Source organism: Pseudomyrmex gracilis, unplaced genomic scaffold (genome assembly GCF_002006095.1).
Source record: "Pseudomyrmex gracilis isolate BER0280 unplaced genomic scaffold, ASM200609v1 scaffold_120, whole genome shotgun sequence".
Classification (NCBI taxonomy): Eukaryota; Metazoa; Arthropoda; class Insecta; order Hymenoptera; family Formicidae; genus Pseudomyrmex; species Pseudomyrmex gracilis.
The window spans coordinates 96,852-168,940 of NW_018020704.1; the positions used below are offsets into that span (position 1 = coordinate 96,852).

Sequence of the window (72,089 nt, forward strand, 5' to 3'; positions counted from 1 at the left end):
CTCACAATACACTTGAAGTATTGGCGTCGCTACGAGACGCGTGATCGATAGATCCCTTGACTCCGAACATCTGGGAGAATTTCCTCTTTTTGAAGAAATCAACGTGGAGAGTATCTGAACGTTCCGAGAGTCCTCTGGGACCTCGAAGCAAAAGTCGCGTCATTTGTCAAATATCATAATTTAGACATCGAGTTTTCACAAACTTCGCATTTCAATTTTATATTTCATAGTTAACAATGTGTGTTTTTTTTTAATTGAAAACGCATAGCTATAAAAACTTTAATAGTAATTAAAAATTCGATATCTGCTCGATTATACTTTCTTTTTTTTTTTTTTTTTTTTTGAAAGAATAAAACACGAACAAAATTTACGTCTAAGCAACGAAACGGGATTTTTGCTCGTGCGCAATTCCGCAGAAGGCTCGGAAGAAAATTTACAACACGAAGTGCGGCAAAAACGAAAGTGCTTTATGAAGCAAGCAGCTTTTGCAATTCCGCGAGTAGACTGATGTGGCGCCAGTACGGAAGGTAGGTACTTCGATTTGAACTTTGCCAGCGGTAGCAGTATCCCTCGCGTAAATTCGTAACACGCAATGGGCATTCGCGGTTTTCGTGCGTAGGGTGAGTTACGCACGATGAAATACGCGACGACCCTTGACTTCTTGTATATTTTGTGATTGCGAGAAACGATCCTCATCTTGTTTCTCAAACTATATATATATATGTGTGTGTAGTAATTGTGCGAGACTCTCGGCATCTCTACAGCTGTTCGTCACCGTAAAAGTAACATTTGTGTTGGTCCTCGTCATAAACATTTAACAAAATTTTTTTCTCTGCTAACATTTTTGCATTTTGTGCGAGTCATTTTGAAATTCAATCACGTAAAAGCAATGCTTGCTCTCGGTAAGTTATACATCACTTCATTAGAATTTTTAATACCTTGTAATTATATTTTTATGCTCTCTTCTCGCGCGTCCGAAATGTATTCGGCGCTGAGTTTCGCGTCTGCACGCGTCTCCGCGCGCGCGTTTCGAGTAAGGGAGGAAAGCCGCAAAAGGAACAAGAAAGGGAAACGGTAATCCGGCATATCGGCGTACACGCGTGGCTATAAAGGTACTTCGGTAATGGGCTCGACCCGGCCCGACAAAGGGTTTTATTTAAATAACTCGCGGCAAGAGCGCGACGGGCCATTCTCAAATCCGGGGACGTGCGAGCGATATTGCCACGTTGAGTCTCGCTGTTACTTGAGCACGTTTATTCCCTCGAGTACCTCGCGCGATAATAAAAGCGGCGTCCCCCTCTCCTATTCCCTCCCGCGCCTTCGCCGTGGAGCCATCAGTCTCGTGTTCCGCGGCCGTAAAGCGCCGATAAGGAGTTAATTGGCAGATTTCAATTCTTCTGGCAGCGACGCGGTGCGAGATAAGCCGGCAAAATCGACTCCGAGAATGGCAAGCGTTATGAAACGCGAAAAACACAACACGAGATAAAACATTGCAGTTATTTCTATCTAAATTTACTTTCTCAGATATTTCTTCTCTCTTGTTAAAAAAAAAAAATAAAAATAAAAATAAAAATAAATATCTTTCCAACGTACACGATGTATGTCGCGCACCGCAACGAAGTAATTCGCTAAATGATCGGAGGCCCGGAGGATGCGGAGGAGGAAGTCTAATGAAAGGCACGCGCAGAGTCTGACGGGCCCCGGCGTGAGAATAAAATAATTAGCTGAGCTGCCCTCTCCTCGAGACGAGACAAGAAGAGCGAGCGAGCGAGCGAGCGAGCGAGTGAGCGCTCGTCTCTCCCGCGCAACCCTTTCTCGCTGGTTCTCCCGCGTTTGTCGGACCCGAACGAGAGAGTGTCGAGAGCGGGACGGAACGAGGTGGAAGTGCCAGAGCGAAGGAAGACGACCGGCTCTCGGCCAGGTGGTCGTAAAGTCTTAGAATGATGCTCTAATAAATCCCACTGAAAAATTGCGAGGCCTCGGGCTTGCCGAGAAGTTTCTTCTTCTCTTCCTCGGCCCGATTTCTCCCATTCCATCTTCTTCTCTTTCCACCGCATCGCCGAGATGGTTCGAGGTCCCGAGAGCAACTCCTCCGGACGACGACGCGTTATAGTCTGCTTAGCCGTTCCGCGTTTGCTCGTGACTTTAATGTCTCGGAGAGGAACACGTTAAGGATGAGTTGTGCGAATGCGGCCGCGATCGGGGATCGCTTAGCTGTCGACGGAAACGAGAAGCCCGTCGCTTCGGTACGGGTCTCGGAAGCGATGAATATGTCGGAGGTGGCTCATGCGAGTCAGGACGAGGATCGCAAAGCTGCCGAACAACGATGGAAAAAAATAGGCTTCGTTGGCGATGGAACTCACACCTACGCATATTTTAGTTAAACTGTTGCGCGTTATTACGGCGATATTTTACAGATTATGGAATTTTGGAACCGCTATGGTTTTTTTTTTTTTTTAAGCGGACGTGTCGTAAAAATCGAATAAGTGATCTTTGCTCAAATGAAATCGCCGCTCCAATAATTTATATCCGAGGAATATTTTTTCCATCTCATGACGAATGTACGATATATTTACTCGAGCAGATCGTGCGACAGCGTGATCACGAGAAATACGAATGACGAAGAAGAAAGACACCTAGCGGCCAAAGCGACGATGCACTTTGCTACGAACGCGAGAGAATGCAGGCCAAGCATTACGGTAAACCGAATTGAAATCTCTCAAGTGATTCGTACGAGTTTCGACGCGATATACACTATCTTTTCTCTTATACAGACTCAATTAAGTGAAAATTATACGATCAGAAAAGTACGATTAAGTACTTGCTACAGGCAAACGTTTGAGAGCTAGATCCGAAATAAAATAACATTTTTTATAATATTAGTATAATTAATAATTTTTATAAAACTTTATTTTTAAAAACTTAGAAAAACTAAATAGAAAAAGTTACGATATTTTGTCGAAAATAAGTTTTTTTTGACGTTTTTTTTTTTGACAGTTTTATTCGCTCATCTTTCTTTTTGTTTTTTCTTCATTTTTACGCGCGTCTTCTAAGATTGCATGCATTTTTATAAGCAAACGAATAAATTTGCGATGGAAGCGTTGGTTGTTGTTCCTCGCGTAATACGTCTTGCGAATTTATGCGCCGCCTTTTCCAGCGGCGATGGTGAGCGGCACCTTTGTGCTCGGTCGTGCGTTTCGTTCGATATCCGATATTGCCGCGCGGCAGCCGCACGTCGACGATCTAATCGATCGTTTCTCGCTTTACTCGAATCACGTCGATTAAAATCTTCGGCTTGTGCGCCACTCGTCGGCAGTGTGTTCGAGGCGTTTCGCAAGGCGTCAGCCTCATTAAAATCAGATACAAGTTTTACGTACGATCGATTAAACGTGATTCGGTCCGGTCGCTGGCGGGATCTGTGATCTCCTAATTACGCATTTGATAATGTAATATCGCACACTTAGACCGGGGGAAAAAAAACTACAATCGCGCTAAAGAGAATATTCGATCGTTAATTAACAGTGGCAACCACATATTAATTATTTGTCTTTATTTTACCTTTATTTTACCTTGTATGAAGGAAATAGTAATTATATCTAACGGTCTTTTTTCATCGTTCCTCAAACTTTGATTTACTGCCGGATTAGTTTTCCGCTTGCTCTCCTCGTCTTTTCCCTTTGATATATTTTACTCAGAGTAATTTATCTTTCCTTTTTTTTTAAACATTATAAATTACAGTGAGCGATGGCAAAGACGAATCACACATCCGAACTTCGTGCCACCCGCATACAGATACGACTCGTGCCCCGCTACCACATCTACCGCTCTCACATCCATCTTCAGCGCGCCGTATGAAGGCTCTTGATCCTTTATGTACACGAGCCAAGTCGATCGCCCCGTTCTTGGCCACACACCGGTTATAGGATATGAACGTAAAAAGAACCCCGCTCGCGGCGGCGGTATCCGCCGGCGTCCCCGAAGTCTCGGATTTCGTCACAGTCCGCTTGCTGCGTGAACACGGATTGGACGCGGCCCGGTGTCGCCCGCTCGCGACTTCGTCCTATTTACCGATTATTCGCCGTGTCCTCCTGATCGGGAACCCGTGAGAGAGTCACCGCCGCCGCCGACGATGATTTCTCGCTGACCCGGCAGCTGGTCGCGGTCCGTTGCAAATCTCCGGTCCCCGAGATTTGATCGAAACTCGAGAATGGTCCCGTCACAGGAAAAGAACGACGCTCTCTTCTGGGACTTCCGTGAGTGCAAGCGAACGACGATGATCGAGGAGCGCCATCGAGGGAATGACGCTCGAAAACGGCACGTCGCGATCTCGCACTCACGCACGCACGCGAGAGAGACTCTTCCATAGGGATTTCGTTCTTCGAGAGATCTCGAGAATTTAAAGTGACTCAGTAAAAATTGTTGAGATCGAATTTTTGTTTAGAAAAGTCGAGAGATATTCTGTTTCTTCAAATATAACGTCTCGTTATATTTGAAGGAATATAAGTTAGGGTAACTTCGATATATGAGCCGCATCTATCGGAAACTTAATTTATCAAATAGTATTTACAATGTTAAAGACAAACGAACTATACCAATAGAAACTCTATACTGTCTTTTACTATAAAAAAAAATTACGAAGACAATATCTTTATTCCTTGTATCTTAAAAAAAACTGTAAAAAAACCGTGCATTTTTGTCATACATCCCATAAGGGTGAGTTATTTGGTCATGTATGGATGGAAATACAATTCACACATAAAAATCCTAAACTACAACACTTTCTTTCTTATAATATAACATCTTCCAGTATTTACTTATATAAAATACATTAATATTATGCATTAACATTATGTCTTAATAATTAATAATAGACAAGAATGGCAAAAATACGTGAAGAGAATGCTGAAGTTAATTCGCCGGATAAAAGTTTGTACTGCCCGTTTGTACCCGTGCAGACGCAAGTGTTGCAGTACGAGGCTTGTATCCCACACGGTAAAATTGCCGAATATCCCTGGTAGGATATAAAAGACAGCTAACTGAATAAATAATATAAGAGCTACGCTGGTTGTAATTTGCTATACTCCATCCTTTATGACTCTTGTACACTTATATGTCGCAAAATAATCTCTAAACATTTTATAAACTTTGTAGTAATTATTTTACATATCCGTAAAATGTGATTGCGCTACTTAGGGTATCACGTTGACAAATCGACTAAACTGACGATAATTTCGTTAATAGTAACAATAAACAGATGAAATCGCAACACAATACTAATATAACATAAAGGCACGTAACAAAGTAGTTGTAAGCAAATTATCTTCACTTCTTCTATTTTTTCTGCTTCATGCGACATAAAATCCGGTGCGGCTTCCAGGAGTTACTCTATCTAAAGTTATTTAAAGTGTTTCCATTTCGTGCTCCATCTCTGAGCACATGTCATCATATTCTGATTATATCCAGTATGTAGGATTTTCCAACTTGTTAAAGAAAACATTTTACTTAGAGAGGGTTGTTTCAAACTTCTGAGAAATTTTGTGTGTGACAGCTTATTATCTACTCGACAAGTTATTATCTACAGGAGAGGAATCTAATTAGCGTATCTCTTACCGCTTTCTATTTTTACATATTTATCTACATATTACTCGTTACACAATAACGAGAGTGCCATGTAATTTATCGTTTGGTCTCTGATCACTTACCAGATAAATAAATTTTATTGACACATGGAACAACGCATATCAGAGTTTTAACCATTAGATGGATTATCCGATACTTTATCTGCAACAAACCGACCCTTAGAAGATTGACATGACACTCGGACGAAACGAGAAGAGAGACGTCATGTCAGGTAATATTGTGATAAACATGTGTCACCAAACTACACATCAAGAGATCATTGAGAAGTTCGAGGACTCACAGAAAGGACTGCCCACTAGGATAATGACATTCTTGATCTCTCGCTTTAAAATCTCGAAGTTCGTCTTGGGATAAGCTGTCAAGCTGATATTAACCCCGTTTGTCGTTAGTTCAAGCCTCTGAGTCTTTAAACCCCGCTGTTTATTTGGCAACGTCCAGCAAAAAAAGAACGAAAATTGCTCTTTCTGCCACAAAAATCCTTTTTCTCGTGACAAGAAAATCGGATTATTTTTGGGTGTTCTATAAATTGTATCAGAGAGAGTGTTAAGTGCACGCGCGCGTGAAATGTGTAGAAAAATAAAGCAAGACAAATTTGAAGAGATCCTCAAGACGTTATATATATATATATTTTTTTTAAATTACAGATTGGATAAAATATCAAAAAATTACGAAACTGAATATTTTATAAAAAATAAAAATCGTTCTTAGTTACTTTTAACGTCGTGAAGAATGTTTTCGTCGAGAAAGATAAATCTGTTTGCCGAATTATCTCGCCGGGGGTGAAACCACTTTAATGTCTAAACAAGCATGTCACGATGGATCAGCGCATTCAACGGATCATCCGCGTCGATCCACGCGCGCGATCGCTTAACGAGGACTGTCGAATTCCCCGTGTCCACGTCTATATCATCGTCATAACCAAACGAAACTAATCCAGGCGCACCGTCTTAACTACCCTAACTAAAGCGACAAACGCGGCGATGTTACCGCGCGTCAGCATTTAGCTATGGACGCTTCCACGGATTTTTTTCCGCACACACACACACTTTCACACTTGAATTTGCATGTATACACACTACGTACACGTGTGTGTGTGTGTGTGTGTGTGTTTATTGCGTGTTCTACCACAGTTTTGATCTAGTTGCGCGCGCAGATGCTGAGACAGGGTGGTCCTCGCTTCCGAGCTTTGTCAGGGAGCTGAAAAGTGACTCAACCAAAAGCTGCTTTTTCACCCTCGACTTCTGCACGCTTAAATCATATTTGTACGCTTGACTGTTGTGTCCCGGGTTCGGAAACAGAGACGAAAAGCAGTAGGCACCTTTCTTCCTCTTTTTCGACCGTCTCTTTAACCGAGAGAATCGCTTTACAACAGCTTGCCTATAGATTGTCGGATCTTGAGACACCGGCGTCTCTCCTAATACTGATACAGACTTGTCTGGTGTACTAAAACCTTCAAGAAGAATATTAAGTTATGTCACTTCTTCCATAGACCCTTAATTAGCGTAACATCTAAACTATCTGATTTATCGTTATTCTAAATTACATGATTTTCTTACAAAACTGATTAAGTTACATTTACACTTGACACCGGTACTGGTTACCCCCAGCAGAGAACCTGCCATTAAGTCAACAATGCTCTGGTATGCGTGGGAACGAGGCACTTGAAAAATCGAGACACTTTTGACGATCGCCTGACTAGCGAGGGATCCTCTCTCGACTCCTAGACGTGTTTTTAAGTTTTGCAATTATAACGACATTAACTTGTGATTAATTTTTAATGTATGTATAAATTATGTAAATATTATGCATAAAAAGTGAGAAATGATCTGCTAGCACTGTCGTTGAGCAAGACAAATGTGTGTGGAACAAAAGTAAACGCGTTGACGATCTTCGATACTTATCGACCTAGAGAGAAGTCACTCGGAGTTTGCTGAAGTGTCAACAGATAAATATAACACATTCGGGTAAAATCTGACATAAGAATGCGATCGCGTGTATCGAAAATAAAATCTCGTCAAAATCGTGTTATTGTATTTCTGACATTTTTAACTCGGATAATCTGCGCTTGGTAACGCGCTTAGCGAGCGAGCGAGCGAGCGAGCGAGCGAGCGCGCGCGAGCAGCGAAAGATTCGAGATTTCTGAAGGTTTTTCGCGCGAACGAGATGAGGGTCAAGATTTTGTGACGCGGACTCCCCCAGGGTTACCGATCCAATCCTTTTCTCGACGATTCCCGCCCGCAGTCATTGCCTTTCAGTCGATTTTCTCCCTCTTGATCTTAAAGAGATTAGATACAATTGTGCGTGTCAAAGTTCCGGAGAGCCATTATAACGACGTGACCTGATCGCGCATAAGTAATTTAGACGCTTTCCACGTGAAAAAGATTTTCGAGAACAGATCTCGTAACTTCACGCCGCTTTGTGTCGCTTTTTCAAGAAGCTACAAGGAAAACAGCGAGTTGTTTTGCGAACTTTTTTTAATAGCTTTGGCTTGTTTCTTGAAAGTTTCATTTTGTAAAAGAGAATTACAGAATTGTCAGAAAAAGAACCGTGAAAATTGAATTGACTTTTGCAATTTGCTTCCTAATCTGCTCTGTTAAATCACACTTATAGGATTGTAAATTAATACATATGTGTATCAATGTGGCATTGAAATCCAGTCTATTACTCAAGTGTCAAAACATGAATGGAAGCGGCATTTGACTTACTGATGTGTGTTATATATACAATATAACGGTAACGCGATATCGAACGTAAATTAAATTAGCACCGGCTCGTAAGCCTAGAGATAGAGATCTGGCGCGCGAACCGAGCGAGTGGTCGCAAGTTAGATAAAAAGGCTGTTTGTTTGGCGTAATAACCGACGTGGCCAATCTAATTTCACGTGAAGATCCGATCGGCGCCGCATAATTGACCTAATCAAATTCTCCACCGCCGGTCGGTGGCCGAAAAGCGTAAAGGCATCGGCGTCAACTGCTCTAAGTAAGCATGTCATCACGCGTTACGAACTTAGTTCTGCTCAAAAGACTTGGGAACCCTCCCCGTTTCTTCCTCGGGCGACTAGGAACCAGAAACTCGAGATTTCCAAACCAGTATATTTGCAAAATGGTTTCGCTATTGGAACACACTGCGATAATACAACCGCAAGCGGAACAGATTTTTTGTTAGAATTTTATTAATGAAAGAATTTTATTAATTAAAAATAGATATACTAATAAAAAAAGTTAAATTACAAAAGTTTTTGTTTAAAATCGAGCAGAGTTTGTGTTCCTCTCATTGATTTGTACGTTAAAAAACTTTTATAATCACTTTTTTTAACTACTAAAAAATAATGTTAATGCGCAACAGCTTAATAATAATTTAATGTATTCGGAACACACAAAAACATCGCTTGATCAAACACCAAGTCCGCCATAGTTGTTGCACGAGGTGAGGGTACGCACCTTGACACCCTTCGAGCGACAACAACGTGGATCTACGAGAGATCCTCCGGTCGGGGCACCCTAGACGCGCACATACGTAGATCGCTTTGCAAAAGATCCACAAACGCGGCGTGATGCGCGACCAATCAACGCGGCGTAGCCAGCTGCCGTGTGGGTAACGCCGACCGAGGCGGCATGAAGTTCTGGTTCATTCATCAAGGTCCTGGTTACAGCAACAGCCCCCGAAATATCCTCTCCCTTTCGACCCTCACGTGTCCCCTTGGTACCATTTCGAAATACGTTAACGCATCTCGAAAAATAAATCGAATGTTCCCCGCTTGTTGCTGGTAAATTTAATGGTTCCTGTTCCGTCCGTTGTGCGAACAAATTCAGTACTTTCGTACGTACATTCGCACAAAAACAAATTGCAAATAATAAGCGTTTTTTGATAAATATATATATATATATATATGATAAATACATAGTAATAAAATTGAGAAAATCTAGAAAAATGATTTTATTTTGCAAATAAATATTTTTATATAACAATGAACATCGTGCAAACGAGTACATTAGTTGGTATTATACCAGCAGACATTAATATGTTTATTTTATACTTGTATGTTTAATATATTGTCAGAATTGACTTATAAAATTAATTGAATCGTAACGACACTTAAAATGTAACAAATTGCGCTCGAAGAATTATTCCCAATTTCGTGAATGACGTCGCAGAACTCGAGACGCAAGGGTTCTCTGCATGTCAAAAATCCTTTCGTTGTTAAACGCCACCGATTCGAAATCGTCATTAAATTTGCAACACCATGATGCCGGCGGCCTCGTTGTACGATATATTTCCCATAGTTCCGCGGCGTGATTTCGCTAGAAATCGTAATGGGTGAGCATGCAACTGCTCGTTTGCAGCCGCACGAACGAACGGCACGCACGCACGCACGCACGCACGCATCCCCCACGCGGGATTTGCACGGCTTTCATTGGCTCGGTTAAGTTTGATTAATCTATTCGAGCGCACCATTGTTCGAAACACGGCGGGCAATCCTATTGGTTGAAAGGGGCCGACGATGCACCGCACGGGGGGCTGCATTGCCATTAAGGGGGAGCAGCCATCATGTTGTTCGCGTGAACTGGTTCCGTGTGTGTTTTTCGCATTCGTCCTATTTTATTTCCCCCCTGCGACGGTAGTCGCAGCTTTATTTGTGCATTAAATCTATAAATTACAAAATGACGTAACGCGCGTTGACAAAAAGAAACAAATCAAAATCAATAAGTAAATCTTCATCAACAATTTTTCCCATCCAACACGAATCTCCGCGATGAATTATTAAAATGTTCTTTCATCACATAATACGACAATATATAAACTAACGCAATTGACTTTAATTAACTGCAACGTATATATATGCGCTTGCGTCGCAAAGTAATACACTCGCTCGTGTGGACACCAGAAGTTGCGTCAAATGACTGAAACGATAAATTTTAGAAGCTCTAATTTACTGTAAGATAGAAAAAGCAATGACGCAATGCGTTAATGACAAAGTGAAAGGATTTTGCATCATCGAGCGAATAGTTTCTGTATGGAATTTCCGTAGTGTTTCGCAGTTAGTTAGTTTTTACTCTGAGATAGAAAAAAAATCATGTTCTTTGACGAAATTATTACAGCTTCGTTTTTTTTTTTTGTGACAAAATTGTATTGATTTTATTTGAGATTTATATAATAAATTGTCTGTGTGTGTGTGTGAAACATGAACATTGAAAGAGAAAATCATCGCATTAGCTTTACGTTCTCGTATAAAAAGTAGAAAATATATCGTCTCTCTTTCTCGGATACGTATCGTGATGCACGTAAGCCGAAGTCACGCAACGTACGCGCACGCACGGATTGGTCGCAGCGCCCCTAGATTTCCATCGTGAGGGTGCGGTCTAAGTCCGGGAGGTCGTCACACTTATCAGCTTTGCAGTTCCCGATACATCTGTTCCGGTTACTGTGTTGGAAAACGCAGCGAGAAGCAAAGATCTCACAATGTGTTTCTTTTTAAAAACCATAGTATAAATGATCAAGCAATTAAAATAATACAACACAAAAAGAGATACGATTGTCAAATTATGTGCCAATTTAATGTACATAAATGTTCACATGATAAAAATTCATTATCATTCGCACAGTCTGTTGTGAACCAACAGACTGTGCGAGTGTTCTCCTTAGTTCGGTCACTGGAGTTTGAAAATTGAACATTTGAAGAATCGAGACGTAAAACGTATTAAAACTGTTAAATGTTACTTTTACGATGGTTCTCACGATTATAAACTACGCGACCGTGTGCCATTTTGAACAAGTTCTCCACCTTGACCTACCACATCGCCATTTGGGGTCAGAGTAATTTTGGAGCAACAGATTGGGGGAAGATATTCAATAGGGGATTGGCAACAAGAAGGTGGAAGGCGAGACTCAAAGGAGCCGCTTCTGTAGCAACCCCACAACCGCGCTTATAGGGGTTGGAACATGGGCGGGGATCATTGAATAGCGAATCACGGAGGCAGGCGAGCGATATGTGAGGTCGAGAAAAAAAAAAATATTGTGCCACGTATAATTTGGTCTGTCAAACGACGAGAAACTCTCAACGCATCTTCTGTTATTTGACACATATATTTGAGATAAAACTTGGCGTAATCTTTTTCTCAGAGTACAAACTTTTTTTTTTACATTAAACAATTCCCAATAAAACAATTTAAAAATATTCTGAGCAATATTTATAATACATGTTCATTTTATATTTTTTCGAGAGTTTTTTGTACGTCTCGACTAATTAAGAAATTACTTCGGCGATGCGAATATAAGTTTGTGTAATTCGACAAAATTGCGCTTCACGCAACACTTCACCGTTAGATTATCGTACCGCGTAAATCTTCGTAATATAAATGTTTCTTTCGTGTAAAGCAAACGCACAAAGATTGCAAACCCGTATTCGCGACGTATCCGTGAACGTGTCCGCGCGCAATGAGATACACGAAGGGTTAAAGTCGTACGCGCGGCCCAAGTAGAGCGTAATCGTTGTGCGGAGGACACAAAGTCCGGACAGACAGAAGGAAGAAGAAAGAGAGAGAAAGAAGGATCGACCACCTACTTCGTCGACACAATGGATCACAAATGCGTGGCGACAGGACCCGTAGATATACGGCAGGCTGATTGCTCGTTGTCACTGCGCGGTCGATTGTCGGCTCTTCAAAACCCCGTAGAACCCTGCGGTGTTCTCTTCTCTCTCTCTCTCTCTCTTTCTTTCTTTCTTGTCTCGTCGACGACGGGGCCCGTGATCAACGACGGTCTGCGGGGGCGGCTTAAAACCGGGAGACCGGCCTGACGATTTAGAACTGATCGCGAATAATGTATGCTGTTTTTTTTTAGACTATGATCTTTGAATATTTGTAAATCATATCATACAGTATATGAATTTTTATCTCCCGAGTTTCAAAATTATAGCAATTTTGATTTGAAGCAAATAATGAGAAAAATGTAATAATGCGCTTACCTTTCATACACACACCGCACACAAAATTATTGACAGGAAATTAAAAGTATAAAAGAGAGAAAGAATGAAAATATAGCAAATCAATTTTCTTAAAATCAATTTATTACATAACATTGTACAATGATCATAAATGACTGGCCAATTAAGATAACCTATTGGTGAAAATCACAATCACGTGATTGACATCGCAATTGTGATATGAGAATATTTTTACAAATAACTGTTTTGTTTTACAATTTACTCGCTATGTTGCTATCTTTACGCGCAAATATGTGTACAGCCTTATTCGTAAAATTTAGAGACGTATATATTTATATTTTATATCGTTATATTACTATAATAAGGCAATTGCAAAGCGATTCCTTCTCTAAAGCATCGAGGCGTCGTTGTTATACAACTGCGCTCGTAAGTGCTAATTAATTCTAAAGAAAGTTAATCTTCTCGCAATACTTCTTAGAAGTCGGGGTGCGCAACTTACATCTACGAGATTCAACGTGAATTTTACAGTGTATCATGCACATAAATATTTAGCAATCACACACGGTGTAAAACGCTTGCGTGTGAGAACGATATATATAACCTATTTATATTTACAACAGATCGCATATTATGTAAATAAGATCAATCGATTATACATATTTATATAAATAAAAAATTCTTTACCGTTCAAACACCGCTATAACACATTCTATAATACAAGTTTTCACATTTACATAAATATAATGACGAAACTAGAAAAGCATACTAATATGTTTGATTTACTAACTTTTTGCACTCGTCCTCAATTTTCCGATAAAAAATAACAATACGATAACAAAAGCAATAACAATTAAAATCTATAAAAAAAGAAAAAAAGAAACTTATTCTTCCGCGAATAGAAACACACGCGCGCGTTAACAGTTTCGGTCCGTTCAATTCCGGCTTTGAAACACGAGATAAATAAAATGATAAATAAGTAACGATACAGCGATTTTTTTTTTTTTTTAAATAACTTTCTTCCGCGGCGAAGCTTATTATTTACTAATTCGATCACTCATCACAATTAATTCAGTGAATTCTTCCGCAAACCTGAGAATCAATGCCACCCAGATACGGATATCCGCTCTTCGCCTCGCTGGGGCTGTGCGGCGTCACGTGGGGTGTCATCCCCGTCGAGACCGGCACTCCGGATGCGCCACCTTGCACCATGCAGGCGCTCACGTTGGTCGCGGTCGGACTGACGCTGCTGCCCAATGTGCCCAGATTGAGATTCGTGGGAGTTAGATTGGACGCGAGGTTGCCACCACCGTAATGGGAAGCGTTAAACAATCTGCAATTTTCAATTCACACATTTGATTTGATAACATCAATCCGATTTTATGTAATTTTGCTACATGATAAGTATGCGCATTTGAGGATAATGCAGTTAACGTGTGTGATTTTAAAACAAATTGGAAAAAATTCTCTATATCAGGAGCAATCAATCAAGAATTGCGAGATCGAAAATGAATACGATAATGTGCCGATCGATAAGATCAATTCGAAATATCGAAAAAATACGAGTCGAGATTTTAATCGATATTTAAAGAAATATATTTTATATTCGTCGATCCGATTATAATTATCTCTCTCGTTCAATTTGTTGAATATAAATTAACTATTGTATGCGCACGCGAATATATGTGTATTTCGGTCACACGTGGGAGACGCAGTGAGAGACGAGACGAGACGAAACGAGTTGCGGCTACAATGGTGAAAGGTGTCCACGCGCGGTATAATGCGAAAATGAAATTCCGGCGTGTGTTTCTCAAAGTGGTTACCGCCGTTTGCAAGGCGAAACCGCACCAACACACGCTGCGCGAATCGGTTAGGGCGTGTCGGGGACCGATTTCCAAACGCCGTCGCGGCCCTTTGAGCATTTCGATACACCGCCGTGATTAGGGATTTCAAATCGCGTCTTACGACGAGGTGAAACCCTTCGCTTTCATTATCATTCGGTCACTTTCCATTTCACGCCAAAAATAATTGCTGTAAATTATTTATAACATTGTTAATACTGCACAATAAAACAAAAATAGTTAATACGAAACACGTAAGTTATAAAAACTAACTAATTTTGACTAAGTGTCAAGAGTCACAAAAATCTTCATTTCTAATTAAAATAAACCCGTAACATATACGTGTTCGATGTTTTAAAGCGCGATCAGAGCGTATCGGTAACGATTATAGAGCGCGAGAGAGGTCGGCCCTTTGAGCGTCTCACCACGACAGTTAAGCACCTTAAAATCTCATCTGGGTCGGACCTAGTTCACACTATAAAAGTTTTTGTTCTTTTTTTTTAGAGCGACGTTTTTTGGTGCGGAAGCCGCGCGATTTATCGTACTCCGAATCTATTTTCGCGCGTAAGAATGTGTCTTCCTCTCCGCCCACAAATCAAGGTTTTTCTATGGTAGCATTAACGAATTCTTAGGAATACGGAACGATGATAGGAATTTACAACCGGCGTTTCGTCGGGGAATCGAATTAAAATCGGTCGTCGAATAAAATACGCAACTTAACTTTCTTCATCGTTCTCGTTCGGAACGAACATTTAAGCCTCTCTTTTTCTCTCTTGTATGAAACACATGAGTCAAAGGTTTTCTGGATAAACAAGTTGTGTATTTTGAGAACACCTTCAAGCCACGTTTGTGCAATGTGAGATGAACTGTTCTCACGCTAGAACAACAGAGATCAGTTTAAAAAAAAAACATTTTTTTCTCGTGACACAATCTTCCAAATTTTTCTGCGAGCACGTACCAAAAAGATCGCTCGGAAAAAATCGACATTTCTCACGGTTTTTGCATTACTTGAATGCACGGAATTATATTCTTCCGGGCGTCTACGTAACACGTCTCTTCTCTTGTTCCCCGCCCAAGGAATTTGCATCATTAACGTGACTCCGTGAGTCGTTCCACGCGGAGATAGTGGAAGTTTTCGCGCTGCCTAAACGCGAAACGACGCAAAAAACGACGACAGCCATCGACAACGGCGAAACTGTTCGAGCTCTCGAGGGGAGGATAGCTCGAAGACCACGAAGACAAGACCCCCCACGAGAGAGAGAGACTGACGCTCCACCGGGGGTCCCACCCGGCATTATCCCGGATGTTTAAAACCGGCGAACGCTGCTGCCACGTGATGGCTCGGCACGACGAGAGCCCAGTTCCACGACGACGGTGTCCGAGCGAGACGGAAAGCTCGAAACGCCGCCGCGAGAAAGAGGTGCGCGCGGTAACGCGCGCAGATAAAGACGGCGTAGCCGGGGTGTTTGGAACAATTAATTCAGCCATTGTGGCGTAATAACAGGTTGCTCCGGTGGCCGGGTTGCTACAGTGTGTTGTTACACGCCGAGAGCGGACGAGCCGATTCACCCGAGCCGCAGATAGCAAGAGAAAGAGAGAGAGAAAGAGAGAGAGAGAGAGAGAGAGAGAGAAAGAGAGAGAGAGAGAGAGAGAGAGAGAAAGCGGGAAGGGGACGGAGAAAGTTGAGAACGAGGAGGACGTGAGAGAAGAAGAAGAGAGAGAGAGAAAGGCAATGAGGGCCCCACCGACATGTTTTCTGTGTGGTCCTCAATTATGTTGCTTCTTGGGGCCTCCGTAATGAAACGCTACCGGCTAATAATCCAACCCGGGTCTTGATCCTTCGACGTTGCGCGCCGAGAATACCTGCGCCGTGATCTACCTTTAACCGATCGCGAATAATCGTTGCGGGGGTGTCTGCTGCATAAAAGACAATCGCGCGTTCGATCGCGCGTCTGGTTTTAAGTCATCCGAAGACAGATAATTATCAAATTTTGCGATGCATAAAGTAGTAAAAGTCGCGTGTTACAAAATAAGTGTTATGTTTGCTGCAATATGCGAATTTTTGACTCCGTGGTCGTTTTATCGAGTTCTTTTCATTATAAAAAACAACGAGAACAATAATAATAATCATCATCATCAGAATCGCAACCGAAAGAAGATGCACAATGTAACAATCTGCGCGAAATAATCTCTCTTTTTATCTCCTTTTTTTTTATAAAATATAAGTATAGTTTTCTCATAAATACAATAATTACTTGCTGAAACGCACTTACCCGTAATTCTCCGGAGTCGCCCGCGACCATTGCTGCTGCGCATAGTAGTTTTCTCCATAGTTGTAATGCTGCGAATAGCCGGCGGTGGTTGCTGCGGCGGCGGCAACGCTCGCCTGCCCGTAGCTCTGATAGCTCTCGGCACCGCTGCCGTAGTGCTGCGTCTGGAAGGGTTGTAAACTCATGGTGTTGAAGGCATTCAGTTGCTGGCTGTTCAACTGTTTGCGCAGTCTGGCGCGCCTGTTGCTGAACCAGACCTGTACCCGCGCTTCCGTCAGTTTTGTTCTGTAAAACAAAAAATAGAAATATCCGCATTGCGTCAGTAAGAGAATACAACAACATGTACGTATAGTTTTCATATGTTGCTAGAAAATTTTTTTTGATAACGGATATTTGTGACGTCTAAGTTTTTTTTTTTTAGAATTGATTTCGTATGTTGAAAATAATCAACTGATTGAAATACCGATGTATTTTATATTATATTTGAACGCGATTTCAAAAAAAAAGTTAATTATTTCAATTTTCTTGTGAAATACATACTTTTGCGCGAGTTCCTCTCTGGTGTACACGTCAGGATATTGCGTACGAGCGAAAGCTGTCTCCAATTGTTCCAGTTGTTCGCCGGTAAAAGTGGTTCTACTCCTACGTTGCTTCCTTTTCAGCGCGATGCCAGGTTCGCTTTCCGTGTCGGAATCGTCACCGCTGCTGCCGGCTGGAAATAAATCAAGAGAGAGAGCGCACAAACATTATTCTATTCTTTAATAATAATTCTCCAAAAAAATCTCGCAGCTTGCAACGGGATAAAAATTTTTTAATTTCTTTTTGTCATCCAACGACAAAAAAAAACAACTAAAAACAATCTTATTTCATATGGAACGAACATTAAATATCGCCGATATGGCTCTCGGGGGAGAAACATAAGCGCGAGTTCTTCTTAATAGTGCGGTAAGAGCACTCTCTCGGTCCAGCACGTGCTGCACGTCAGATATCGAAGATAGGAAGCGAGTTGTTCACGCCCACAGTTCACACGCCGGTCTCGGCAACCCACCATTAAGACCCTTCTGATTACAGCCGTGCCCAGCCGAACCTATACTAAACTAAAACACCGGAGAAATTAGGGTCCGCCGCGAAGAAATTAAGTTCTTTGACATGTCCCGTCCCATCCGAGCTAAACGAAAGCCCGTGGTGAGTTTCCGAAGGGGGAATATCGCCGTTGGTCCGTTGGCGTCTCACGAGACACTATTTATGGAATTTTCGAGTTTGATTTGTGTAACCCTTTTTCGGAGGTCCAATTTGTTCGCCACGGTCTGTCCCTGTTACGTTGACCTCAAACAACCGCTTCGTCAATAATCGCTCTCTCACTGATACGAGAATAAAAAAAAAAAACCACACACGTTTGATTGTATCTTTAATTTAGAACAAAGAGAATCTGTGACGCACAATGTTTTACAATTATTCAAATTAATAAACAATCTGAAATGTTCTCCAACGGGTTCCAACAGATTTTGTTTTCTCGCTTGCATCTCTCGCGGTGCATCTTCGATTAACATACAATGTAAAGTTTGGGTGTGTCAAGGTAGCATTTTTTCGCGCTCCACTCTGCAATTTACAATATTATTCCCAGATTAAATCGATCGACCGGCGGCCAACGAACGTCTAAATCAATAGCACCTGCACGAACGTCAGCCGGAATTCGAGGTGCACGGCGGTTCCCGCAAGATTAAAGACTGCCGCGCGCTCGTAAATCGTCGCGACGCTTTGAGAAGCATACCTAACGATTTTTCGGGATTCTAACGCTTTTCACAAGCTATCAACGCTTATCCTGTACCAGTTCATGAATTTTTGTTCCGAATAAAAAAGAATTGCAGGTAGCTTTCAGATACAAAAAAAAAAAAAAAAAAAAAAAGACAAGTTTTTAATTTTGTCCTTCAATTTTACTGACATTTTCCAATTAGAAAACTCGATATCCAATTTTGTTATCTCTTACGCGCGAATATTGCTCGAGTTTCGCGAAGACCAGTACAATAATTGCGAAAGACGTCGAGAGAGAGAGCCGCTCGCGAAGGAAACGTCGCGCGGCTGACGTTAAACAATTACCATCGAGAAATGATCGACGAAGCGAGACAATCGTCATCGTCGTCGTCGTCGTTGTCGTCGTCGTCGTCGTTGTCTCGGACGCAGTAAACAGCGGAGGTCTCAATCACAAGTCTGGTCTGGAGAGCAGCAAGAGGCATCTAAATCAATAGAGGGTGCCGTTGTGTTCCGCGAACAAAACGGCGGGTACGAGGTGTGTTGTTGGCGGTTTGTAAGATTAGAGGCAGGCGGCGGGTACGAAGCCGAGGTAGACCACACGCCGCGCGTATATATGCGCGCTGATCTTCCTCCGTCTTGCTCTCGCGCGCGCACCTTTCGTGAACTCACCTCTCCTCTCAATGCCTTTCTCGTACCGTTCCCCGTTTCTCTCTCTCTCTACTCAGATTCGACTGTTCGCTCTCCTCTACCGTTCCACCTGATTTCTTCCCTCACGTTTGTGTTTCCGACTCTGTTCTACCTGACTTTTTCTCCCTCTCTCCCTCCCTCTCTCTCTCTCTCTCTCACACACGTCTCCCGATCGTCCTTCCGATTTCTTTTACAAGTGAGACAGACCGCGGGGTTATTTATCGCGCGTGTTCTCGGCTACTGGAACCGCCGGATGATCTTGCGTTCTGGGACCCGATGTCCCGGCGAGGAGCGAGACGAACGCGGAAGATGAATGATGCCAGGGCGAAATGATTGAAGCGCGTATATTTGTGAGATCTTTCAAGTTCCTCCGCGTTCGTTCCGTTGCCGTCTCATGTAGTTACTTCGCTAGATCGCTCGCTATTTCTCATCGGGTTGAACCTATTTAATGGTCCGTTACTTAACAATAGTATGCGCATCATCTGTGCGCGCGTGTGACATTGTATTTACCTTCTATTAATCTTATCTTTTGAAAAATTAATTCACAAATCAGATGATTCCCCTCCTTCCCCCATACATGTACTACAGTAGCAATATAAGCAAAAATACATACGTTTAAAACAAACACGAAAGCGCAAATAATATTCTACGAAATTGTATTACTTTATTTGTTACCGCGATAAAACGTTATTATCGTATTAGTGCCTCTATATCGCTCGAGTTATCTCGCTTATTTCCAACGTCCTTGGATATTTGCCGGTCATAAGCCGCCGCCGTCGTTCCAATACCAACCACACCGCCGACTTTGCAGGCTAAACCATCACGCTGCGATCGAATAAAAAAGACGCGTGAAGGTTCTACGCTCGAGATGCGCATTCAAAAAGAATCTTCGTCTTTCTTCGCTGCTTCTCCTCTCTTCTTCTCGTCGTCGTCGTCGTCGTCTTCTCCTTCGTCTCTTCCCTTTCGCGGCGCGGCGCGGCGCATTAGCGGCGGGCAATAGCGCCTGACTTTCTTCTTGTTTCTTCCCTTTGTTCGAATCATAATACATAATTTACCCGGCTTGCGAACGCAATAAAGATCTATGTGTCTTCCTCGAGGATCTCTTCTATCGAAGATCCGTTCGTGATTGAATCGCTACCTTCGGACAATTTTATTTTGACATCCCGATTTTGCAGTCAGTCGCTTTTCCATTCAAAGACACTAAGGACTAGAACGAAACATCGACGAGATTTGTCATTTCGTGTGTTATCTCAATATATTTTGCGAACTTTGTCAATTAAAAACGAAACTCAGATTGTTATATACCTCGTGATATTTTCGTAGAAAAAAAAAAAAATATTTTTTTAGCGACAAAAAGAAACAAGTTGTCCGTGATAAATTATCGCAAAAATAGCCGCTTGTAAGTAACAGCGTGACAAGATTGATCAATGCGACAGTGGAGCAACAGGTCGAGCGCGCCGAGCTCTTCTTGCGCGAAGTCGCAATCTCGGGCATACGTCTAATCAAAACTAAATCTTCCCGACAAGGTAATAAACTCGACACATCTACGCGCTACGGGACGTCTAATATTTCTTCGCGCCCCTTACCGCCGGTAATAAATAAAAAAGAATGGAATTCCTTTTTACGCTCCTCCTCGCCGACCAGACCTATATTTCTACCAATCTCGTCGTGCCCGTGAAACTGCTGGATACTTCGATAAATAGTTCTCTGGTGTACAAACACTTGCGCGTGCGTGCGTGCGTGCATGCGCGCGCGCGTGAAGATTCGTATAAAATTTAATAAAAGCAACGAACAATAAATAAAAACAAACAATAACATCGCGTAATAACACCTTTCGATGTGATCACAGTAATTGAATTCCTTATTACTTCAACATAAGCTTAAATAATTGCGTTAACCTCCGAACTCCTTCGAAGGAGTTTGATGTGAAACGATAACGACTTCCTGATCGCGTTACGCGCACACGAAAAAAAAAAAAAAAAAAAATGCGCATTTCGGATTCACTGCGAGCACGCGAGCTACGCAAAAGCCGCGATCGTCACGGTCGCCTTGCCTCAATTAACTTAACACACGGCTACGCTATAATTACGCTTATCGCTCGATTAACCTCGGATGCTTCGTTCGCGTCCTCCGCGCGGTGGTTTATGCAGTGTTAAAACGACGAGACGCGAATATCGCGAATATCAGTTCTTGCAAATCTTTCCCGACGATTGGATCGCGTCGAGAGTGGTGGAAAAATTTTTAAATAAACTTACCGAGAATCCCATCGATGGAGTGATTTCTGCGCGGGTCATCGCTGGGACGAGTCTGATTGGTTGGTCCACGTAAAAGTCGGGTGATGCTAGACACGGAAGGTGCCGAAGTTTTGTCGCAGACTCCGTCCTGCTGACAGAACCGCATTGGACCAGTTAGCATAATTTTTCTTTATTCATAAATAATTATTAAACTATTAATATGACATTACTGAAGTGCAATAAAATCTTTTTAATTATTTAAACTATTTAAAAATGCGCGCTTTATACTTTATAATATTTTCTGCAACAATGATTCAAATAAATTGTCAATAAAGCTGACGCAATTATTGATGTGTAATGACATGTATCATTTATTAAGCAAATTTATTTATTAAAACGTATTTTATTTATTAAGTAATTTGCTCATTAATAGATTAATCGATATTAAATTAATTTTTTTCTTTATTCGTATACACTTTTTCTTAATTAATATTTTGCATCATAGCAGACGTGTGTCTTGAAATCTGTTCTTTATTTGAAATAAGATGCAATGGCGATATCGACGGACCTTTATCAGTTTCTCGCGTATCTCCCAGCTAAAGATGCCTGGATTCTGCCGTCTGAGATCCTCGATTCTCGCCTCGACTTCCGGCGTGGCGACTCGCGGCTTGCTGCCGCCGATCACGCCGGGCCTGATCGATCCCGTCTCCTGATATCGATTCAGGATCTTCGAGACGCAGCCGTGTGAGACTCTCAGCTGTCGCGATATGACGCACGGTCTGATACCGGCCGCCGCCATCTCGACGATCTTCAGCCGAATGTGATTGGGCAACGGACGGCCGTTGATAAACACACCGCCCAACTGGTTCACGCGACCCTGTCCTGCAATAATAATAATAATAATTATTATTATTATTATAATAATAACGCGCTTTTTGTTTGTGGGTAGAGACCGTGGTGGCTTCTTAGAGATGCAAGAATGTGTTCGCAGCGCGTCTATTTACGTGACAAAAGTCACGAGTTGCACAATAGATATGATCAATAATGGAAGAGGCGAGCAAAGGATTGTCGACACACGAACGGTGTCGGGAACTTCAAACGAAGGTGATGTTGTGGAGTTAGTAAATAGATAATAGAAGTCCGCAAACACTATTCCTGGCAGTTAACGCCGTTTAAAAAAATATTGTAGAATTAAATATGTGTTGCACCTTGCGAGACATTAGGAAAACAAAGCCTGTCATTTATATTGAACATTAGCGACGAAGGAAAAATAGCGTGTTGTTTTGCCGTTGGAACAATGTGGCACGGCGGTATGCGCAAGTAGCGATCATTTTTGCACATGAGAATAAACGGACACAAAAGTGACGGAGAAGAAGAAGAAGAAGAAGAAGAAGAAGAAGATAAACTCGCGCAAAAGAGGATCGCGGACAAAGCGCGGCGACACGCGAGGTGCCGCTCAAACGTCGCTAATTACCGGTAATTAGTCCACCTTCCCGCGCGCGCGCGCGGCACCCTCTTCATTAACTTAATTATAATTACGAAGTCAAACAAACGGCGTTACGCGCGCGGACAAAGAAGCGGAATGAGATGCGCGCGGACGTGAGATGGCTCTCAGGACGACGCTGAAACCTCGCGTGCTTCAGAAAACCACGAAGAAGAGGAGGACTCGGCGTTAGGAGTTACGGCCCTGGGTTTTGCACGGAGCAGTAAAAGCCCGCGCGGTATGACGCAGAGCGAGAAGGGATGGCGGAGGTGAAGCGCGGTCTTAAAACTCGAAGGAAAAAGTCTCAAAAAGCGCTTTCGCGGGGACAACGAGAAGACTCTCGAACGACCGGGAACTGCATATATATTTATATATATATTCTGCGCGTTTGCAAGTATTTACATAAAAGTGGTTTTGCATAAGAGACGCGTTGCGAAAAGAAGATGCGCGCGCGTTTATACGCGCTGCGTACGCGTGTGTGTTCGAAAAGATTTAGACTGCTACGAGTTTTTTCGTTAAGAAAATTTTGCGGCAAAGTATTTCCACTTAAAATACACGCGTATATGTATTCAAATGTCACATATTCATCAAAAATCCTGACGAAATTTATTAATGACAAGACGAATGCGCGTCTCGCGAACGCGTTGCGAATTTCTGGCACCCGAAACACTCTCTCGCGCCCGCGATTGCGGCGTCGCGGCTCGTGATGTATTTTCGCCGGCTACCTGCTGCGCGAGAAACGCGCGGCGTTCTAAGAGTCCGCTAATTACCACGGCGTAATTCAAAAGACGACCCCCTTCCAGTTCTCCGGGCACAAAAGTAGTCCCGTTTCGTCGTTCATCACGGGCCCCCGGAGATTTACATCCCCCTCCGCGTCGTCTCCGCCGCCGCCCTTGGTCGGGAGAGAAACCCTCGGTATAAGGACATATCCGCGAGTGCGTGCAACGCACACACTCCTACACACGCCTGACGCGGTATAGGCCGGGTTACGGTCCCGCCGAACACCTCTCCGATGTATGACGTCAGTCAGGCCGCGGGGCCCGACGGGATTACAGGCAAGATCAAAAGGCGCCGACCGCCGCCGCCGCCGCCGCCGCCTTCGACGACGACGAGTTTTCAGTGCGAGGCGCGCGAACGCCGCGGATATTCCCGGCGTAAATTTTCGGATAAATTGGACGCATATCGCGTATGAAAACTTCAAAGTGTAAAAATACGAGTAGACGAAATATGGATAATAAAATGTTGGAGATACGATAATAAATTAAGAGAAAAGTTAAAAAATCAATACGTGTACAGATTATGTCACGTCAGCTTATAGTATACGATAAATAAATAAAAGTGATCGTAGTTGATAAAAAGAGAAGGTTAAAGGTCTTAATAAGATTTGAAAAAAAAAAAAAAAAAAAAGGAAAGAGAGAAGGAGATTGAGTTACTTTCTCTTATCTTGATAGCCTTTCCAGGCGCTAATATGGACGTAAAAAAAGAAAAAAGAAATAACACGGGAACGATAATTAAAGACAGAGCTAATATAGTGACTGATCAATTTTCTCATCAAGATATCCGCGTGCCAGGTTGCAGGGGATTATTATAGGAATTCGTGCGGCCGCGCAGAATGAATGAATGCCAGGAATGCCGGACTACCATTCGTCGCACGTGCAAGAGACGTATATGATGCATGTATACGCTTGCTTTGCGCGGGACGGTGTTTTTTACGCACTTCGAGCCGATCGGCAAGTCGAGTCACGGAATCGGTTAGTTGAACGTAGCTACGTCCGTGCGCGCGAGCGAGCCCTTTATCCGCGTTTTTGTTCCCTATTCGCCGATGAATATTGTTCACCGCGCGTTCTCTTGCGAAACCCGCCGCGCGCCATCTTTGCGAGTTTCCCACTGCAAATGCATTATATTTTGTGCGATTAGTCCCGACATCGATTGCAAAAGCCCGCACGTATTTTCCTGATCTCCGCGGAATTTACGAGCCTCTCCCTCTTCCTATATCTCTTGTAAAACACTAAACTAAAGAATTTCTGACGACAAATATCCCGCGGTTTTATACTTGCAAATGTAAAAAAAAAGAATGTAAAATCGAATATTTTCTGTTTTCTTCTCGCAATTTTATTTTCTCAACGCGACAGCACCGTAAGTTTGGTTATATAAAACGACTATCTCTCAAGTGAGAGAACGATTTAATCCAAGCAGCTGGTGAGTGATTTATGTCCTCGCGTAATTTATTATACGGCGCGATCGTCGCGCGGTAGTCATTTTCGCGGGCGCTTCGGTGGAGGACCACCCCGAGAAGACCCCGAGAGCGAGACATATGGTAGTAAGTAAAACGTGGATCGAGGAAATAATTTTAAGCATGAATTATTGATAACGGCCGATTGATTGTCAGCGATCAGACTTAATGTCCATGATTCGTGTGACGCGACGCAGAGGCACGGAGGGGTGGGGGGGAGAGGCGTCTTCCGTCTAATTTGAATTCGGCCGGCGAAGCGTCGCGCATCGTTAATTTTTACCTGCGAGGCAAGAGCCGTCGTCACAACCGAAGGTTGTTCTTTGGAAACTTAGAGAATTCCCAAATAATTGCAACGCTCATATCCCGCCCGAGTGTTTCATTACCCGCGCGTCTGCGGGGACGCGCGGTTACAAGCGTCAATTAATCCTTTTTCTCCTCCCGATCGTCCGGGATAAATTATTACGTGCGAAGAGCCGATACACCGTATTTTGCGACTACGACACTACGCAGTTTACGTGAGAAACCGTGCAATTACGCTTCTTTACGCGGGATTTTTCTTTATGGTAATTTGTCTCTCTCTCCTCTTGTCGCAGCTGCTTATCGCTCTTAAGCAGTAATAACAACGTTATTCGGGTATTAATGGAATCTCATTAATGACGTATCGTGCTATGCGATCAGGACCAATTTTCGATTGATAAAGTACGCGGAACGCGTCTTACGGCCGGCGAAATTTATAGGATGTGATCGCGTGATCGTTAAATTCGCTTGAAGTCCCGAGACTTTCAACCGATTATCCAATTACAACGTCAATGTCAATGTAACATCCAGTTGTGCGTTCTTTTACCTCCCCGATGATTTGTAGTGAATTAATTTTGTAAGAAAAGTGGAACAAATGTCTCAAAACCACTTAGAGCTGATAATGGTGTTCGATCTCTACCTCACGCCGAGCACTCGTGTGATACATGTGCAGTATTCGATGCGTGAGAGATCGAGATCGAGTACGCAAGTGTGTATTTTACCCGAAATTAATTAAGTAGCCAAATTATTTTAGTCCCAAAAGAATTTTTTTTACGATAAAAGCACAAATATAAAAAATATTCGAAGATGTTTTTCGGGTTTGAAACCGACACGCGTATACCGCGTTAATGTCATTTTTATACCGACGTTTCGTGAAACATTTCAGCTCTGATATATCAGTCTGCTCTTGAAACCCTGATGAAGTGAATTGAAATGTTCACGAAACGTCGGTATAAGAATGACATTAACGCGGTTAAAACCCAAAAAACATCTTCGAATGTTAATACAACACACCGCGAAAGCGTCAAATATCAGATCAATATAACAAATATTCTAGTTTGCACGTTTGTAAACTCTTCCAAATTTTTGCACACGTACCACATTGAAGATGATCAATTAATTTATTCAGATCTATCGCACACAAATCGATAATAATAACTTTTTCATAAACGCCATGTTGCATTCTGCGGCGGGTGTTCGACGGCGATAAATAATTGCGAAGCAGCGCGCGCGCGCGCGTCCGAACACAATCCCGCCCGAGAGCAAAGGGGTTAATTTCGCGAGGACGGCGACGTTCATTTCATCAATTACGCAATCTGCCGCGATACGACTGTGGCGATCGTCACTACGGGCGGTCCCCGATGGGCGGAAGATGAGAGCGGAAGGTACACGCGCGCATACCTGAGTGGGAGTAACCGCATGTACCGAAGGGATGCATGTACTTAGCGGCGCGGTGTAAGTTCCGAGTGGCGCGAAGGCTTCAATCAACGTGCCGTCGCCCGAGGCCTATCCGATATCAGACATTAGGTACCCACGAGTACGTAAAGCCTTCTACGGGACTCTCTTCCACGTTCCGACGCCCACCACGCGGCGTCTGTCTGTGTGTGTCGAACTTTATTCGAAAGTAGATTCTCATCCCGCTTCGAGAATTGAACGAGGGAGATTTAAAGGCGCGCGCGCGCGAGAGAAAGCGCTCCAGATATAAGTGGATACGTACGTGTTAATTTTTCTATTGTATTGTTTAAAAAAAAAAAAGAACAAAGAGCGAATATTATTTATGAGAGATTAAGGATTTTGACAAAAAAATAAAATAAAATAAAATAATACGTGAATATATATTTTAACGCAAGTTTTGTTGAGTTATTGTAAAAGAAAAATAAAGTTTTCCTTTTTTTAAATAGTTCCTTGGTGTGTTAGAGGCGGAAAATTTGAACGTGTACAAAGAATCAAACTGTTAAGTTTATTTTGCTTTGTCTTATTAGTTGGCGTCGCTGCACTGTTCCCACAACTCATAAATTACACAATGCGGAACGACGTACGGGCTTCTGAGCGATTACTTATGCACAATCTCTCTTTTCCTGGCCTTTAAATCATTACGGTAGACGATACGCGCGCCACGTGTTGCATTGCAAAATGCCCGCCGCGACTTCTGTCTAGATTAGTCTTCGCACACACACATCCGGATTATATAATATAGATCCGAGTGTCGTAAGTTTGCGCGGCTGATAAGCTCTCAGAGACGCTGAATTAATCGGGGGTTGGGACCGGTCGCGAATCGGGACAGTTACTGGTCGTTATAAAGATCGGAGTCGCGGCTGTTTGAAGTTTGCACCAGCGGGCAGTGAATAATTCTGTCAAAGTGCATCTCGTAAAACCATTAACATCGGTTGTAAAGTATCCGCGGCACCGTTGCCGGCAGGCGTCGACCGTCGTTCGTGAAACTCATGCTGACGTTAATAGCAATATTCTCGATGAGGAAGAGTTTCTGAGAATAGAGGAAATGCCTTTCGTGCGATGTCATTTTTTTTTTTTAAGAAACTAAATACTACGAAATGGATTTTAAGTTTGTCATTTTCATCAGGAAAAACAACTCGCACAAGTTACTTAAAAATAAATTATATTAAAAATACAAATACGTATCACCGCACAAATTCTTAATGAAATGAAAACAATTCTCTAATTAGTGTCATTTTTATACCGACGTTTCGTGAACATTTCAGCTCACTTCATCAGGGTTTCGAGAGCAGCCTGATACTATCAGGCGGTTCAAACCCGAAAAACATCTTCGAATGTCAATACAACACACCACAAAAGCATCAAATATCAAATTCTTTAATTGGTTTTTCCTCATTTGAAAAATAATTAGTAGTGTACAATAAATATTATATGTGTACAGTAAATTGTATTAAATTATCATAATATTAGAAAAATAAATACATGAACTCGTTTACCGTCGCATCGAAAAATATGGGCGTGAGAGTTTATTGTATATCACAAAGGAAAGAATATCAAAGAATTTTCAAACTAAAATACCTATAAAAGATATAATGATGTAAAATAGTCTTTTCAATCTTTCGAGTTATTTCCTAATAATTTATTGAAAAAGACCTCATACCTTGAAATGGGTATCCGGTGAAGTAGGGTGCCATGTTGAGAGTACTGACTGCCATCTAGCTGTCCCTATTTCCAAGAGAAATCTCTTTCTCTTCCTCTCGGCCACCAGCACCACACAAGGATTCTCACTTCCCTTGAGTCCCTCTCACACCCGATTTTCACAACTTTACTCGAATTCTTGTTTTATCCGGAATTTTCTCACTTTACTCCGTAATATATAAATTAAAAGGACGGCGACGACGTTTGACAGCGGCAACAGCGACACTCCTGGACAGGATTACTGTCGAAGAGCCAAAACGAAGGAGGCTCGCTTCCCTTTTTTTTTTTTGTGTTTATTTTTGCTGGAACACGCGAAGCGCAGGCCTGACCTGTTAGCTCCGGGGTCTCGGCACGAACTGCCGGTTTCTTCGGTCAGGATTGTCGACGGCGCGCAAAGAAACGAAGAAAGGCAGGTTCAAAAGCAGGAAAGCCTCCTCGGGAAGGCTCCGCCTTCCGTCGTGGGGCCCCCTTTGAGAAACCACTAGCCGACGGTCCCAGCCGTGCTCTTTCATGGCTTTATCGGCGCCACTGCATTGGTCACCTGCCAGGTGATCTCACCGCGGTGGAGGTGGTCACATGTCCGGCTCCGCCTTGCACAACAAGCGAAAACTTCCTCCACTAACACACACGCTAACGAAGACGACGCGCTCGTTGTCGTGTTCATACTTGACTTGCGATACACCCCTCGCGGGCGATATCGATACATCGGTCGATTTCTTCCGCGCGATTTGACGCGCTTGCATTTTTTTACGATCAGAAGAGAGATTTCAAAATCTCGCTTCAACGTTCACAAAGAACATTTTCGAAAGTTCACAAAGGAAAAATAAATTTTTTCGTCTGTGTCAAAGTAGCACTATAAGTTATGTAAAAAATATTTAACTGTATCTTTAGGTTTTTATATATAAACGTGTGAAAAATATTCCAGTTTTATTTAAAGGTCTGTACACTATCAGTAGCGTTTCGCTACTTGTGTGTGCGACTTATAAATTTATATGTACTACTTATATAAAGCAGATCAAGATCGCAATCGAGGTTAAATGAACGATAGCTAATTCACCTTCGATTCGCGTACGAGCGTCGCGGCCGTCGACATCTCTCGTCGCGGAACTCGCTTGACCGCCTCCGTTGCCGGATCGCGTGATTCCGACAATGAGATCGCGCGAAGATCAGAGAGACCCGCTGTTGCGCGAGTACACGCTCCCGCGGTCGCGATCCGTTCCGCATCGTTAATTAAAATTAATTACATTTGCCGAGTAATCGTGCGTTTAATTGAATCGCGGGATTCCGCCGCGATTCCGATGCGCCACCACCGCCCGACCGTGTTCGGGTTGAAAGCTTCCGCCCGAGAAGATGGAAACAGGGCGCACCGGGCAATAGCGGAATATCGGCATTTTGCACGGACACGCTTCTTCCCGTGTCCTTAATTTCTCACGGCGGCGCGCCGCGTGTAATCGCGATCACGACAACGTCATTATTCCTCCATTTAATTAATGCCGATCGTAACTAATGTCGTAAACTGTCCATCTTGCGTGTGTGTGTGTGTGTGTGTGTGCGAGAATCGACGTGCAAGATGAACGACGAAAGTGGCGCGACGGGAAAAGAAGTCTCAGCGAGTCTTTCGAAGACCGCGGGATCACTCCGCGTGATCATCTCGCTACAACAAAAAAAAAAAAAAAAAAAAACTAAAGAGACGAACCGCGCGTCCTAGAACGCATGCGGAGCGCGCGATCGCCATTTCTTTCTTTCCCTTCTGGGACATTAGACATTTCGGACAGGTTCCCCGTTGCGACGAAACCACCTCGTCTGATTCGCGTGTAATCACTTCGGACATCGGCCGAAAAGCCGCGAGGACTCGGCCGGACGGGCATCGCAATCTGGCACAATAGGTCTTAGGACCCCGCGCCCCGCATTAATATATACGCGTTAAGCCTCGCGCGATGCGAATCGGCCGCGACGATTATTTTGTCCAACGTTCGCGCGGAAAGAACGTTCGGGATGTGACGCGCGTTGCACCGAAACATTTGTGTGCTCGCCGTGATGTACATTATTTTTAACGCGAAATCTCTCGGCGTCAATCCTGAAAAACGTCTTTTATAATCCAAAATTTATTTACGAATCGATGCATTGTCAACGAAAGTATCTCACATTGTGTGTGCGCGCGTGCGCGCGCGCGCGAGAGGTAATTTAATTTATCCCGAGTGAGAAGTCCCGCATTAAGCGCGACGTCGATCAACGTCGAAATTTTCCGCGCGGATCACGAGGGCTAATTAATTGTCGGGCCCCGGTCGGCGTGCGCAATCCGCATTAATCAGCATCGAGTGCGCGCGCGAGAAAGAAGAGGAAGACTGGGAGGGCCCTTTTACGTGAAATTTATGCGCGCCCTCGCCGCTCCGAGCAGAGTCACCCCGATCGGACACGCTGTTGAGCCGCGCCGCTCGTCATTAGGCGGATAATGCATATCTTAATGATTACGAAACGAAACACTGACACCGGAATGGATACGTGTAAGTACCGTCGATGAATGGCGTCCGGCCACGGGCGCCATGCGTCCGACCAACGGTGCGTCGTCGTCCCACGCTCCCGCAATCAGCTCCCCATAAACTACAATCACGACACGTGCGTTATCGCGTCCTGTCCCGCGTGTATCGCGTCCGCGCTCCCTGGAAATAGATGATAGCCGTGCAGATTAAACGCTCCAGAATAGATTGGCGCCGCGCGGGACGTTCTCCAGGTACGCATTTTGCGCTACTGCAATCATGCAAATCACACACGAACGACGTTACGCATCGCCTCGGCGTGCCGCTGCAATACGAACTGATCGATCCTCTTGATTTTACTCCAATTCTGTTATATGACTCGAAGAAGATCGATCGAAAGAATATCTCTTCGATCGAACGGAACATTGAATTCGAACGTTCGTTTTGTATCGAAGATCGGCAGAAAACCCTAATAATGATCTCTCCTTAATGTAACGCACGTAAGAATTATGCGCACGTAGATCGTCGTTTTTCATTAGCGCAGTCCAAACAAATCGTTTGTATTTCATGAATATGCCACACGCAATATTCTCTTTAAGACTTTAAGTAATTCATTGTCTTGTCCCGGACAATGTGAGAATCTGTGCCGACTGCAAATTTCGCAACCTTCACGCTTGGGATTCGCTTTGCCACCTGCCACGTGTGGAGGGCGTGTAATTCGCCCGTTGTCTCGAAACGCGATAATCCCGGAAAAATACGAGCGTGCTCGCGAATATTATCGCGACGCGGAGTTAATTATCGCGCGACGCCAAGCGGCAGCAGAGGAAAGCAAAAAAAAAAAAAAAGAAAAAAAACAGAAAAGAAAAGAAAAAAACACGAGATAGAAATGGCGGATGGTCACACGGCGAATACGCTTGCGGAGAAGGTTGTAATGATGTTATGTGGTCATTAAAGACAGCAAACATCGTAGCTTTTATGCGCTGTGGAAAATCACAAGAGATTGTTCGGGGGGGATATTAGCACCAAAGGCAACGAATTCTAATAATCGTCGCTCTCACGATGACGCAAGCTCGATTAGGGCATCTCGTTCGCGCGTTTGTGTGTTCGGATATTTTTAGTCCCGCCAAGACATTGGTCTCGCGCGTCTCATAAAACTAGCAAATTGAAATTTAGAAAATGACGACGACTGTGTGATGAATATATCCGCGCTGCGCGCGAAGATTGTATCCCGACCTCGATGATATATAAATTGCGGTTATTGTCTGCCTGAATGTGGAAAAGCAACCCGTTTGGGTGCTATATCCGTCAAAAGAGAGACGGTCTCTTGTCCATGTCTCAATCAACGACAATCGCTCACTGCAAATAATCTGTAACTTCCACATGTCTAAGGTAAGAGCTCGAAAGAGAGAGATCTATGATTTCTTGCAAACGTCTACCGTTTGAATGATCAATCGGTCTGTTGGGATCGATCATCGCGGACGATCATCTCGAAGAGCCACTTCGAACGCCGCGATCAGATGTATCTCTCGATGTAAGGCAATTTCCCGTGTTCTCGAGAATTTACGGAGATCCTTTTCTTTTCCTTGTCATGTCGCTTACGTATATCGCTCGCGCGTACATCTTTCACGCGCGAGAAATGTGATCGACACTACGTAAAATCCATTCCCTGGGGATAATGTATACCTAATTGTTACCTGCCCGGCCGAAAGACTATCCAAGTTATCTTTTATCTAAAAGATAAAGATCCTTTTTTTGCTTTTAGATATAACAAAATAGTTTTTGCTACTTTTAGAGAATATTATTAGAGAAATTCTGAACTATAAATAAGATAAAGAGAAAAAAGATTTAAAAAATTATCGAAGACTTGTAGAAGTTGAGGAAGATTTTCTTCGAATTATTCAAAAAATGAACGCGTTTATAGATATGTATCAAGCTGCTCTTAAAAACCCTGATGGAAAGTAAATCTCCACGAAATGTCGGCATAAAAATGTGGCACTAACGCGGTTCAAACCCGAAAAACATCTTTGAATGTTAAGTATGTATATGAAAACCATCGTATTGTAATATATAAAAATTTATATTATAAATAAAAAATAGCACTTTAATGTGGCGTAAATAAAATTGCAAAAAACAATTTAATTTGGTCGCAAAAAATATAACCAAGAACGCCAATGTTGGCATATTTAACCTTAATTTTCTCGGAAACCTGACGTAGGTAGGTTCTTGTATTTTTGGCAACGGATTCGTTTTTCAGCGACCAACAATTCATTATACAACACTTTTCTTATCCAGGTTTTAAAAATGCGTTGAACAGTGAGTCGTCGTCATGACTCGAACATCAGAATCTATTATCTCACAAAATAGGCACTACCCATTGATAGAGTTATCTTACTTATCACTTATTTTATCGATCGTAGATAAAAGTAGTCTTAAATTGACGTGATCCTACAGAGGAGTGCATTATATCGTGCGGCTCCAAGGAATTTCTCGGAAATTTCTTCTCTGGCTGCTCCTATTGCCGCGCGCCGTTCTTCTTTGATTTCGAGCTGTTGGCGGAGACCGAAGAAGAACGGCGCGCAGTACTTAGTAGAAGCAGTCAAAAGAGAAATTTTAGAGGTTGCACCACGATATGATGCATTCCTGTGTACACAATATAACATATAACTCAACAAACTCGCCTCTAAATTTATCACATAGCATCACTATCTCCATCCGACCTTACTATGCTTACGATGCTTTCAACACAACATCTTTAATACCATCGTTAATGCAGCGTGGGATGTGACAGACTTAACAATTACTATTTTGGTCATTTCTGTATAGCAGTCAAGTGTTTTGTAATATTCATAATGTAATTTTGAGTCTATTTGTCGTCATACTCTCTAACATGCCGATCATAATACTGTATATTCCTAGTACCCACTGATGAAGATTTGAATTAAAATCGAAACGTTCGGGAACAATTTACTTCGAATCATTTTGTTGCAAAACATCCGGCAAATCAGTTCAGCAACGCCCTCCCCAACACACCTTCACTTTTTGAATTATCGAAAACTTATCTAGAGGTGAAGAAATTGAGCATTAGTGCGTATGGTTTCGCCATTTTTTTTAAAGACATGTTATAGCTCTAGAAGAGTTGTGTTCGACTCCTAAAAAATTATTCGTGATAATATTCTAAATATATATAATAATATTCTAAACTTTTTTTTTTATTCTTTTCAATAAGCAATTATTTACCATGCTTTTTGATTGAAGCTCAAAGATCATTCTTTGCAGCAATCATCGCACGCTTATTGTTATAGCGGGAATTTTCACACGTAATATAACTCTCGGAAGTTTTATTCTCGCTTTAACATTGTGCATTTGAAAGAATTTATTGATGTACTAGCTACCAAGAATTTTTTCTCGCAAATCTTCGGGTAGGGATTAACGAGACTACCACTGGGACTCGTTCGGGAACGCAAATTCATCGAAAGCGAATGATCGAGAGCGAAACGAAATACCTATTCCCCGAGGAAAATAACGATTCCAATCGCTCGTCCATTCACTCGTACACGAGTTCTACACAAGTTGGTAGGTATATTCACCTCTTTCTTTCTAGGTCGTCTGTGTTTGTGCTATTACTCATGCATTGATGTATTTTGACAAAACTCCTATAATGTGTCGCACGGCAACAACAGTTTACCCTGCTACGGACATCGAATCCTCAACAATACGGCTCGCAGCGAGCGGGAAGTTCCGTATTATTGAATGAAATTTGCAAGAGCAGAACACAGCGTGTTCCATAGTCTCTATTTTCAGAAAAGCTGTCACACACACACTGGTTTTTTCTAGTTTCTTTTTTGTAAAATTTGTAATGTAAAGTTTTGAAAATGCTGACGTATCTCTTTTACATCAATCGTCGTGGAAAACGTTTTACAACAGACTTTCTACGTGACTTTTGAATCGGTAAAACTTATCGGAGAAGTTGAAGAAAAAAAAACGTGGAATATAATCGTAGGAGCCGAAAATTATATTTTCATGTACAATATTATAAATTTTTGTGACTGTATGTTTGAATTTAACTGTGTTGCTACTCACAATTTGTATGTTTGCGAGACTCGAGGTTTGAGACACGAGTGTTTTTTATTCTCATCTCTGAGATATTTTGTTGACGCTTCAATTGACAAATTCGAAAGAGCAAAACAGAGTCGACGAAAAGCGTAAAGCTGATAAGCGTACAGAAAAGGTTCGAATCCGCCGATAAGAATAGATGCCCGAAAAATTACGCGCTCCGAAACGATCACCAATTTTTGTATTATATATATTTTTAACTACATTTATTTACTATTAAATCTTTAATATTTTAACCAGTGATTCTATTTATTTAAATAATGGACTAATCATCAAATTTTACGAAAGATTCTTACATAATTTATTAGACGCAAGTTAGAGTTTTGTTTCTAGAAAATCAAGCCGAGGGCTTTCCAATTCTTTCTTTGAGTTATTAATCGTTCGCAAAACCTCTCGTGAATGAGTTATTATTAACAATTAGGAAGTAACTATCTCCTTACAAATTACGTACACTCGTAAATCATTCTCCGCGTGCAATCTCCTTGGTGCGGGATCGTGTTATTCGAAGCATCATCTAGAATAATATTTGAAGCCAAGTAGTCGTTGATGAGAAGTTGATAAATCTTTGCGGCCCGGTGCACGTGCAGTGCGAAGGCGGACGTTACCTGCGGTTCGAATCCTGTAGCGCGATGCAAGATTGCAATGCGCCACCTTTAAATCATAGATCATCCGATGATAGGCGGGTCGCATGGCGTACCACACGATTGCCACACACGCGTATCTGAGCGTGAGACCAAGTTGATACTCGGGCCAGTTGATCGTATGAGATTCAATAAACGCAGGAGAGCACAGCGATGCCGCAATCATCGATGTTACAACTCTATCTCTCGCTCGAGATTAATCTTACAGAACTCCTCTATTTCGAAAAAACAAAAAAAAAAAGACTTCAAATTGAAATCCAAAACGCGAAGAGTGTGTATACAGCCAAGAGAAAATTTACTCGCGGCTGTACAGTCGATCTCTGACATTGGTCTCGGGGATGCGTCTCGGTAGGAAGTTAATAATCTGCAGTTCCACGCACGCCCAGGAGGCGAGGAGGCGTATACATATATCTATATTCGCGCGAAGAGGCTACGTCACCAGAGGCTTCACAAGCGGCGGAGGGACCGGAGCGAGATGCAAACCATTAAATAACAGCTCGCAGGGTGATAGATGGGTCGCATGCCGATCGTTCTTGTTGGCAAGGCCCATTAAAGCGCGTGGGCCCCTCAAGTCTCGAGCTCGCATTTACACCTGAGTCTCGACCACCACCACCACCACCACCACCATTGCCAGTGGTGCCAGCATATGAGGTTCAAGATAGAGACCAAGAAAGCAACGGTGGGGGAGGCGAGGGAACAGAAAACCGAGAGACTCTCGGGGCCCCGGGACTTGGCCCGCAGTTAATTGCCAGCATTTAATGAGCGCTCTTTGACGCGCCGCGCGAACCGCCACGGTAAAAGACGTAATGGCCGCGGCGCTTTTCTGACGACTTCACGTACACTGTGCGCAGCTTGAATCTCGAATCGCGGAACAACGGCTCGTAGAAAGAAAATTCACCCTTCCGCGTTCGACAGTTCACGAGTTAGTTCCCCCAGCACACGTTTCACATATCTTTAAATTAGTAGAACATATTCGCATTGTGCATTTGACAATCCGCAGTTTGCAAAGTGTGGATTGTTATTAGTAGAATGTACAAACTCAGTTTTGCCGAATAAAATGTATTTTAAACTGCTTGAAATTTTTATTTCTGCTATCTGTACTTTTTAAGATCTTCTAAAATTGTTTCAGATCAGAGTTTGAACCTTGCTGTGTAAAGATTCTGTTTGCCAGAAGAGAAGACTCAAAACTTTAGCGAAGATTCACACCACTTTAGCGAAAGGGTTCTGATTTCTGTTATCATAAATAGAGTCTTCGCAAAAAATTATTTATAAACTTATTAATTATTTATAAAAATTATTTATAAAATTATTTATAATTTTTTGCAAAGACTATAATTTTAATATTTTTTCACGTACTATACATATATTTTTTTTGATAATGTATTTATTATAAAAATAATTTTTGAAAATGTATAAATTTTTTCTTTTTCTTCTATTTTCTTATATTTGCAATTCAAAGCAAATTCTGTCAGAAAAAAATCGCCGATGTCATAGTATCTATTTGTAAAGTTAGTGCGAAGTCATTTTTGTAGGGTGTAAGGGTGTTTATACTTAACAAAGTGAAAACTGAAGAAAAAAACTCCAGCTTTTATATTTTCCGCTTTAATGTAGCGTTTATACATATTTATATATAATCAGAAACCCTAGGCACACAGCGTCGCTTAAATTATAGTCGTCACAATACCGTCGGAATGGTGACAAAGCTGCATTATAAATTACACTGTCATTTGTTCGGTGAGTGCGGTCGGATGTATAACAAAAGTGCCGTTAGTTTGATTTAGTAAGCACAATAATGGCAAACGGAAGGGATTGTTGGCAAACTGCGTGTGTCCTTGCTGCAAAGATGAAGAAATTCTTTATTTGCGGAAAACATCCCGATTTCCTTTATTTGCGTTTCCTTTGTAGCGTCATCTTCAAAGAGCTGTTTTGTACAAGCCAAGTCAAATATATTTTAACATTATTAACTTTTGAAACGATATATAAGACAATATGTAACACATATGCTTATAAATCTTTAGTCTTTATAAATTTAATAAAACAAGAAAAGTTGCATCTTTTTGATAATTTACGAACAATAGTTTGTTTTTTATATCACAAAAATAAATAATAGATTATAAGTATCAAATTATAAAAACTATATAAAAATTACATATTTTACGAAGACATTTCTCTTGTAATTAAAGAAAGTTTATTAACTTGTAAAAATCTTTTCTACATGTACGAGCATGTATACTTTAATTTTAAGAACACAGCATGTAACGACAGTCGATGTGATAACGTTTGACAATAAGAACGTACGAACAATATGTATTGCGGTATCAACTAATGACAAAGTCAAAGAAATTATCTTTGGAAGAGAAGTTAGGAAGTCTTTACATCACTCGCTATTACAGAAGAGACTCAACTTCATATATTATCTTTTGTGAAGCAAAGAAAATGTACAATTAAATATGATTTTTAATTCAGTAATTATATACAAATAATATATAATGCAAAATATACATTTGCGTGTGCATTACTTTTTTAAAAATCTTTATTATTTGGTTTTTCATCTTGTGTCGTTTAGGTTGTCGAGTATCTTCGTAGATGGCACAATATCTGTTCTATAGAAGAAACCTGACATGCCAACAACTTGAAGTGATGCAATAAGAAATTTACAAATATAGTCACGCACTGTCGTTTTGATAAAAATATCTAATTAATGTTTTTGGAGATTATATTTTAAAAATAAAAGAAAATCAATTATAGTATCAAATCGCGAAATAACAATTGCTATAAAAAGTATCGTTCTCGGATAGATATCGAGAGGATAGTGTTCATTCTTTTATCAGATTATAAATAAAATCTATACGCGCACACACAAGTACTCTTAATAACAAAAACTTGGGTTTCGAAAATTTTTATTAAAAACTTGATCGATCCACATATACATGATGCAAAATGTCGAATACGTATTCTTATCTTCTATCACAGATTAATCACGCACAAAGTAATACATGTAGATATTAACATCAAAATAAATCAACATAAATAATTATATAGCAGTGTATTTCTGCATATATACGAATAGACTATACCATAAAATTAATTATAACGCTTTTCTTACGTTACGTGATAAAAATATACATCTTAAGTAAAGAATTGTCGGTATAAAAAAAAAAAAAAAAAAACAAACAAACAATGCAGCAATGGATAAAATATTCAGAATAAAGTGCCACACATAATGTATGTTTAACTCGTAATGTAATAATATAGTGCGTCAAAATTGATATTGATCATCTTTTTTTTTGTCTTGCCATACCATTTGAACAAACACTTTAATATCACAAGTCTAAGTAGTAATATAATTATTTAAAGATAAACTAATATTTATCTAATGATTTAAAGCCAAGTACCAAAATAACAAAATTAACACAAGATTAATAGTAATGTAACTTTGTGTGTGTGTGTGTGTGTGTGTAAACATATATATATATCTATATATATATCTATATTAGAACTAATCATACTCGGACATCTGAGTATTCTGGTAAACGTTCTATGTGTGTTTGCAATGTGCGATAATACCCGTACAATACGAATATCCGAGTGATACTCGTTCCTGGAAGATATGAGTACTCGAATAATATGGATCGGGGTAACCGGGTATTATTAATCTCTGCTTGTGTTTCTTCGTCTCTGTTGGCATAAGTGTGGTACACAAAGTATTGCAATCGAAATATTTAATTGCAACAAAAACATCGTTTGGACAATCTTCGGGAAGTATATATAGTATATGTGTATAAACTTGTATCATATTTAACTTCGGAATATATTAACAGTAATATCGCCAGAGTTCTTAAAATTAATCCTTAAGTTAAAAACTATCGTTCAAACAATATAACTCGAGATTAAACTTCCATTATATTTTCTTTGTTTTGTTCTCCTCTGTTTGTTATCTTTTTACAAAATTTCAATGTAAAAGTAGTACATACGTAAACAACTGAACGGCGAAATGTGAAGAAATATTTTTATAAGGAATGGATTTCGACCGCTTATCGTTACACAAGAATTCGGGAACTACCACGGTCTCCACATCGGGTCGCGTTCGTCCACGCGCTCAACATCAATTTCTTCGTCGTCATCAGCGTTAATGTCTTGCGGATCGTTTGTTTTGTTTCTCGTCGTCGTTACCATCTTTGTTGTCGATTCTTGGCGGTCCCTCAGACTCCTTGGTTTGGCACTGCAATTTACTGTTAATTTCTCATTGGCGTTAACGAGCGACACCGAAGATCGACATCGAGGCGTGGAAGAAACGGTTGTCGACGCGGCCGCGTCGTCGACAGTTTTATCGGTGTGAGGCGTGGATCTTATCGGCGATGTGCTTGCTGGAAGTATCGCCGAGTCAATTTCGGTGGACGTGCCGCAAGGTGCCACGACGTTGGCAATGTGGTCCAGATTGGCCAGGGTAGGCGATAACAGGTTGGCTTTTGGCTGAAGAGAACACGTTTTTTGTAGTCATTACGACGATCGTTAACACCTCGCTCGATCATAAATCTTTTGCAAGTCGCGTTATTCCCGTTGCTCGTATAATACGATCGCGATAATATCTTTCTCGCCAAGTTTGGACATAACGTGGCTTCGCGCAAATTCTATTCGTGACTTTATATTCACCTTTTTAGGTGAAAGTGCGATACGATGTGTATTTTTAATTTTTTTTTTTCAGAGTAAATCTGCGCAAAAAACGAAGAACTATTTAACGAGAAAACTTCTCAAATATCAAATCAAAACAAAATAAGAGCAGCGGGATAACGTGAGTATAACGGAAAACGCGTATTGTATCCTAACTACATAATTAATCATAAAACGAATGAATACGTAAATCTTCTAACTTTGTAATTAATTAGCGTTAATTACGCGTGTATTATTATTACTGCCTCTGCGATCTCCGCTTTTTGCTCGTCAATTGCAGATGCGCGTAAGTATAAAAAAATTTATTGCAAGATAAATTGCAGGTTGCAGCTTCTTCCCGTAAGCGTCTATTGTGCGGCGGCATAAAATTCAATGCATACGCGACGTCTCATCAAGACGTGGTTATCTCGCAGCTCATAAGCGACAATAATTAGCTGCGTCGAACCAGATCGTACGGTAAATTACGCGATGTAATATTGCGCCGAAAACCGCATCTTAAAAATCTCATTTTGCGTATTGAAAGCAGCACGGATCGCTTCTCGCGCAAATTTGGGATGTACGAGATGAATTCCCTAAAATTTGATGGTCCTGTCGCGTTCTCTCTCTCTCTCTCTTTTTCTCTCCGCGCTCTTATTATTAGCGCTAATTGCAATATCAACTCGATAATTACCGACGAATTTGCGTGCAGGCTTGTCTTCTGAAGACCAGCTGCGAGGTGTCTCGCCAATCTGTCCGCGGCTTCACCTGGAAGCGACGAGAGAAATCTGCAGGCTTCCGCCGCGCAATGCCCGAAGCCAGATTGCCACCGGCTCTCCGCGGAGATCTCGTCGCCGTTCGTAATCGTCACCGATAATCCGGAAGGTCGCGAGGCCTGCAACTTCTGCAGATGACGCACCGTCAGCTCGAGGATATCCGCCTTCTCCAGCTTGCTGATGTTCTCGCCCTCGGTCTGCAAATCATTCCGTCATTAGTCAGATTTGTCAGCTGTACGTGTAATACATCTCGTGTTTTGTGTTAAAATTAAAATTGTGACAAAACAATTTATTCTATTATTACAATTAATTAAAAACACTACCGAACATAAAAAATAATATTATAGAAAAAACACAAGAGAGACAGTCTCAATTTCTTTCTCTATTTAATTTTTAAACTAGAATGAAATATTCATTGTAAACATCATTATCGATCGTAATGCTCTTTGATGATGTAATTTTGCGCTTCTCCGTCAAGCTAACTCTCTTTCGTATTTTTTTTCCACTTCTCTCGTCGAAGAAGAACGTCGGCTTCTTCGATCTAAGAAGAAGTCGCTATTGAAATGGTATCGTTACCGGCTCTCATAACTGTTGCGGGACAGTTTGCTTTAGATTGTACGATCAAAGAAAGAATGTTGAATCTTAGAAAAAGGGAAATCGCGGCGCCTGAGCGTGGAAGCTTTGCGCTCGACGACCGTGTTCGTGACGTTTTGCGCGCGAAGAAGAATACCATGCAGTTGACGGGCGTATTAAGCCGTACGAAACGTGCCGATCGGACCGGAAAAGTAAAAAAATTGCCGTGTCGTTGGAAAATTAACATTGGCGAAATCAATACCTTTCACGCTGATTCAACGAATTACGATGGTCGCGGTGATGGCCGACGCGTATGCCTTACGCGTGGTAACAATTTCGTCGTCGGCACGATTGTATCGCGCCGACTGTATATCGATAAATTACTAAAGGTAGCGAAGCGTGTATTGTGGGTAATATCGCTTTATAAGATGTGCGGGAAACGTGTAATCTTTTTTTTTTTTTTACACACAGAGTTCGAGTCGACGCTGTATTCGAGGCGTAATTCCGTTCAGGAAAAAAACAAGGCTTGAACTTTCTCGCTGTAATGGGCAAAAATAACAGTTTTTTTTTTTCACCCGTCAATTCTCGTCGATCATTTTATTATTTAATGCACAACCGAGAATATGATTTTTTTGGATTAAAAATTTTTATTAAAAATTTTGAATTCAAAATTCAAAACAACTGAGTCTAATTTTCAGTCTCGTTTGTCCCGTTGAAAAAAGATTGCGTTTGCAATCGCGTTATTTGCTAGTCGTATAAATAACGCATTTAAATAAAAGTGCGTCGTCGCAAACAACAAACGGAGCGTGACGTTGGGACGACGGTTTATGGAAAGGTTAAAATGCAATGTTTATTTAAATATATTGCCCACGCGTTTAGCGAAGTGTGCTGCGCTCTTTGCATGACCACGCACTAGATATCGCGCGTTCACTCCTCGTGTTCTCACGCTCCGGGAATATTTAAAAGCAAAATCGCCTGCACGCGCAGTTGCGACCGGAGAATGCGTTTCCTGCTAGGCGCGATCCGTAAAATTGCCGCTGAGGGGTGACGCGCGAGCGGAGCAACTCGGCGTCATAAATAGAGCCGATCGGGTCGAGCAAGAAACTTCGCGCGGGTTTCCCTCGCTCGACGCGCGCCCGGAAAAAAAAAAAACATAGCACGTGCTCGTTGAACGTATCGACTCTGAGATTGTTCTGAGAGAGAGAGAGAGAAAGATAAAGACAGAAAAGTCCCAGTTTCTTTTCGTCGTTAAACAATTTGTCTCGACCACGCGAAAAAAGCCACGCAAGATCGCGCGAAGTGAGAGTTAATTGTCACTCGTAAGAAGTCGCAAGCGTAATGCGTGAAGTGTCGTTTTATTGCGTTTATACAAGAGCCTTATGTAATTTACAACTTCGATTCGTTTTGTTTTTTTTATGTAAAATGTGGTGAAGAGATTAATTTGGAATTGAGAGATTGGCTGTGGCTACTCATAATTCAAGAAAGTTGTTTTACAGCAACGATCTGTTATATTGTTAGATATATCAATATATTAACAGTTTTACCTCCAAGGCATCCACCATGAGATCCTTGAGTTCGTCGAGGCAACGGTTTATCCTCGCTCTTCTCTTCCTCTCTAGCAGGGGCTTCGTTATCTGCCATTGAACACACGTTATATTTTATTAATCAATATTCCGTGACAGCTGCCTGAGATGTCGGCGGCATCACACACTGGCCGAGCCCTTCTTCTTCGAGGAGGATTTTCGCATCATCTTTTGCATCATTTGACCGCGCGTTTTTCGATCGTCAATCACCATTGTGAATTGCTAATTTACGACGTAATCGAAACGCGAAGGCGGCGATAAGCGGGTCATTCATACCCATATTTGTTCGTAAATAATTCACGAAGGAAATCTTCGATTTATAGTTGACGGCGCGAAATAAAGTTCAGTCGTTTTGACGCGACGCTTTCGAGCGATAACCGGACCGGCTGATTTAACTCCAATAATTTCGTCGCGTCTTTTCTTTTTTATTCGCATCAATAATGATTTCTTGGTCGGATGGGTCGTGAGGAAGAATACAAATTTATGCCCGTACACCAGGTGCCACGTTGTCATCAACGAAAGAAAATGAAACAGTCGATACACGAGAAACAAAAGCGCAATTGATTTAAAAGACTTCGCCACTTGAAGCTATCGAGTCGTCGAATCACGAGACTCGCAAAAGGTAAAGTATTAACGGGCTTCTTTTTTTCTGTATTGTAACATATTGCGAGGCAACGTTAATAAATAAAAATTATCTTCAAAAAGTAATAATTAACACTATCATACAATATAAAAGTCATTACATGTAGAACCATATATTAATTATTCAATAATATATCGGCGTCATTTTAATGTGATATCTCGCGCGACACAAAGATAATTAACAGTCATCGAACTGATAAATTATCGATGAGAAAAGAGATTTTGTGTGTACGTGCCGGCACGTAATTAACTCACGTGCGAATTTCAACTCGCAACACGTAGGAGCGATATGCAAAAGCATGCGGATTTGTTGCACAATATCAGATTTGAATATTCAATACAATCAGTTTGAATGTTCAATTGAATATTAAATGTTCCACAAACATGTCACAAACTGTGTAATTATATACATTTTCAAGTACGCATGTGTGGTAAAAAAAAAAGTATGTTACGCTTGCGCAATTAGTTCTTTGAACAAATATAGATTCGATTCAGCGATTGATTTATTACCTTTTTGTATTGGTACGTTCTTGAAACCGGATGGGGGTAATCGTACGACATCATTGCAGGCGAAGAGGTCGTAAATCCAAGGGAAAAAAAAACCAAAAACTGCAAAAGACGAAACTTAAATGAACACCTAACGGAATGGAGTAAAATCATAAAAATGTAAAATTTTATTTGTGTGACAAGCGTAAAAGTGCCAAACAAATGAGCACGACGTCAGATATTTTTTTCTCAGTTATTATAGTGTTAAAAAAAAATTAAATAAGGTGTATAACCGAATAGTTGTGTGCGCAAATAAATTAAATTGACGGAGTCAAATAACTCGAACAAATAACCGGTAAGTAAGCAGTCACAATCGTCAGTAGAGCTAGTCAAACCGGATACCTCTCGGTAAAATGTACGAAGAAAATTAAATGCGGTTTTGCCAGCAACCGACAAACTTATATTCGATAAATAAAACATGTAAGCGCCTTTGGCAGCGGGTATCGAACGATCGACAGGCGCAATTTATAAAGACGTAGATCAAATAGTTTCCGGATAGCTCTTCGACGAGAACCGACACTAGATTTTAATTTACATATCGGTACAATGTGTGTGTGGACGTGCGATGTAACTGTACGTAACATATTTATTCACACTCTCTACAAGATTGATATTTGACATTCAATACGAAAATTAAAATTGTATAAGACATTTGCAATTTTATGAAAACTTCAGTGTGTCAACAAGTTACTTTCTTCACTATAAAATAGAAAGAAAATAGAAAGAAAAAATAAAAAAATTAACATTTCGAAATAAAATAAAAAATATTTGTATATATAAAATAAATAATAGATACATTAAAAAAAAATAGAATCTCTTAAATAAAAGATGTACCTTTTCGTCAAAAGTTGTTGCTCCACCGGCAGTCAAGAATAATCTTCAAAATATTGTCATGTGAAATTTGAAGGAAAATCACATCAAAGCAAAACACTAAGGCAAGAAAATCTATCAAATAATAAAATAATAAAATTGCGCTAAAATATTGCAGTGATATCTCTCGACGTGTTGAATCTCATTGATAAAAAGTTCGATCGTTAATTAAAATCCAATTTGCCTTACGGCGTCGCGCTGCGACATTTTACGCATCTCGCGTATCGAGATGCAAGCGAATAAAAACAAACAAAAAAAAAAAAAAAGGCAAATTGAGTAACGCGACGACACATTGAGCGGATTGACAGGTCGAGATGGCCTGGCATTAGATACACGGCCGGGTGCACTTGGTGGAGTCTCTACACCAACTGGCTCGGTGCTCTCCGCTGCCATTCCGACACAGGCTACCCTCACCCAGGCGCTTCGAACCCTCCGGAGAAGCTACTTTGGATAGGAAGGTCGCTCCAAATGCTTCGTTGTGTTTAACACTCACACGAGCGCGCGGCAGCGCGTGGTCGACGGGGCTGACAATAACAAAAAAAACAAGTGAGAAAGCGCCATTTGCACGTGAGAATAGTTAAAATCAATATTGCCAAATCGATTTCACTGAACATTTTGTCACGAGAATTGCTAAAAATCCTTCAATTGCGCAGTTTTCTACCAACAGGTTTTTATTTTCCAATTTGTGTAAATAAAAAGATTCGTGCTCGAAAACATACGTTGCTAAGTTAATTAATATATTTTCTATTATTGCTAAGTCAGAAAAAAAAATATTATTATAGTAATTAATAGTAACAATAAATTTATATTACATCGCTCTTGTTTAAAACGTGTCACGTTTATTAACAAATTGATTTTATTTTATTTGTCGATTGTACCCCGAATGATGCTCCACTTAACAGGTACTGTTTAAGTTACGCAGCATACGATAATTAATTCCCTGCGTAGCGAATAGGATTGGATTACCAATTTTACACGCGCGCCCGCAAAGCGCTCTCGCGCGTCGAATTTGTTTGCAAAATATAGCAACCATGCCGAGTTTGCAGTGCGTCTCGCGGTAACACGAGCCATCGCGTTCAGTGAAAGCAAGCAACGTTCAATCGGAACGCTATTAGCGCATATCCGCCGATAATGAAGCGGAATTACTGCCGTGGCACGTTTGACGCTTCTGTGTAACGCGATCGTATCGCATTCGTTAAAATGTTTCTAGCCTTCCGTTTAGACACTCAGATAGTTTATGAATATAAATAGTTTAGTTTAGAACAGAACTCAAAATTCTTTTACGCTTTGAGAATATACAAATTATGGAAATTATCTTAATTATCTTAATAAGATTAATAAAATTACGACAAGTGTATAAGTATCTTTGCATAATTGAACTTTTTATATAATCGTGTATAAAACTATCACAAACAAATATATTTCTCATACATGACCGACAGAAAGAAGCAATTCCGCACAATTAATTAACATCAAACTATATAATTACTAATTACCATAATTGTATCGTAAGAACGATTATGGATTCTAAATGAATTAATAAAGAATCGATTTATGTTGTAAAAAAAAGCTTTCAAGCACGCAAGATAAATTATTTAAAAGCAACGCTTCCTGTGTCGCACTTCATCGCACTTGTGACGCTTCGTAATCAGCAATTAAGAACGATATCGATGAGCGTTGATCGTCTCGAGCGTGACGTTCAGCTCACGCCTGAAAAGATGTCATTGTGGCGTCTCTCCTCGAGAGACACGTCACGTCGTCGGAATTTTTAGCGGCTCTCGCTCTTGCGCGATAAGTCAAAATTCATTAAAATTATCTCCGTACGAGCTAGAGCTGCCAGATGCTCAGGAACACTGCAGACGCGCCGACTGCATTTGCACTTAGCCTTCCTGCCACGGATCCGCCTTTATCGTTCACGTCAGCGGAGAAATTTCGTAGATATCGTTGGTATGTTCTTCAGGCCTGATGATTAGTTTCACTTTGTGGCTTCTCCTCGAACAGAGTTTTCTGGTTACTAAATTGACTTGACACGTCGAGATGTAGCTGTGAAAATTCCTTCCTTCACCATGTGCTCCGAAATTAAGAGATAAAAAATATCAGAGATTCGGTGCTTCGATATTCGCTTCTTTTTTGTTTCTTTTACTTTAATTAAATTAAATCATTGACCGGAGGTTTATCTGATTGATACAAGTGAGCTGACATCTATTAACGTAAGATTATAACTTTTTATTGTGAATAATTTATCTCAACATTTTTTAAAAACAACTGACCCGACTTCTCGGGGTTGTGCAACCTGCAACTTTCTATTTCTTTTTCACTTAACAACACACACTGAAGAAGATCCAAACAAGGATCGAAACGTCTGAAATATATTATTTATTAATAAACACATAAACATACACCAAGACCTTGTATATTACTCGTAAGGCCTTTTTCAATTGAATCAATTTTCAACGAGTACTAATCTATGTAAATTAAATCTTAAATAATTTGCTTTGAAAAAGTTTTACGAACTTATGACAGTTCACACATGTACTTTAATTAAATCTTGCGCAAAAAATATCGCGTTGCTTTTTATGATAATTGTGCACGATAAATTATTGCTGAATCTGAATGGAAAAACTGTGATCAACAATACTTTTTATTTGATTGTATTACTCCATCCTGTCTCACCGTTGCTTTATCGTTCACGTATGTATTAAGTATACATAATCGCTGATCTATCACCTTCTACGACACGATTCGATACAGTGCGTGTGTATGTACGAAGTATATCCGGTGCTGTCATTCATGTGTAGACGCGTACGTCTCATCGGCGTGCATTCATTGACGCCACTGACGTATTACAATCCGACACGAATCGTAAACATTCGCACGCTTCGCGTAGCGCGGCTCGCGCGATACGGCACAAACGATAACGCGCTCTGATAACGACGCGACGATATTGCACGAGCGGGTTTCAACACCAAGTGACATCAACTAATTATTGTTTTCCTTCCTGGTATTTCAACCGCGCGAGTTCATACGTGCGTTCGTTCTCTCTTTCTCTCTCTCTCTCTCTCTCGCCCGACAAACCGACAGACACACGAGAACTGTGAGACTCGTGCGGCGAACACGAGGCCCCGCGTGATGATCGATGAGATGGAATAAATAAATAAAAAAAAAAAATATTCCTGGCCGAAGGCTTCCTCGAAGAATATGCGACGAGAAGAACGTATCGAGTGTGAATTAATCTCTACCGGGATTTTCTCTCTCCTGTGCGTAATAGTTTTTGTAATTGTATCCAATTTGCACAAAATTATCAAAATTATCAAAGTCAGATATTGTTGTTTGTTTGTCAAAAGCAATGCTTGATTTCAAAAGTAAGAAGTAAAATTCGAAGAATCTTCTTGCGTGGAAATTTCGCGGCAATTTTTGGCGGAAACGTTAAACTTTCTCTTGAAACGCGGTTGTTCTCTTCGAAGTACAAGAAGGATCAACGAAGTCAAGTGCGCCTTTGCTGCACGCAATAATTACTGCCTTCAAATCAAGGGAGATACAAAACTTCTTTTCCAAGATACTCCGGTATTTCCGAAATTACGAGCGATTTACTCGCTGCGAAATCAGCTTCCCCGATGCTTCCGCGCCGCGTTTCTCAGCCTCATTTCCCACGCACGTGGTGCAAAATCGCATCGTGGCGCGCCCTCCCGCTCGGCCGCGTTTACGATCGCCGCGATCTCCTCTTTGCGTGCACGTAAAAAGAGGTAGCCTGGGCTTTGCCCCCTTTTTTTTACGTTTATTGCGGTTGATTGGCGAGGCCAAGACCCCGCGTGATGCTTCGCGCGGCACGAATCGGCACCTTCTCTCGCACGGGCCCCCGTCAGAAAAATTGGGGCCCTGCGATAAAGCACCGGAGCCGGAGGAGGACAGGGCGGGTGGAGAAAGTGCACAACAAAGTCGAGAATAATACTCGAAAACGCACGGGCGATCGCAACTCGTAATCCCTTTCGGCCGACCAAAAGTCGTCGAGAAAGCCGGTCAAAAGGTAACAACAGCGCCGTGCGTTACTTTACAAGAGAACAAGATATTCGGGTTGGATAAGAGGTGTTGAGAGACGACGAACAACAAGCGAAAGTTGTGGCAAGAAGGAAGGAACGCGCCAAATACACTCGCTCGTGAACGCGCAATTTTCGCTTGTGAGAGAGAGATGGGTCTCTTTTGTCTTCGCTCGTCATTAGTGACCCGAAGGATTTTACTACTATTAACTTTGGTTCCGCTTTCTAAGCAGATGCAGCTTATTTTCCAACTCGAAAGTTTATTCTGGATAATTGTCAATATGTGTGCGCCATTCCTGTATGAGTTTCCTCGCGCGTCAAGAGTTTTTCGCTCGATACAATGTACTTTCGCTGCTACGAAATCATTGTTATTTTGTTTAATTACACATCTTACAGGTTTCTTACTATTTTTTATTTCTCTGAAAATACACTTACTTATATTGCACCTCTCTAACGTAGGAACTGCACGCGTCTGGACAATAAGAGAAAGTATATTTGTACCGGAACAGATCCGTGTGCAAATCCTCAAAAAAGTTGGCGATATTTTTCACTCTGGTAGGAAACAAGGATCGATATCATAGGATCACATCACGTAGACATATCGCAGCACGTTAAAAAGCCGCGAAGCGCCCGACCCCGAGAAGGGGCGAGCGGTATTATAACGAAAAAGAAGACGAAAAAGGAAAAAAGCGCGAAGTCACCGCGAGCAAGCGGAGGCCCGTCGCGGTAGCAGCGTAGACCCCGAGAAAAAGAGACGGAAACACGAGAAGGAGATCGGCGGCGGAACGGCAACAGCAGCAGCAGCAGCAACGAGAAGAGAGGAGGAGGAGAGCGAGAAGGAGATGGAGGTGAAGGTGGAGGAGGTAGCGCCGAGGATGAAAAAACGCGGTTTGTGTTCACGGCTCGGGCGGCTCGGACGTGTGCGAGTCGCGTGTGAGGCTCGCGCCTGTCGTTGTCTCTGTCGCGAGCACGGGCCCGGGCCCGAGCGCGCTCGGGGCCCGGACTGTTTGCGGTCTTTGTCGGGCCCCGTGCCGGCTGAAGGGCCCGTGTGGGACGCGATGCCTCGCCTCGTTCTCACGGTAGCCTCCGACGAAGGGGCCCCCTTTTGCTCGCTTCCTCCTGCTCCTCCTTCTCCGCCCCCCTTTTGTCGTCCTCCCGCCGCGCGTCACCGGCAGCGCGTAGCAGCCACCTCTCTTCTGCCGCCAACGTTCTCTTGCGCTTCGCGCGCGATCGTTCCCGCTTGCTCGTCGTCGAGCTCTTTGCCACCTTCTCCCGCCTGTTTTCCGGGCCGTGCGCGCCGCCTTGACTCGCGTGCACGCGTGTATGCGCCAAGCACGCGTCTAATTTCTACGTCGAGCGCGACCGTCGATTTTCTTGTCTTGTCGCGCGTATCCGATCGCATAAAAAACCCATTGTTCGTAAAATGTATCCAATTTTTCCGTAGACATCTTCGAATACGAAGGTAAATGCACTGAAGTCTTTACGTCCAGAGAAAAAAACCACGTCAAAAAATACACATACACCAGAATATACAAAATGAAATAAAAGAAAAGTTTGTTTTGAAGCGATATGTTATTCAAATCGCTTCTTTTAACGAGCTCTGAATTCGGCGAATCAAATAGAAAAATTAATCGACAGTTGCCACGAATTACCGATAATCAAGCGGGGCGATCGGTTTCGATTTTTAATTAACATTTTTGTTTCAAAGGAGCTTCCAAGTATTCTTTGCGAATGTCTCTCGTTTTCGTATATAGATATTATCGAAATACATAAATATCGAGAGATTAAACAGTGTGTGTTAAAAGTGCGGACGTTTTGGAGAACCGATCGAAAAATTTATAAAGCAGAAGCGCAGATAAAATCTTAAATCTCAATTTAATGTGTCGTGCCCGTGGATTTAATTGGAGCGCGATCTGAATGCAAATGTGTGCGCGTGTGACAGTAGGACAAAAAAAAAAAATCTACTAAAAACCTATCGATGTTTTGACGGAGGTCTTCGATAATTGAAGAACTTGTGGAGAAAACAAAAATTAATGACTCGCATTAAGAATTCGTCCGATGAATCAAGTCGCTTAAATATTAAAAGAGAATGCGCCGTTTAATCTTCTATCTTAATTAACGTTGATTACCGATGCGTGTACGCCACAGTTTTGCCGATAATACGTCTCATCAAAAATCGATCCACGTCTATTTTAACTTTTAGATCGATCGGCGAAGACTTGATTTCTTTTTTTCTCAAAAACAAAGTAGCTCAACTACTTTGCGAACATTCGCACGGAAAAATAAAACGCACGCGCGAGCACGCTTGTTATAAAAACAGATAAATTTATTAATGTATTCAGTGCTCGCGTCGGTGCAATTTAAGGGCAACATTAGGGATGTTAAACATAAGGATATTAATAACATCCTTGTTCTCACGATTAGCCATTGCGCGTTTTCACCATTGTACGGATTTGCACCCAATTTCTCACACAATAAGAATAAATAAATAGTAATAAACACAGTGAGATAAGCATCTGTGTGAATAAAACGTGGCAGAGATTATCAAAATATCAGAAAGAAGATACGTTTTTCTCTTTTCGTCACACAGTCTCTTTATTTTTAATATTGCATTATTTTTCTTTACTAGCACAACACAGGCGCGCGCTACGCGCACGCTATTGTTATTTTTATTTAACGTGTTGTCAGTGAACACAACCTGTCACCGCGATGACAGATAGTATTTACGCGTCTTATAAACCATATAATACACATATGAGAAATGTCAGAAATAACGCATGAAAATTAAACTCAAAAAATAGTGAGAAAGAGAAGTGGAAAAACAACACGTGAAAGGGAAAAGGGTAAAAAAGAGAATATTATATATATTATATGTAATATATTCTATATCTATATGTAATACACACACATACGCATATATGTATATATATATATATATATATATACCGCAGTCGCGTGACCGAGGTCATTGACCCCGCCGTGGTCGCGCGACCGAGGTCAGTGCCCCGCCAAGGCCGCGCGGCCGAGGTCAGTGACCCCGCCAAGGCCGCGCGGCCGAGATCAGTGACTCCGCCAAGACCGCGCGGCCGAGGTCAATGACCCCGCCAAGGCCGCGCGGCCGAGGTCAGTGACATTACTCTGTAGTATGTATATAATACATATAATATAATATAAAGTATAATATTATAAATATATAATAAATTATATGTATAATATGTATTATTTAATGTTATATATAATATAAATTACAGTCACGTTATTTTTACGTTGTTTTTCTTTACGTGTTGTTTTTCTACTCTTTCCTGTTACGTGACTTTAGTTACGTTTTTAATTTTCTCTACATATACGACGAAAAGACTGTCTCACAAAATCGCTTTTATTATTTACTCTCTCGATCTTACCGATTCGATTCGACTCGATCAACCAACCAACCAATCGGCAACGCGGAAAAGAGCCAACAATAGGTGCAATATATTCGACTCCAAACGCGCAATTCTTGGTACACACATGCCTTTTTTAATATAGGTGGTTTGTTTGATTATTACATGTGACTAACAAAGATACTGTGTATTCAAAATATTTCATACTTCTTGAATGTTATATGTGTAATTAACTTATTGATTGATTAATAATAATTTTACAGACTAATATTCTTAATTTTGTTCTTACTGGCTTATATATATGCCAATATGTACATAAAACTATATAGATATATAGAAATTATATATAGAAAATATTTCTGCCTGTGTATTATTTTATGATCAGTTAGTATGCATATGTGTATATCTTAATTTGTAGCACAATTTAGAGATATATTTTGTATTCATATAATTTTAGAGCTTATATTTTATTAGCTAACTTATATACACATATAAGTCATATTTTCCGCACAACATCCTGCAAACGGCTCTTTAGACTTGTTTATTAATTTATTAAGTTTAATAGACTTCATGAGCCCGAGGAAGATCCTCAATTTAATATTGATTGTTAAATCTACGCTGTCGAAATAAGCGGTTAATATAGTATCACACAACATCTGAATAGATGTACGAAGTATTGCGAGACAAACTCCAAGTGCCTCGGTGGCCTAACAGGGAAGGCGACGGCCCGGAAAGCCGGAGATTCCAGGTTCGACTCCTGGCTGAAGGAGTTTTTTCGCAATATTTTAATTCAATTAGGGGGCGTATTCTATCATATATGAGATGCAAAACTAGCATCCTATATGAATTTAAGAATTAAAATTTCAATTCGAAAAAATCACGTGTAAAACGTGAATTCACTTATATATGTGTATACACATATAAGTCATATTTTCCGCACAACATAAATAAAAACTTAAAAAAATCTCGGTGGAAGTAAGTCGCAAACATTTCAGGCAAATTATTATTACCAGGAGAAATGTTAGATAGTGAAACATCTTCCACCTTCCGATTCTTGTTGAAAGCTACCGTTCTGGTGTGCCAAGGCGCAGATTTTTATGTTGGTACTTTTGTTTGTTTTTCACTTGTTTCTATATGTATATTGTTTATCTATATTTTTATTCTATTATATTGTATCTTTCTTTTATTGTATTTTTCTTTTATATATTACTTCGTTAATTTTGTTATTACTAATTGCTCTATTTTATTCTATGTATGCTTATTACTGCGCTTAAGAGGATACTATCCCGGAGCGCACAATAAATGATGCTTCTCTCTCTTTCTCTCTGTCTCTGTTTGTCTCTCTCTCTCTCTCTTTCTCTTTTTTTTTTATTTTTATTTCCTATTCCATTTTCACTCTTTAAATTTATTTGTATTATCGTTAATACACATACTCACTTCTATGTTGATTTTGCTAGTTAATTATTTTCTTTAGTCAGTTTTGTTTTGTAAATAACGCTTGAGGGGATTTGTCCCAGGACGCTTTAAAAATAAAGCTGTATCTATCTATCAATCTGTTGTTGTGCGCATAATTTTGACTTTGGCGTTCACGAAGTTCGCGGCGGTGACTTCTGCCATTACAAGAGAAGACCGGCGGACCCGAATCGTTTCGCCGCATACCCTCACGCAAAATTTCAATTTCCGGTCCGGCCGCGATCGCGCGACCAGCGGCGTAACGTCGTAAAACACGTGCAATCGCCGGCTATTTCTCTTTCACATATGAATGGGACTCCCATCGCTGTTCTTTCCCGCTCCCGTCCCCCGTCGACTCACCACCCGTTTCGTACCGCCACACCCTTCATTCACGAATACAAAATTATCGGGAATCAAAGGGATGCTGGACACAATGTTGGCGGTCACAATGAGAGGCCGCGGTTTTGTGAATGAATGCGCGCCCGCTCGTGTGTACGCACGAGCCGGCACGGGGAGAAATCGTGTCATCGTGGGGGGTGGAAAGGCATACGGGGGAGAATCGCAGGGGAGGGATATAAGCCGTGTGTCCTCTTCGCGCGGCTAAATCCTGTCTCATTGTTGTCCGGTAGATATTCATGAGCGTCTATCGCGGGAATCGCTTGTCTGAATGAGCGCAGGTGCTCGCGATCGTGGGAATTTCAGCTCCGGCTTCTCGACCCAACGGAAAACCGATAGCAGGTGGCGGCAGGGTGGACGAGAGCGAGAAGGAGCGAGAGAGTAACACGCAGGGAAAGGGGATTCCGCAACGGGGAGCGGCCGGATTCGAGTATATACGATGGAGTCATTCGGTTATTGAGGAATTGGTTGATGGCGCGGCGTCGCCGCTCTCGCGATTCGCCCGGTCCATCAGACAGCTGCCGACGAATGGCTTGCTTAAGGTGAATTTTTACACGCCTCGGCTCCCGATCATCGGCCCGGGATGAATCATTCGCGGAAACACGACAAATCGTGCGTGTTGAATAACAACTTCGCAAATCATCTCGTAAACCAAAAAAAATGTTAATCGAGGTACGGAATACGCAAACCGCTTTAATACGTAACGCATTATCTTAAATCGAAATTATATCACATCGTTTTGAAACTGTGCTTTTACCGCAGAAAAGATTTTTATTACGTAACACACTTGCGCGACGCATATGCGCGTGCGGATTACATAAATACTATTACGCACAATAATTGCCAGATGGCCGCGTATGAAATCTCGCTCGGTGGAACTTCGGTGTTAAAAGTGTCAAACATATATATGAAAAAAAAAAAAAATCACTACTCTTACTTTCTCGTGTACCGCTCGGATTTTATTGCTTCAATTGTTGTTCGATCTCGATCGGTTATTCGTGTGCGTGTTTTGCTATTACACGCGTGACACAACAAAATATATACGCTTGCTTTTCCGTAGGAAATGATTATTCTCCGGTCGAGACCCGCACGATCAAGTCTATATAATGATACAGGAACGGCTAAGCGTTTTCGTTCATTTTTGCGGCCTCTGTCATTTATCGCGCGCGTATTTCCTGGATATTACAGAAACAAACATTGCGTGGCTGCAATTCCCGCTGCGCCGGCAGTCATTTCCGGCGAAATCTCCGGTGTCCCGACAAAGACGTCCCGCTGCCGCTTGTGCATTCGCAGAAAAGCTCTTTCCTCCTGTATACAGTCGCCGGGGCCGCACCTCGCGCGCGGCGCGTCGTTTAATGTTGACGCGCGCGCGCGCGCGCACGCCTCTCGGCATCTGTGATTCGCGATCGCGCGCACAAGTCTCTCTATGATGCCCTCGCGTGCAATCTGCAGCACGCACGTAGTGCGTGCGCGCGCGATAAGAAATGATGCGCGCAAATTACGAGGCACGGCCGAGGAGTATAGATTAATCCTCGGAACGCACCACAACCCGCGATCTCGTGTTTTATAACACCGCGAAAGCCGGTGTGATTTTTTGTATATATTGTACTACGATTTCAATCTAGATCGTTGCATCGCTTATAGAATTATAAATTTCTTGTTACAAAAAAAAAAAAAAAAAACATTTGCAAACGTAACTTATTATCCGATCGAAAAAAGTCGAACGTTCTTGGAAACAATCATCAGAGATACATATGTGTTGCGAGTGACTTTTGCAGGTGAAAGTTTCGCCGGCGTGATCACACGTTAGATTACGTTGTAATCGGTTTGTACACCTCGGAATAATTTGCTGTCAATATTACACGCGATACAAAGTAACTGTCCCGATCGTAAGCCGATACACCTCGGCTCTCTCGGATCGAACTTAATAGCACGGTGGGCGTGTTTCGTCTTTACAAATTGCAGCCGACCGGCGCACCGAGATTGGTCGGACTTGCGCGCTCGTCCCTCCGCTCGACGTGCTAACCCGCTTAATTACATCGTCTTCCACTGTCATTATTGTTGCTGGACGATAATTTAGTTACTGATTATTCGCGACGCCGACACATAAAAACCGGTCCATATACACGTGTGTATACACATTGTTGTAATATTAAATATATTTTTTCCCACAAAAAATGTGTCTCGAGTTTTTGATTGGAAAAAAATTTAACTGCTTGATGACAATACATAAAATCCAAAAAAAGTAATTATATATTATAATTACAGAATTTATCCACATGTGCGGCTTGCTCGCGCGGAAACTCGCGAGTGGACGACTCCGGATTGGAGCGTGGGCGTCGTCGTCGAAGCGATTCAGAGCGTAAGGAGGAGTCGCCGTCATCGAGACGGAACGTCTTGAGGAGAGCCCGCTCTCGCTTGGTGACCGCGGGAGCGGAACATGAAGAGCTTCCTGAAACGCTCCAGCGCCGACGGCCGTTCCGTTCCCACGAAGCGCACAATCCGTAGGGCCCGGTCGTCTAAGGTCGATTTACGTCTAACCGACTATTCCGAAGCGACCGCTAACGATCGTGCCGGGACATGCGTCTTGGAGCGTGGCGGACGCGTGGACAGAGATTTTTCCCGCACTGACATGCGGATTAAATTCAGTCTTCTTTTTCCATTTATTTGACAAGAAAATAGAATCGTAACAGATCTAACAGATCTCGATGTTAAGCTATAATCGATCGATCTACGCGTACAAAGTACAAGAAAACATTCTTTCATTGATTCTTCAGGGTACAGTAATTATCCTTCTAATTAATTTTCTATGTAATTGCACCTTTCGCTACTATCGGAAGATCATCTCGCGTAGATTGTAATTTTCGAATCATAATTTCTTCGAGAAGCGATGACTGTGCGTGTGTGTGGTGCGCGCGCGCGCGTATGTGTGTGATCTCGCCGCGCTCATTACGGCATCGATTAAAATCGCTCGTTGCTTGCCTCGTTGTGAGGCTAGATGGAGACCGAGATACGGAATACGAAAATTCTACTCGCTTTACATTGCCACCATCGGGAAACCTGTTTTTCCCCCACGAGCGACAGCGTGACTGACACGTGGTCGCTCGCGATCTCTCTACCGATTACGCGTCGAGCGCTCGTCCCGTCACCTTGAATCGGCTCTCACGATCTTCATTATGCAGAAGATTACCGGCCACCGGCACTTCCCGCTTTTCGCAAAAACGGAAGCCTTTCTGATAATGCCACGGTTTGCGGAACGTGGAATTTACTCGCAAATCGTTTATGCGTTTTAAGCCGCTAACTGGCTATTTTGAGAGAAAAAGAGGCGGAATCGACCTGGTCTTATGCAAATAGACGAAATATATACCTTTCTCCCGTCTCGCTCTTACCCGCGCCAAAATTCGCAACAAGTGCCGTATAATTTCCGAATACGGCCGACGATCAATCGAACGACGATACTTACCCGCTCGCCTCATCAAGCAATTACGATACGTTGTAGAATTACGCCCCTTAAATTGCGCGAAAACTCTTGCGGCAAAAATACGGCGCTTTCATCGAGAAATTTTTTTGTAACAGCTGAATCTTCACTTTTTTTTTATTCGGTTACTAATTTAAAATTTAAATATTGATAAAATTGTTTTCTAACAAAAATAATATCGCAGAGAAGCAAATTGTTTTACAAAAGTTACATATATATATTTTTTTTAATCTACAAATCAAAACTTCACAACCATTCCAATCACACGATCGATCTACCTCGTTTTAAAAACCTGTTGACACGTTACGCGTCCGAAAGCGTGTCGATTGCGTGGACGGAATACGCATTTACCAATTTATCATATTAAATTCTCGTCGAAGGGATCGAGAAGTCGATGAATTCCCACGTTCTCGAATAGTGTCGTTGCTTTATTTTTCTGCAGGTGCGAAGTGCGTGTTCGGTCACGTGACCGAACTTTTTGTTCCTTGGACCAAATAATTGGGACAAAATCGGTCCGAGAAAGCCGCGTCTCCGTGAAATTCTTCCCACGTAGATCGTAAATAAGAAGACGCGCGACCGACACAACGTCCGGAATATACGCAGAGTTCTTTTCGAGAGCATTTCGAACGACCGCCATAGAACGGTTGACAAAGTAAGAATCGAAGGCAAATAAAGTGCACGAGCCTGCGTCGGCGAGCAAGACGCTGCTGCTTCGACCGATCGAATCGATCCGCGTTTTTGCGATCCGCAGCTTTGTGTGATTTGTTCCAGGAGCGAGAGCGCGTCAGATCGAACGGGCGAACGACCGCGCCCGCACTTTTTCTCAATCGCACAGAGGGAGGAGAAAGAGGGGGAGAGAGGCTTTTAATTATTCACTTCTTTGTTCCGCCGCATCTTTCAGGTAGAGGCGGTGCCTCTTCTTCCTACCGTCTTCTTCTCTTCTTTTGCACGAACGCGGTTTACGCAACGGGCACGCAAACCGAATAAAAGCGTATAGCCCGCTAATTAAGGCGCAAATGGTCCGCGACCGATCGCCGATGCAGTTCTTTCCTCGCGAGATCGAAAAGTTTTTGCCGTGCGAAGAAAAGCGTGTTCGACGCGTCGGGTGTTCCTCTCACCCTGCAATTATTTGCATACAAACATATCCTCGCGGTCATTTCGCGAGCGCTGTTTCGATCTCATCTCCGAATGGTTCCTCCGCGGCCATTCGTCAAGCGCAAAAAAAAAAAAAAACCCAGGGGCCATGAGGAAGCCGAAAGGGGGGAGGTGAGGGGAGAGACGAGAAGAAGGAAGGGATTCGAATCTAGCCGTTACAACTGGAGGAGCGTGGGAAGGCAGAAGTCGCGAATCCTTGTAAGAGGAACCGTTGTGCTTCTTCCTGAAGGAGGTCCTGTGTGCGCACCTGACAACCTCTCCCCTCGCGCGGGCCCGTGAGAAAGATCCTCCGCGACGCGTAAGCCTGGCTCTTCTTGCGGCGACGCTTCTATCCGCTCCTCTCTCACTCTCTTACTCCCACTTTGTCGTTCTCGCGTAACGGCCACGCGAGCAGCACGCTTTCAGCACGTTTCGACGATGACGACGTGGGAAGGATCCCGTGTGTGTGTGCGGCGGCCGCGTCGATCCGATCCGCCTATCGTCTTTCCTCCGTCGCGGTAACGGCGACGGTCCCGCCGGCTGGGCTTGATGTAATCGCGGACGTAACGGCGTCGCACGTAACGTTCTCTTACGCCTCACATCCGCCAACAAAAGCAGAAAGTGCGTCTCATTGTGAGTAACGAGGCAACGTTAGTAGAAAGTGCAAATTATTTGACGGAAGAAAATTTAATCTATACGAAAACATTTGCACGAATAATATAAATGTAATTCTCCGTGACTTTCTCAGTCGAGTGGAATAAAAAATAAAAAAAATAAAAAAAAGGGGTAACATTATAGTCGCGCGCGAATCCTGACGCAAGGCACACACATCGACTGGTTTAACAGGATACATGAGAACGCACGAAGGTGGCGTGCACGAAATTGGGTCAGTGACGTCACGAGAACGACCGAAGACGAAACATTCGGAAGAATAAAACGACGCGGGCAAACCCGGTTGCACGATTTTTTCGGCGCTTGTTTTTTCCGAATCCCTCGTGGGAACGGCTCCCCCGCGTCGAGCGGGCTCGATCCGTCTGGCAAAAACGTGTCTGCGAATATGCCGAAATGCGTCTGCTCGAGAAGAAAAATACACTCGCAATCGGTCGGCACGCGGGCGATTATGCGCAAAAACTTCTGCCAACAGCAAATTCGCGGAATAAATAATTCGCGACCGGTATCCGTTGCGTATTTCGTCGAATTGAATGTTCAATCTGTGTTTCTCGTAAAAAAAAAAATACATAAAAAACAGGTGACAATTAATTAAATAAAAATACCGAATAGTGAAAAGACATTTTTTTGCGACAACGCGTCGGCAATTCATCGCGCGATCCCGCGTCAGTCGCGACGAGTCGTTTTTTCATAAATCACGGAAAAATAGCGCAGGAAAGACGGAGGAGGAGCATATTAGGTAGAGAGAGATCCGGGGTAGCATTCCACGAATACAACACGCGTGCAACATGCGTGCCGAAAATGTGGCAGGGGCGGAGCCCCGCACGCGGGATTTCTCCTGGCCAGGTTTACATCTATTTCGAGGGGTGAAGAAAGGGGGGGTGTTGCGCGCACCCCGCGCTAGCCACCTGACGCACCCCGGCCGTGGGAACCGAACGAGGAACCGTAGGAATCCTCCTCTATGCACGCGCTAACCGTGGTATATACGCTCTCTAATATCATGGTATTCCCGATTGTGAGGAAGGGCTCGAAATATTACAACGACATCCCCTTCGCTCCTTCGCTCTTTTATGAGCGGAATGTCTTTTGTATAGGAGAGTACTCGATTTCCTGAAATTTAACTTGATTTATTAAATAGCATACTTGAATAACATTTTTGATCAATTTTTTGTAACTGAAGTGTTGAAACAACCTCGAAATTTGGCATAATTTTTATTCTTAGTGTTCACAGCGTTGCGTTTTCGTTCGCGACGATCTCGCATATTTTTTTTTTAATTTTGTTTAAAATCGATGATTTATCATTTACTCGCTTGGTTATTTTTATTAAAAAATCATCAGCGATTTTGCGTCTCGAAACGCAAAAATCTGTCAAAAATTTAAGCGACACACAAGCACATTTATCTCTCGCCGAGAGATAGAAAGGCGAGATTTACGTCGTCAGCGCACGCTTCGTGCACGCGCGCATCCTTATCCGCGTCTGGGAATGGGCTGCGTGACAATATTCGCCGCTCGGCCAGGAAAAGGAGGCGGTTTACGAGCGTACGTGCGGCGTGAAAGTATGTGGCAAGTCCGTCGTGATATATTCGAAGGAGCGTCCGGCCGATGCGCAGCCTTGTAATCACGCGCGCACGATAGTAAGACAGAGAGAGTTCGAGGACTGTCTCGCCGTCAGAGGCGTCAAAGACAGAGAACAAAAAAAAAAAAAAAAGATAAATGCGTGGTCTAATTCGTGCGATAAATGATCTACTTCGTGTATATACATATGTGTGCGCGCGTGATAATGAATTAGTTTTGCGAGAGAGGAAAGAGTTTCTTTTCCCCCTTCCACAAATGTCGTTTTATTTCAAGCCCCTCAGGAACCGATCGACTAATGCACAGCGGCTGAAAGAGAACGGCGTGTATACAAAGGAAACCTCCTTCTCCTCTCGTGTAAACCGATTTATTGCCGCGTCGCGCGAAGAGCGTGCCGCCGCGCTCGTGCGACGACTCGCGCGCAAAATCTGCATCTCGCTGCACTTACTCTATGTGTCGCAATATATATTGTGCGGAATCCGAACGATATTCGATAAATTTTTATATATTTCAATATAAAAAAAGATTTAATGCGATACGTACGTACGCGTGGGATATTTTGTTAGTTTTTTTATTTTTATTTTTATTTTTTTTTTTTGATAAAGATATCTAATTGTCAGGGGCTTGTTTCTTTCGCGTTGTTCCACACCTCGCGCGTGATTAGATTGCAGCGATTGCGTCGGCCGGGGAAGGCCAATCTCAGCTCGCGATCAAAATTTCAAATGGACAAACGGATGTTCGGAAGATAATCGAGAATTTACCGTATATATCTCGAATACGAATTTTGACACGAGGCACGCACGCCAACTACGGAAGGAGGGAGGGAGAACGCGCGCGGAAGCGTGGGAACGAGCGCTCTTAAGCCTTCTCAAAACAAAGCACGAGCTAGCTACGTGACGGAGGCGGGGGGCACGCGACGCACCTGACTACCGCGACGCTCCCGCGCCGCCCCGGCCGCTCCACGTGCTCGCATCCGCCCGCACTGCGATACCCCACCGTCCTCACCCCCTCTATCCCCGTCGGTTTATTAAGTCGTTACCCAGGGTCGAGTACACGTCCTCGCGCGCGCGCAAGCGGAATCTCGCGTGTACTTGTTGCTGCGAATAGTCGGCCGAATAAATTAGAGGGCGAATCGGATCGATGTCAAACCGCGAATGTTTGCGCGATGGGGATGAAAATTTGTAACAACCATTATTTCAAAACACATAATAAAACAATTATAAGATGTTGCAATAGATTTGCTTTTGTTTCAAATCATGTTTTTATAAAAGTAAAAGTAGAAATTAAAGAAAATGTGTTTAAAGTTCGCGAGTTATATCTTTGGATAAAAAAAAAATTATTCAAACTATACTTGAAGTAAGGAAACAAATGAAAAAAAAAAAACATTTGTGGAACATCTGTAAAATGACGGCGTGAGTAATCGCTACGAGTACTAGAATCGCATGTCACGTGCCGCCGCGCGAGTTAAATACACGCGGTTAATGTCGAAATTACACCGTTGTTATACGACGACGTTTGAACGACTCGCAAGAACCGTCCTTGGACGAATCATACGAGACCGTCTTTTATGCGACAACGGTCAAATGATACGCTAATTATGCACACGTGCGGAGGACGTATTGTAATCGCGCGTCTCACAATCATCGCGAGCACGAACTCCGCGAAGCCGACAAGGAACGGACGTCTAATGATCTAATCGACGACCGACATAAATGCATGAGTGGCTCGTGCGTGAATCGAAGACGCGAGGAAATTTACATCGCTCTGCTCATTGATGAGTCACTTCTACTTTTACACGCATCTAACGCAATATATCTCCGTTTTTTTTTTTTTTTTTTTTCATTGATCCTAATTTAACGTTTTTTTTCTTCTCTCTTCGTTTCAAAGTCCATTAACCAAGTGTAAGATGCTGACAAATGAGATGTAATTTTGTTACTGACTGTTGCTGCGAACAACCTCCATTTCCACGAAGAGAATACCGGCCTGTGATCAGTCTATTTGCTTAATGATTATTAATGATTATTAAGTCTTGCTGCTCAAGTTTTTTCGTGTATCTCCTCATTAGGAATCCGCCACCGGAATCAATTTGATCAAGTGACAAAGCGCAATCCGTGGGTGGTTTAATGATTCAATTAAGGCGAGTTTAGAGAATTTTAGTCTGATTATCTCCGGAATAAGCCGAAGAGCTCGATTCGCGGAACGGGCTTTGGAGATTTATCATTTCGGACGCGCCTTTTCCCGGTCGAGTAAATGTTCCGTACTAAAAACAAAACAAAATAAAAATCAAAAATCGCACGAAACGTACAAGACAAGAGTATCTCTAGCGTTAATGGACGGCAGTAAAAACGCTCACGTAACTACCTGTCCCGGTGTTGCGACGGTCTCCTTGAGATCTGTCCTCACGTAGAAGACGAGGTCCTTAGCCTTACGTGCCGCGCGGCGTTGTGTTGGTTACATAACGCACACGCGGGGCTCCGCGCTCGCATGAATGAATACATTCATAAAGAGACGCGGCCCGGCTTGGCGCGCACGTCGCGCGCATACGTAAGGCTACAATCTCAATAAGAAAATATGTCTATTATGTTGTTACAATAACGATATCAATTCATTGACCGTCGTGGCACTGAGCGGAGCCCATTGTCTCCAAATGGCAAGGGTGCTCCGTTGCACCGCCGAGAGAAATCGCCCCCCTCGAACAATTTCACTTCCAAATTCTGCAGCTCGGAAGTCGGGAGTCGTGTATGCAAAGACGCGTTCCGAGAATATAATCGTGACATTTTGGAAATTACACGTCAATCGATATTTCCTGAGTCATTTTTCTGAATAACGAGAAAATTTAGAATTTTACAAAAAAGTAATCAATAGTTACATTCATACGCGGCGGTTTAGCTCTCTCGTGAATCCGCGTTGAAGATACAACGAGCCATTTTCGATCCGTTCGACTTTATTATTCATGGAACGACATTTTCGCATCGTGTCCAAAGATGTCAAAGACTTGGAGTAGAGAAACGACGGAATTTAATTGTCACTCACAACTAGACGAGGAAACCAACGAATCAGACGTGACACGACTCCCTCTCTCCCCCGTGTCTTTGCTTCTGAAGACAATTGGTTCGGTCGCTACGATCACGGATCGTACTTCCTCCGGACAAAACTGATATATGATGTTTTAAGTGACGAAGTACCCGACTCGGTAATTGAATTTAAAGGGCGGAAGCGAAGAAATCTGGTCCCCTTTCGTATTAACCTAATCAAGAAGCAGTTGTGTCGGTGCTGCGCCGACTGTCGCGGTCACAATAGAGACATTAAATTGTCAGTACGGATTTATTAAACCCCGGCGCGGTGAATATAGCCGTGAAACTTGTTTGGGGACACGTCGCCACAGACCGTACACATTTCTCGTCTCTACGTACCTACGTATCGTGTTCGCGCGCATACTAAGTATTTTGCGCACACACAGCTATAAATTACTCTCAACTCTTGGACACTCGTACTACGAAAAAAAAAAAAAAAAAAATCAACTTAAAGAAGCTTTTAAGAGACTTCGAACACGCTGTTATTTATTGATAAATTAGCACTCTGAAGATTTTCACAAATTTCAAGATCGTTCGATGACACAGACGCAAACGCTTCCTTCCTGTGTGTGCCCATCGAGGGGCAGGTGCTTGCCCGTTCCCCGTTCTTGTTGTCGAAAATTATGCACGGCCGCTACATTAGCAAAGAGACTCTTGCGTATCGGCAGCTTTGACTTTTTATTATCGTCGCCGCCAATCTCGTACGAGTTGCCATTAGGCGTTCGATAATTTCGACATACGCGAACGTCTCATCGTTCTCGGTACGATGACTTGTCGACAATGTAGTTGGGGAAAAAGGAGGAGGGAGGGGGGGGGACCGCGAGGGGTCCCCCTTCTTTTCATCGGAACACTCACGCCGATGTTCACTTGCTCTTTATTACTGAATTTAAGACAAGTTTTTACCGGTAATGTATTTTTTGCATACACGTCTCCGGTGCATAATTGCAAAGAACTTAAAATGATCGAAGAGGTAACGGGGGGGGAGGGAGGGAGGGTGGGAGGCAATCTGCGGATAAAAGATGCACGCGAAATTGAAGAGAGATTGACGCGATTGACGAATAACGACTCTCCGGATTCGTTTTTACAAGCATTCCTACCGTTAAGGTAATTATCACGGAGAGGTATGAATAATGCATGATTTCTCACCTACCTGCTTTACCTGCTTGGTTACGTTTCGAAGATCTGGTGTTTTCTCTGTGAGAATGAAGTTCAAAATAATGTGCAACAAATCAAGACATGTTCTTTAAGTAAAACAAAAAAGTAAATTATTTAATGTTATTTTTTCTAAATAAGATTCCTGTGTTCAAAAAGTATCGTACAAAATTTATATCACTTTCTAAAATAAATGTTTTTACAAATGTTTCTTAAGAAATATACAAAGGGTGTGTCTGAAATTACATTGAAAAATAAAAATGAATCGAAAAAATCAATTTTGTGCAGTAACATAAAATAAGATTTGTTTGATATATTCGTGAGAAGACTTGCCCTGCACTTACTGAAATTTTTTTTTTTTTTTTATTAAAGACAGAATTTTATACATTTGAATAATTTGCACAACCGTGGAGAAAGGCACGTAATGAAATCGGCTCCTGATGAACCGTCGGACGTGGAAATGGTATGTTTACCCGTATATCAGCCTTGAGAAAAAAAGAAATTCCACTTGGTGGAGATTGCCGACGTGTGGCCGTATCACGCTTTCTTGAGTATAATACCATCGACGTCAACGGCGCTCGGAACAAAGATTATCTAATAAATCGCACCGGATGACGACTGTTCGAGATGATACTTGGACTTGCACAACTTCTGCAATCTGAAAATTCCTTTCTCCCGATTTTCGTCGTATTTGGCCTCCCACGCGTCAAACAGCATGTTGTAATATCGCGAAACGTCGAAGAATTGCAAGTAATGGTGACTATCGGCAGTGGGGAAAATTTTTTCGAACTGACCCAACATCGCCAATTCGTCTTCGTACACAATCAAGTGCCGAACGTCGTCGGGTGTGAGATCCTCGATTATTTCGTCAAGATAATCCTCTCGATTCCTCAAGTTCGCGTACAAGGATTGCTTGTGCCGCTCGTGATAGCTAAGATTATTTTGGTGCAGTCTATAATCTTGGCACACTTGATCTAATTGATATCTCTTGGCTAGTTTATCGACTATTTCCTCCGGTATGTTCGCGGGCAGTTGATATCCGGCCATATTGAAAACATTCGTAACAAGGGGTCCCTTAACGGCGATGTCAAGCTCCGAGGAAGACTGCAGAGAGGGCGATATATTTACCTCAAGTAACCAAGGTTTTAGAGTCTCATCCAAAAGAATATCAAATCCGAAAAGCTCATAGCAGGTGTACCTTAAGATTCGATTAAAAACAAAATAAAAACAAATACATATATTTTACATTAATTTTCTACGTGTCTTTCTATTTGTTTATTTTAATAAAAAATAAAGACTTGTTTTCTTACCTCGAAGTTGTGTTTATCCTCGTTAAGGTATTGATGGAAGACTCCCCGGCTATCATCGTCTTGACAACTATATCCTTTATGGACGCCCATATTTTAGCGACATTCACGTTCTCCTGTTCGAGGTAAGACCACAGTGTCTTCAGAGTCCATTTGTGTCCCGTGCGCGAATCCACGCAGTCGTTGTTGGTATACGTCGCGCTAGTCTTGTTGATGCTATAGTTGGTGAGATGCATGAAACGGTCGCTGAGGTAGTTGATGTCGTCGTTGTACTTGACGGAGGCAAAGCGCACTAGACCGTTCGGATAGATGTAGATTCTAAGCGGATTGAAACTGGTGACGAGTACGTAAAGGCGCAGATCGAACTTTGCGCCGTGTATCAACATCGGTCGCGATAGATATTGCTGTACAACGACGGCACGTTTCTTTGGTATCTGAGACCAGCGATGGACCACGCGAACCCCGTTTCCGCGGGCGGAGGCGGGCGGTTTGACGATCCATTTCTCCTTGCCGCCGGTCTTTTCCCACACTCTATGGAACACACGTAGATCCTGAGGTAGCACATAGGTGCGCGGCACAAAGTCGAAGTTCCGTTTGCCGTATTTCATCATCATTCGGGCGAGATTACGCGACAGTCGATCCTTGCGACCAATTTGGAAAGTCCCGGGAAAGTGGTTGACCTTCTGCGACTCGTTTAACGTTTTGTAGCAAACGGACTTGAGATGTTTGCCCCAACTGCCGCTCCAGTTCCGGCACTTTTTCAGCAATCGATAGCCGCTGTTCAGCACAACGCTGCGCACTATCAACGGCGTTATCGTGCTGAGATGCCATTTCAGGTGTCTCGTTATCTCATAGGGTAGAAATTCACCAGTTTTGTTGTGCGACTGAAAAGCGATGTAGGGCGCCACGTTATCGAACAGACTTCTGCGAAAGGGTAATTTCTTGTGCTTATCGCTGGACGGTTCATCTCCGTCGATATCGGGCACGCTCTCTTCATCGTACTGGGTTTCAATATCACAGCTGCTTGCGATGCTACTAATCTCGTCTTGACTGTCGATCATATCCATCTTTCAAAATAACCTGGAAACACACGGGAACAAAATGCGTGCGTTACGGTTTTGCAATAATTTTGACACACAAGCGATTTTACGTTGAATAATTATTACGCTATCGGAATATTGCGACTTCGCTTTTTTTTCGCAACGACAATGCGGCAATAGTTACGGCAAAAGCGATATATAACATCAAATTGCATTAAGTGCAAAACTTGAATACGTGAATCAACAGCTATAATTGGCATCTCTGTTTTTGTTTTTGGATATGTCTGTTGTTACCTCACACACATCAAATATAATAGAAAGAATTGTGTTATTTAAAATAAAACACAATTTTTAAAAATGTGATACGAGTGACGTACCTATTTGTGTGTTGTATGTTTAAACACTAACAGCATTATGAACAACGCGGCCACAAACACCTACCTAGAATACACAAATTGATTCACACATTATTATAATTAACGAAATCGGGAATAATATTTACGAATGTTCCATCGTTAATGACATTTGTTGTGTTATGAAAATTTGCGGGAAAAATATTCTCTGAGACACGCACACGCAGAGAGAATAAATAAATGAATGAATGAATGTCGCTTTATTTGTAAAGCGCTCTGGTATAATATTCCCTCAAGCGCTAAATAACAATATAGATAAAAAAAGATACAATAATCAGAAAGAATAATCAAAAATAAAGAAAAATGATAAAAATAAATTAAAAAAAACAATAATAATAAAAGAAAAAGAATATAAATAATAAATGATAATAATAAGAAAATAACAGTAATAATAACAAAATAATAAAATAAAATACTAAAAATAATAATAACAAAAATGAAAAATAACAGCAATTAATAGAAATACAATAAATAAAGAAAACATAAATAATTAATAATTGTTCAACATAAAGTGACTATAATTTGGCCTTAAAAGGGCCAAGACTAGTTATTCTATTCCACAACTCTGCAGAGAAACATCTAAATGATCGTTTAAATATTTCTGTTCTACAGATCGATATAGATAGCAGATCGTCTAAAGAAGTGCAACGGGAGGACTCCTTACTTTTAAATATTAATTCATTAAATAGAAGAAATCGCTTAGACTAAATTATGCTGTATATAAGAAGCAACATAAATTATTGTCTTCTAGTCTTGACTTTGAGCCACTGCAATTTGTTGAAAAGTGAGGAAATATGTTTATCTTTTCTTAAATCGAAGATAAATCTGAGAGAAAGAGAGAGAGGATAGAGTCGATTTCTTAAGAAACACGATCTGCTCTGATGTAATTATGAAATCGCGAGGATACATATCACCATAAGAAGATTTTTCGAACAGGAATTCACTCGACACACCTCTCAATAATTTATACTTCGATAAATTATTAAAGCAACATGTGTCAGAGCAAATTTATTTTAGAACTCGCTCGCATCCTTGAATTTTGAACAGTCAACAGACACCGACTCAACTTTCTTAATTTTCAATCATACAAATTACATATCTACAGAGTTTTAAAAAATTATTAATGAATTATTTATGAGAATTATTATGTTAAAAAGGATTAAAGAGTTTTTGACAATTTTAAAGCAAAACAATAATGAATATTTATTATTTATGAATATTCAATATTTATTTAACATTTACAAAGAATTATTATCTTAAGAGATTAAAGATTTTTTAGAAATTTTAAAGCAAAACAATAATGAATGTTTATTACTTATGAATATTTAATATTTATCTCTATGTATTATTGCGTCAAAACACAAATATCTTGCATGTTTTTATGTACACTTGTAATCTTTACTCTTTTGCGTATCTCTTAACTTTACGTTTCGAAAGAGACAAAAAAATGTTACAAAACAAATTCAATAAAAATTATCTTTTGAGACTGCTCGCGTACTTTAGCATTTGACTACATGTAAAAATGTTTTTGTCGATAATTTGATTATTTTCACACAGCATCTCTTTCGCAACGTTACGTTTAAACGTTCGCGAGTCAACGACCGATTCGTGTATGTCTCGATAATTGCGAACATGCAATTTCTCGCACGCGAGTAGTTGCGCGCCTGTCAATCGCACATTGCGCTTGAATGAGAAGCTGGTGTGATGGGCTCGTTTCCGCTGGCATTCGAGACGATACTTTTTACCGTGCGATTGCACGTTCAAAGGAACAACGTTATAGAAACGAAGGAAAAAGAAGAGCAAATTGCCGCGCAATTTATTTTAGAAGCGATAATACTCGTCTTTATTGTTCGGTTTGACAACTCTTGCTTATTAACCGCAATTTACTTTAATTATCATACATCAATAAAAGTATCAGAAAGTAATTCTCTCTATAGCAAAATTGCAAAACTTAAAAAATTAGAAAACCTTCTCAATTTTAAAAATGTGTTTGTACGGGACAGAACAGGATATGTCACGAATACCTTTTTTATGTACATATACATATCTGTTATTTCTCACAAACAACGTTAATAGTCGTTCCGATCGATAAATATGTTTATTTTTGGCGTGAATGTCAATGAAAAAAAATTTCATTATTTGTTTCACTGTTTACATAATGAAAAAAAAAAATAATTAAATTCTTGATATCAAAAGGTCGTTTCCTTAAAACAACTTCGTTCGTCTTTTTGATCGCAGCCGCGTAATTTCACAACGGAAGACGTTTTCTGTTCTCTTTTTACACGCTCGCAAAAAAATAGAAACAAAGTAAGATAGAAGAACAACTATGATTTCGCAATAATAAGATTTTACATGTAACATTTACGAAACCGGAGTTATGTTTTTTTTTCTTTTATTTTTTTTTTAACGATAAATGTGCAGAGAGCGTAATACGCGCGCGGAAACCGTGTCATAATTACGATGATGAATATCAAGATGCACAGCCAGACGTGTAAGCACGGGGCCAATATAAAAAGTGCGAGTTGTCGATTAATCTGCCGCTTCGAGACGCGTGTTAAGTAAATACCTCGGCGACCGCGCGGCAATTAAATACTCGTTATCGATCGCGCAGTCGACGGAACACGGTGCCGATGCATTAATCGGAAAGTAAGACGGAGAACTTACGGGGAGGAGAAAAGAAAGAGTTAATTTTCTTTCGCGCGTCCCACTTACGTGAAATCAAATTATCACGATGTTTTCGGGAGGACTGCAGGCTCCGAAGGAGGACTGGAGCACCGAAAAAGTGTGAAAGCGTCGCACCCATCGATCGCGGCGCGCGATTGATCGATGACATTTGGAGCGATCTGTTCATCTGTTCGGCCACCTTGGCTTGCTTCTCCTTTTTGCGGAAGACCGCAGGTCGTTTCGGTCGACAAAAAGAAAACTCATTCGAGTGGCGTTAATTAGCGTGCCAATTAACAAATTTCGGCGAAATCGATTTTTAGCGACAAAAAAAATGTACATATATCACGCTGGATCTGCGTGTGAAAACGCGAGAGCAAAACTGCGTTCTCTCTTCTTGAAACGCGCGCGAAGCGGATATTGTGCTTGTGACGCGCGTGGAGAATGAGGGAAATTGATTAAATTGTGTTTTAAGGTTGGGACGCAAGAAAGCTCGCATATTAAGCCACGTAAGACACGTTAATATTCATGTGTCAGCTTTGTCACCTCCGGGGCATGACAGGGTATATGCCCGGCGGCAAGTGTGACAGGTGGTTTTCGATTTCTTACAATGTCGCGATTAAAAACATCGCCGGCCCCGAACATTGTATTGCGCCTTTTATATACGCGGCGAAGGTGACTTGCTGTAGCGTTCTCGGCGTCGCGCGCTATGCAATTTAACGCGGTTCAATCTCGTTATTGTAATTTCTTTGGGATTTCCTGGTGATGTGTAGAATCTGTAGAGTCGGCTGTGTGAAAAGTCGGCAAGAGTTATAGACAAATGGTCGACAAATAAACCAGATCTATGATATATTTCTCCGATCTTTTTTTTGAAAATAGTTTTTATATTTTACAAATTATTATTTTGTAAATTTATTTTGATTAGTTGT

General features: G+C 41.8%; 3 protein-coding genes across 6 annotated transcripts in view; all 3 read right to left on the reverse strand.

Moving 5' to 3' along the window:
• Positions 1 to 12,750: 12,750 nt before the first annotated feature.
• Positions 12,751 to 28,866, reverse strand: LOC109856494 (protein gooseberry-like). The gene is made up of 6 exons (XM_020431831.1): positions 28,493 to 28,866; positions 21,933 to 22,246; positions 21,386 to 21,515; positions 17,232 to 17,403; positions 16,695 to 16,976; positions 12,751 to 13,913 (listed from the first exon to the last, which is right to left on the reverse strand). The coding sequence occupies exons 1-6, from the start codon at positions 28,545 to 28,547 to the stop codon at positions 13,652 to 13,654; spliced, it is 1,215 nt and encodes a 404-aa protein (XP_020287420.1). The 5' UTR covers positions 28,548 to 28,866; the 3' UTR covers positions 12,751 to 13,651.
• Positions 28,867 to 38,682: 9,816 nt separating this feature from the next.
• On the reverse strand, positions 38,683 to 45,777 carry LOC109856492 (enhancer of split mbeta protein-like). The gene is made up of 5 exons (XM_020431822.1): positions 45,363 to 45,777; positions 44,493 to 44,591; positions 43,302 to 43,391; positions 41,103 to 41,381; positions 38,683 to 40,234 (listed from the first exon to the last, which is right to left on the reverse strand). Exons 2-5 carry the CDS (start codon positions 44,544 to 44,546, stop codon positions 39,821 to 39,823), a joined length of 837 nt encoding a protein of 278 aa, XP_020287411.1. The 5' UTR covers positions 44,547 to 44,591; positions 45,363 to 45,777; the 3' UTR covers positions 38,683 to 39,820.
• Positions 45,778 to 65,890: 20,113 nt separating this feature from the next.
• The window catches only part of LOC109856479 (tubulin polyglutamylase TTLL4-like), a 130,929-nt gene continuing 124,730 nt past the window's right edge, over positions 65,891 to 72,089 (reverse strand). For 3 of the 4 annotated variants that reach the window (XM_020431800.1, XM_020431801.1, XM_020431803.1), the window contains 2 exons: positions 67,050 to 68,126; positions 65,891 to 66,937 (listed from right to left, as the gene is read on the reverse strand). In XM_020431800.1, coding sequence (XP_020287389.1) covers positions 66,334 to 66,937; positions 67,050 to 68,113 — 1,668 coding nt within the window. In that variant the 5' untranslated portion in view covers positions 68,114 to 68,126 and the 3' untranslated portion in view covers positions 65,891 to 66,333. Of the gene's footprint in view, positions 66,938 to 67,049; positions 68,127 to 68,463; positions 68,528 to 72,089 lie in introns of all 4 variants that reach the window. The other variant, XM_020431802.1, reaches the window with a different exon arrangement.

Bases quoted from the DNA above. Each gene is read 5' to 3' on its own strand.
- LOC109856494 (XM_020431831.1), bottom strand. From the start codon at position 28,547: ATGGCAGTCAGTACTCTCAACATGGCACCCTACTTCACCGGATACCCA. The intron at 17,404-21,385 runs GTAAGTTTATTT...ATTTATTTCCAG, and splicing joins CTCCATCGATGGGATTCTCG to CCGGCAGCAGCGGTGACGAT. The intron at 13,914-16,694 runs GTAAGTGCGTTT...TGAAAATTGCAG, and splicing joins GCGACTCCGGAGAATTACGG to ATTGTTTAACGCTTCCCATT.
- LOC109856492 (XM_020431822.1), bottom strand. From the start codon at position 44,546: ATGATGTCGTACGATTACCCCCATCCGGTTTCAAGAACGTACCAATAC. The intron at 41,382-43,301 runs GTAAAACTGTTA...AATGATTTGCAG, and splicing joins TCATGGTGGATGCCTTGGAG to ACCGAGGGCGAGAACATCAG. The intron at 40,235-41,102 runs GTAATTATCGAG...TGTTCTCTTCAG, and splicing joins GCCTGCACGCAAATTCGTCG to CCAAAAGCCAACCTGTTATC.